The following is a 72,089-nucleotide window of genomic DNA, read 5'->3' as shown; positions in this document are numbered from 1 at the left end:
GTGATGATTACAGCTCGGGAAAGGAATTCGTAGTATAACATACCGTCGCTGTTCCACCAGGTGCATAATATTACCATCAGGTTACCTTCCCTTCGGAAAGTGAGTGCACTCAGCAACTGTTATGTGACTTTGTTACAAACAAAATCGACAAAGTGGCATCCGGTGAAGAGAACTACCAGTTCAGAGGGTATTAATCAATGGCGCCCAGTGTGGCTTATTGAGACCGACCTTAGGATTCCCGGTTACTATGACAGGAAGCACCATCTTGAATGCAACCCACACATTCATTTACTTTCCCGATCAATGCCTTGAAATTTTACGCAAAGCAACTCTAACCTCCTTAAATAACACACTAGACATGACCTTGTCTGACTCCCTAGACCGATGTTAGCCACGCAAAATGGGCGCATTGCATTGGAGCATCTTTCAGATAATGAAAAAAATCTACCATGGTTCAGTGACTTGTAGTTATAGGATCCACAGCCCAAGCTGATTTTATTATTCTCTCAGTAACAAGAATAATATAGCCCCAATTTAATAGAAAATTAGCCCCAATTCCTTTCCAGCGAACTTTTTTGAACCTATGGGTTCAAACTAGTAACAACAGCATCAACCAAATGCCATCTGACGAAGAATGAAATGATCCATGAACAAAGGCCTGTGTGCAGAGCTAAATTTTACTGAAACCGACCAGATAATGTGATTAATGCAAAGGGAAAAGTTATACGGTGAGTGGAGGTGTAAATGTGAAATTTAAATAAACTGTTATCCGTGTCTCAGCAAAATTCAAGTGTGAATTTTCGTTGTGCCAGGGAGGAAAAGTAAGAGCTTAAGTTACAAACGAGAGATAGCAGTGCAGCGCAATAATGAAGTCACGTCACCGAAGAAGGCAGTCGGTGATCGCCAGTGGACGGCATGGTTAGCACCTGCGCAACACTTATGTGACATTAGACCTCACGTGGCGACGCCGGGCCTGCAAGCAGCTAGTATTGCACCAAATGTCAATGTCTCAGGTGGAACATCGGTCGTTTCAACACTATTCGGCGTGACACTCTAACGTCACCGTTACCATGATATCGTCAGGGGCAGTACTATTTAAGGATGAGCGGTCCAGTTCGTCATCGTCGAACAGATGGGCGGTTACGTGACGTCGAGCCGGAACTGTTCAGCGTCGCTCCAATTACACAGTCACCTTGCCTCCACTGCCACTCGAATTGCTCCCTGCCGCCTAAATATCTTGGCGACCGGACCAGGCTCCGGACTTAGCTGACGTCCAGAGAATACGACATGTGGCTACAGCCATCTCAGGCCGGTGTGTGAGGCAGAATGACGTCCTTGTAGCCGCTGCCGGTTACACTTACTCTAGCCAGGAAATATGGGAACCTGGAGACGCTGCAGCAACAACAGCAGCAGAACAGGCAGTCAGCAGCCAGAAGCCGTCGCAACGGGGTAAAAACACCATGTTCCCTGCACCAGCAACCAATTACAATGAGTTGACATAAGTCATTGGATAGCAAAACGCACGTATAACGGTAATATCTAGTATACAAGGCATAAAAGGATAGTTAATTGGCCGAGGTGTCGGTTGCACTCTGGTGATTCATATGGAAAGGTTTTCGACGTGATTATAGACACACGAAGGGAATTAACAGACTTTGAACACGGACTGATAGTTGGAGCTAGACGTGTGGGACTTTCAGCTTGGGAAATCATTAGGGCATTCAATATCCTGTGATCAACGTGTGTCAAGTGTGCCGAGAATACCAAATTTCTGACATTAGGTCCTATGTCTCACCATGGACAGAGGAGTAGCCAACGGCCTCCCCTTAATCACCAAGTGCAGCGGCGTCTGCGTTGTATTGTCGGTCCTAATAGACAAGTAACACTGCACGAAATAACCACAGAAATCAAGTGAGGGACGTACGACGAACGCTTCCGTTCTGTAAGTATTGCGAAGTTTGGCGTTAAGGGGGTATGGCGACAGAGTGGCTTTGCTAACAGCACGACACCGCCTTCAGCGCCTCTCGTAGGGTCATTATAATATCGACTGTACCGCAGACGACAGGAGACCCCTGGGCAGATTTCAGTTGGTAAGAGAGCTGGTGGTAAGGTTCGACAGTGGCGCAGACCCCATGAAGCCATGGGCCCAAATTGCCTACAAGGCATTTTCCAAGCATCTGATGGATCCATAATGGTGTGGGCTGTGTTCACATAGAATACACTATTTTCTCTGAGCCATCTGAACTGATCGTTGAATGAAAATTGTTATGTTCAACTAATTGCACACCATTTGCTTTTATTAAAAGACTTAATGTTATCAACCAAGTACGAAATTTTAGTGAATGACAGTTCACCGTGCAACCAGGCCACTATTTTTCGCCATTTATTTAAAGAACTATCGAACAAATCGCTTGGTTACCCAAATCGCCTAATGTGAATCCTACTAAACATTTATGGGACTTTATCGAGAGGTTAGTTCGTGAACCAAACCGTGCACCAGATACAATTTCACAATTAACGGTGGCTATAGAGCCGGCATGGCTCAATATTTCCGGAGGGGACTTCCCATGACTTTTTAAGCCCATGTCACGTCGTGTTTCTCCACTAAGACGGACAAAAAGAGATGCATCAGGATGTTAAGTGGCGTCCCATTCGTTTTGTCACCTCAGTGTATTGTAATTAGGGCTCAATATAGGAGCCATTGGAACGATTATTGATCCTTCTTCAGCCCCACAACTCACCCTTCCTCGGAAAACAGTCATAACCCACATTAAGCCATCGTTGATATACCGTTAGAATGGGCTTCACAAGTGTGCCCCCTAGTGTCACTCTTTTTAAAATTCAAATAATGTGATCATGACGTATTCATATCACGGCGTTGCACAATCGTAGGTCCACATTTATTTCACATACTGGTAAAGACCTTCTGTCAACAACTGTACAACAAGCACAAACAATTGTTTCTGCAGAAGACACCAGTCTCGTAATCAGTCCAAACATAGACACAGCAACAGAAGACGTGGTAGATTTGTTCTCATAAGTGTTATGAGTGTTTTCTTTTACAAATGATCTCATTCTAAATTTAAAAAAGACACAAAATATTCAGTTCTACACATCTGATTTGCTACACCGACAATACATGTAACACATGGTGATGAAATAATAAGTATGGTCAACAATTAAAAACTTTTGCATGTCTGAGTTGTTGAGAATTTACTTAGGAAATTTTTTTTTGTTTTCTGAATACAGCACAGCTGGGCCAGAACTGATCTCCGAATCTTTGAGAAAGATGAATAAATAATTTAGTGTTTTTGGCATTTTTGAAGTCTGTAACGTCGAATAGAATAATATTCTGGTGTAATCAACCTTTAAGAAACTTCTAAAGATCCAAACGCTCCGTTAGAATTATATTGCTCTCCCACTATCATCTTCTAGGCGTCTGTTTCAGGTGCTTCACATTTTATTTATTTGTCCTTGATTTCTTAGTAAATAATTAACTATTGTGCAAAATAAACGATGATGTACGCAACTACAGGACTGGAAAAAAATACCTTTATTAGCCCACGTTATCACTGTAAGGGGCGCACAACACTGTCACCAAATCCTATGGTGTCCAACCTTATTGTATAAAATCTATTGTATAAAATGACTGATAGATAGCAAAGATATATCTCAAACTGAAAAATTATCTCCTTGAAAACTACTGTTATGCCGAAGAAGAAGTTATATTTACGTAAAACAAGAAGGAGTTATTGGGACTGACTAAGTCACATCAGTAGTGAGGAAAAGAACATTTAAATACTCAGCACGTAACCATATTTAGACGTGAATGTATAACGTGAATACAAAATAACTTTTTGAACGTCATTACGATTATTCATACATATGAACCGTACAACATGAAACAAAGTAACTGATGAATTTATATGTGACCATTATATATCGATACGTTGCTGTGTGATTCGCAGAAAATATGTATTGTTTTAGCCAGTTTCACATCGCTGAGGATGCGCACCACTCTCAGCTGAGAATGGACGTATATGCCTCTACCGTGTTCCACGTGAACAAACAATCTGGAAATATAGCAAACAAGTCAGTCACATCAAATGAAACGACCCACATTCGAAACATGTCAGACTCTCTGAATATCTGTGATTCCGGTCATCAAAATTATGTTTTTTATATGAGCTGATCCACTGTACTTTTGTTTCACCACTTAAAAGGCTTCAGCAGTTCAGCATATGTTAGTTAATTATCGGAAAAGTAACGAATATTCTAGGCTCATTGTAATCAGTCTTTCTTGAGTCAGACACCTACGGAGATATTTACTACAGAAGGCATCAGAAACCTGCACAATATCCTTCTGTCAGCTTTACGCGCACTCTGCCATAGACGTAATACAGGTTCATAAATAATTCAGTATTAAGCATCAAATAGGTGTTCTGTTTTACAACACACGAATGACCAGACTTATTTCAAAGTTATATAGAACGTTTTGAACTTAATACTAGACGACGCACTTGCTCATGAGTCTCAAGTGCCAGACAGTTTTCATAATAAGCACCATTATCTAGTCAAGATCAACTCCAGAACATTATGTAACAATGGGGTATGTAGGTATTTGCAGTATTCGCCTGATTCCTATGACTTTACTACTATGGTCACTGTAAAAGGTCTGTGTATGTCGAGACAGAAAAAGTTGCAGTGCAACTTTCCAGTTGTTATACCATTTTGAGTACAGTGAAGAATTTCCAGTGATGACACTGCAACACTTGCCAACACCGACCATTTTGTAATATACGAGGGTAATTTAATAAATAACGCACACTAACTTATTCTTACTTACACTTCCTTTTCCTCGATATCTCCTTACCGTCCTTCAATACAGTCGCCATATTTCTCTGTGACTGAACCCCAACGTCTCTGAAATTCTTTCATCCAGGACACCACTCTTATTCACCTGTCCAACAGCTCGGATAACGTCGGTAAAAAAACTTTTCCAGTGAAATTTGAAAAAGGGTTTTTCAACTTCGGAAACAGGTAGAAGTCAAGGAAACTCGTACGGGCTGTAGGGAGGATGCGACAATAATTCTCACCGTTTTGTCGTAGTTTGTGGACTTCAACATTGCCGATATGCGGGCGAACAATGTCGTGGAGAATAAGTAGCCTAGCCTCGAGCAACTGTGGGCAGGTTTTGTGCATTTTCCCACACAGGTTTTGCATCAAGTAGCGACGATACACTGCTGTCACACTTGTTACGCATGGAACTCTATCTTTCGTGATGATTCCTTGATTATCAAAAACAAAAATCATTATTTGCTAGAGCTTTGATAGAGCGCATTGAAATTATTTTGGACGTGAATAATCTCAAACTGTCAACTCGTTGGACCGTTAGAAGTCTCTAATCTAATTTCCATTAATAACGAGAATCTGACAAAAGAATCCTTGATCTTCACAGTCGAATCTCTGTTTAAGCAAGGTTCGAATGCCCAGGCGTCTCTTCAGCAGTCAAACATTTCAGGATCCATTGCACAGAAATTGTTCTCTTCTTCAAATAATTGGTCATAATATGGAATACTGATTTTTGGAGGATTCCTATGGCTTCAGAGACGTCCTTCCAAGTCGCACTGCCATCCTCTTCAAGATCATCTGCCACAAGTTTCACTCTTCTTTCATTTGTTGATGTTTTTGGCTTTCTGGACATTGGATTATTGTCTATGTTCATACGATCACCACGAAAACAATTAGCCCTACGTGAAACTGTACTACGGTCCACTGTATGCTCACCACAAACTTCACTTAACGCATTGAGGATTTCTGTTGTGTTTTTGCCGCTTAAGGTTTCGATCTTAGTGCACGACTTCCGGTCGTCAACAGTCACAGGATCCCATTTCTAACTCACGCTAGTTCTGTGCTGCAGTAAACAGTGAAAGGGAAAAAAAGAACATGTACCTCTTCCTCGAGTTCCCAACACCAACTCACGTAATTTTCATTGTTGCTGCATCAAACAATCCTCAGTAATAACAACTCATACATTGTTTATGAAATGTCCCTCGCATACGTTAGTAAGTAGTTGTGACTGTTCAAAGAGTTGACGGTATTTGGTATAACGGTAATTTCGTCGACTTAGCTTGTGCTCTGAGTACCTGTCTGTATGTTGTTATAAAAAAGATGTATGTCATGTACAATTATGAATGTTTGTCTAAGTTGTTGTTCAAATGTATGTTGTTGAGCGCCGCTGTAAAACTGAGAATCTATGATTTATAACGCAACAGCAGATCCCACGGCAAAAACGTAATTGCACAGAAAAATGAACTGGCAGCGGCCCTTAATAATTATGTAATTGTTAAAGGTAGTGATAGAAGTAACATTTGTAAAAAACATTTGTTATGCGACGAAAGTGACTACCAGGATATCTTGTAGATCTTCGAATTTGCCATCGGTAAGAAACGACAGAGTAGGTTCCGATTTAATTGCGAACTCTGGTTTGCAATGCAGGTCAGCACTGCTAGTAAGGGGAGATCTCGCGGACAAACGTTATAAAGTGAGATGGCGTATATGAATTGGTAAGTTAGTGCAAGATTGTGTATATAGAGCTGTATCTTGACCATTGTTGGTAGTTTTTGGTGTGAAGTTTAAGTGCGATGGAACAGTGATCCAATTTGTTTCGTATCTTGTGGCTGCTATTCCCGTTCGGCACTCTCTAATGTAACTAAGTATCTGCTGTATTGTGTTGAAATTTGCACTCTCTAATGTAATTGAGTAAATGCAAAATTTTTGTTGGCATTTGGCACCCTCTAAGTTAATGTTGTGGTTGCTTTATATGTGTGAGAGATGGGTTTTTGATTTGCACTGAACAAGCCACTGACTTAATTACAAGGTACCTTCTGTAAAGGGCATTAGATATTTTAAAAAATAATTTCTCTTTGGTCATACAACGTATGTTGTCGGAAATTCCACAAAGACCATCTGTAGAATTAATTAACAGTTGTCCCGATCGGAACCATTAAAGCGAGCTTTGTACAGAGTTACCATTGTTTGTGGAATTATTTTGGCGACTGACCATTCACTTAGAAAACTGTAGTGGGACCCATTTTCCAACACTAGAAGGAGCAGGATTTTGCTTTAATCGTTTAATATCCGGGCCCACAGTGGTAGTGGCGAGAAGGTTCTTCTTTGTATTATTTTTATGATTCGCTTGCGTTGTATTTTGGAGATAAGTTTTGTTGGCTCTCATTCATAGCTAACGGTTACCTGCTGTAAGGAGACAAAGTTTAAAATAAACTTTTTTTAGTAAAAATTTTGAATCGAGGTTTTGTTTTGAAGCGACATTTAATTTGACATTAATATTTATCTTGAGCCCCAAAGAAAGAAAGGATATGTTTCAATCACATAAAGGAGAAAAAGGCAAAAAATTTAATTTTTTCTGGTAGCTATATCATAGAATAACACTTCAGAGATGCTAATTATTTGTAATCTGTCTGACTAAATGCCTATAATCTTCTCAACTCTGTTTGCTGAAAAGAGATAAATACTGAAAAAATTTATGAATATAGGTGGCAGTTAGAAAGGAATATCTGATAGTAATTCTATAATACAAAAGGGAATATATATATATATATATATATATATATATATATATATATATATATATACATGTTTGCAGCTGAGAAATTATGTATCGGAGACAAAAATCATATCTCTGAATCGAAAGTAAAATTGACCATTGCTTGAAGTTATCATCAAATGCGACAAAAGAAGGAGGGTTCGTAGTTACTACCCTTATTTCGAATAACTGTAAGTAAAATAAACTTCGCATTCGCTGGGCTTCCTAAAATTTAAAATTTTTTTTTTTTTCTTTAGAGACACAGGAGGTACAGTATAACGCTGGTGTCAGTAAACGTTGATTGTGTTATTAATGTAAGTCAGTGATACAGCGACAGTCCTGTAGCGCATCGTTACGTGGTGTATAACTAAATTGTAAATAACTATATAACAGTTATTACTGCAGCGTACCTCATATACAAAACTATTTACTAATAAGAACTGTAAAGGATTCCCGCATTCTAATTTTGTAGCTGGACTAAGCGCTAGCAAACATGCATAAGGATTTCTTAGTTTCAAGCTGTACTAGTATATACTATGAGACTTTTTTGTGTGCCAAAAAATACGTTTAGATATCTCAATCACCACGAATAATTAGGCTGGAAAACTGAAGGTGTTGGCATAACTTTATTCAATAATAAAGAATTTACGTTAAATATGAAGAAATAGGGTTAATAGTTACAAGTCGTACTGTAGTCTGCATTGAAATAAATTCGCTATTTAATATTAGAAATTCTGAGCATGTACATGCAACATCCTAATGATATCCGGATCTTTGTACCAGATACGCATCAGTCAAATGCGAAATTCTGTAAGGATGCACGTATATATATAATCAAAAGTGAATTGGAAAGGGCTAATATAGGATCAAACCTAGGAGGCTTTGACTCATCAGTTATGCACGTAATCGTCAATTATTAACGGAAATGTTCCAGACATTAATATGTACTAGAGGAGATCAGTAAACGACGTTGCAACCCCGCACTCGACAGGATTCGCGAGGTATGTTGAAACATGCCTCCTCGTACAGTTTAGACGGGAAGAGAATAGAAGATTTCGAAATGTGGTGCTACAGAACAGTGCTGAAGATTAGATAGTTAGATCACGTAACTAATGAGGAGGTACTGAATAGAATGTTCTGAGTCATCAAGGGATCACCAATTTAGTATTGGAGGGCAGCGTGCAGGGTAAAAATGGCAGAGGGAACCCAAAAGATGAATACACTAAGCAGATGCAGAAGGATGTAGGTTGCAGTAGGTACTTGGATATGACGAAACTGTCACAGGATAGAGTAGCACGGAGAGCTGCATCAAACCAGTCTCTCTACTGAAGACCACAACAACAACAAACCGTCTCATGTTTACACAGTATCTGAAATTGCGCTTATATTGTTAGCCCTATCAAAAGTATTCTTATAGACAGATTGCGAGTACAAGTGTTTAGTTAAAGTAGATGAGGTATAAACGGTATCATTCCTCCACAGTACACAGAACAGATACGTAATAAAGCTAATGGTTTCGGATGTGATATATTACGAAACGTTTTGTACCATCTCTAGTTATGAAGAATTTTGTGATTTTCGTCCCTCTAGTAACTGTGCACATACGTACTATCAGTTTTATGATATTTTGTGTCTTAAACATACAGAATAATACTTTTCAAGATTAAATTACTTCAGTGTAAGAACTTCCTGACGTAGAATGGATCCATGGGGAAAAGTGGAATCTGAAAGAAACTATTAGTTCACAATCGTGATTGGTACATATATGCTACGCACAAATGATCACTTCATATTCATACACTTTTTAACCACGCAGCGCGTAGTACTAATGTGTATAGTTAATAAGTCCTTACTTGATAATTGTTTGATGATGACGGATGCATTTCAGCAGCCGGTAACGAAGTTCATACTGAGCGTACGTTTCTGAACAGTTCTCAGGTCTCTCAGAGACTTCTTTGGCGAGACTAACAATTTTGCTGCTGAGTAGTGTGATCTGCATACGTAGCTGCGCGATGAGGCTGACGTTGAAGGAGTCGAGAATCATGGTCATCACCACGACGTGTAGGGTCGTAATCATGCAGTACACCCACGTGACGCCGAAGCCTAAGGGCTGCGTCGCGTCGAAGGGCAGAGCCAATATGAAGGGCAGGCCCTCAGCGCTCACAGGGGAGACCAGGTAACAGGAGCAGGCGCCAATTCCAAAGGAGATGTAGGTCAGCGTGAAGCGGCGCACCTTGCGACACTGGGCGCGCAGCACTGGAATGTCGTCCCAAGTCAGGAACTCAGCGAAGTCATGGCCCACCTGCCAGCACAGCCATGCGTCACAGAGTGAGACCTTGAGTACTCGACCGCTGCCGCTGTTATATAGAACCAGGAGACTTCCCAAATGCAAGTACTGATACTTATTAGTAAAGGAAACAAATTCTGATAGCGAATTTTGCTTTACAAGTTCCAAGGTTTGATCTCATAAAGGCAGTATCGGGTAGCTGAAACGTCATCATAGATAAAGAATTTCACTGAGGTGACGAAACTCTTGGGATAGCGATCTGCACACATACAGAATGCTGTGTTATCGCTGGTTGTTGCCCCATAATGGTGTGGGCTGTGTTTATTTGGAATAGAACGGCTCGTCTGGTCCAACTCAACTACTTGGAGAATACACTACTGCCCATTAAAATTGGTACACCAAGAATAAATGCAAATGATAAACGGGTATTCATTGGACAAATATATTATACTAGAACTGACATGTGATTACATTTTCACGCTATTTGGGTGCATACATCTTGAGAAATCAGTACCCAAACAACCACCTCTGGCCGTAGTAACGGCCTTGATACGCCTGGGCATTGAGTCAAACAGAGCTTGGATGGCGTGTACAGGTAAAACTGCCCATGCAACTTCAACACAATACCACAGTTTCTCAAGAGTACTGATGATGTCGGGTGACGAGGGCCTCCCGTCGGGTAGACCGTTCGCCTGGTGCAAGTCTTTCGATTTGACGCCACTTCGGCGACTTGCGCGTCAATGGGGATGAAATGATGATGATTAGGACCACACAACACCCAGTCCCTGAGCGGAGGAGATCTCCGACCCAGCCGGGAATCGAACCCGGGCCCTTAGGATTGACAGTCTGTCGCGCTGACCACTCAGCTACCGGGGGCAGACATCAAGAGTACTGACGTATTAAGACGAGGCAGTTGCTCGGCCACCATTGACCAGACGTTTTCAATTGGTGACAGATCTGGAGAATGTTCTGGCCAGGGCAGCAGTCGAACATTTTCTGTATCCAGAAAGGCCCGTACAGGGCCTGCAACATGCGGTCGTGCATTATCCTGCTGAAAAGTAGGGTTTCGCAGGGATAGAATGAAGAGTAGAGCCACGGGTCGAAACATGTCTGAAATGTAACTTCCACTATTCAAAGTGCCGTCAATGCGAACAAGAGGTAACCGAGACGTGTAACCAATGGCACCCCATACCATTACGCCGGGTGATACGCCAGTATGGCGATGACGAATACACGCTTCCAGTGTGCGTTCACCGCGATGTCGCCAAACACGGATGCGACCATAATGATGCTGCAAACAGAACCTGGATTCATCGGAAAAAATGACGTATTGCCATTAGTGCACCCAGGTTCGTCTTTGAATACATCATCGCAGGCGCTCCTGTCTGTGATGCAGCGTCAAGGGTAACCGCAGCCATAGTCTCCGAGCTAATACTCAATGATGCTGCAAACGTCGTCGATCTGTTCGTGCGGATGGTTGTTGTGTTGCAAACGTCCCCATCTGTTCACTCAGGGATCGAGACGTGGCTGCACGATCCGTTACAGCCATGCGGATAAGATGCCTGTCATCTCGACTGCTAGTGATACGAGGCCGTTGGGATCCAGTATGGCGATCCGTATTACCCTCCTGAACCCACCGATTCCATATTCTGCTAACAGTCGTTGGATCTCGACCAACGCGAGGGGCAATGTCGTGATACGATAAACCACAATCTCGGTAGGCTGCAATCCGACCTCTATCAAAGTCGGAAACGTGATGGTACGCATTTCTCCTCCTTACACCAGGCATCACACCAACGTTTCACCAGGCAACGTCGGTCAACTGAGAAATCGGCTGGAAACTTTCCTAATGTCAGAACGTTATAGGTGTCGCCACCGGCCCCAACCTTGTGTGAATGCTCTGAAAAGCTAATCATTTGCATATCACAGCATCTTCTTACTATCGGTTAAATTTCGCGTCTGTAGCACGTCAACTTCGTGGTGTTTCAATTTTAATGGCCAGTAGTGTATTTAGAGCAATTAATGTTCTACATGTTTCCGAACAACGATGGAATTTTTATAGATGACAATGCGCCCTGTCACCGAGCCACAGCGTTGCGCAGTTTGAGGAAAATTATGGCGATTCCATCTAGTGATCTGGCCACCCATATTGATCGGCATGAATCCCATCGAACATTTACGGGACATAATGGACAGATGAGTATGTGCACAAAATCCCGCAGTTATGGAGGCAGGATGGCTCAATATTTCTGCAGGGAACTTCCGTGGACTTGTTGAGTCAGTTCCACGAGTTGCTGTACTGTGCCGGGTAAAAGGAGGTCCGACACCACATTAGGAGGTTTCCCACGACTCTTGTCACCTCATTGTATGAAGTAATGAATCACGAGCTGTAGTAACGCCAGCCAGTGAAATACTTTTGTCGTGTAGTCCTGATACTAACCTGAAGAGCAAGCTTATGGAAAGCACGCTCGCATACGATGGCGTGCGCCATGCGGAAGAGCCAGATGATGTCTGTGTCTGCAACACTAAGCGTTAGGGTGAAAACGTCCAGATCTGCCGTGCCCTCGCGGTACAGTACTATGACTTCAGAGCAGAAGAAGGACAGGGTAAAGGATGCCATGGCGAAGGTGTAGAGTCGGAAGCAGAGAGGCGACCTGTCAGCGCCGCTTGGGTGTCGCAGGACGGCCATCCAGTGCAGAGGTCGCAGCAGGTAGTTGAGGTCGCTGATAGATTCTGCTGCAGCCGCCGCTCCTGAAGGAGACGCTGCCGTGCCGGTCATATTGCGGAATCCCCTGCACATAGAAATGTTTTGTGAGACTCGCCGTTCTGCTACATACAACCATGCAAAAACTTGGTAAATATATTAAACAAAATTAAGTAACTTAGCATGTGCAGATACCAGTAATCGCAATGTAAAATATTTTGGGACATGCACACTAGTACTTTCGTGTCCCAAGCGCTGGGCGACTCCGTCCCTTACCTCCAACTGCGGTCTGCCGATCTGAACACATTAAGCGTTCCCTTTGCCCGCCATAGATGCAGTGAAAGGTATTCAAAATCAGGCTCCATTATAGGCAAAGTCATTAAATATTTGTCCAAAAAGGCTGATGAGTGAGCAAAAATTTCTCCAAAAAAGCATTTCACAGGGTTGTCCCAACCGCTAGCTATTTCGATCGCACATTATAGCAAAAATAAGTAAGTGACACTGTCTTGGAGGCAACGTTTTTTTCCTACTTCTGTGCCGGTCGGGTGTGGCCGAGCGGTTCTAGGCGCTACAGTCTGGAACCGCGTGACCGCTACGGTCGCAGGTTCGAATCCTGCCTCGTGCATGGATGTGTGTTATGTCCTTATATTAGTTAGGTTTAAGTAGTTCTATGTTCTAGGGGACTGATGACCTCAGATGTTAAGTCCCATAGTGCTCAGAGCCATTTGAACCATTTGAACCTACTTCTGTTTTCCAAGGTATCCTTCTGTCAGTAGGTAGTTCGACTTCTTCGATGTATCTTTTTCTTCGAGATATTATTTTTCTTTCGATATCCGAGTAAGGAACAGTTGTCTTCGAACATCTGTATTCGTCGCACTGACGTATCATGTCAATACAGTCTATTACAGACTAGTTAGGTGTATCTTTAAACTTTTACGAGACATGCATTTGTTAGCAGGCTGCAGCTGTGGAACTGTACCTCAACTATTGTGCAGTGGTCTCAATGGAAACTCCAATACTACCTCCTCCACTTACTATTCTGCCTCTACAGCTAAGGGTCAAGTAATTTTATGCTTGTACTACCTCTTGAAACATCTGCAATGTATGCGGTATGTAAATGTGAATGTGGTACGTGGCAACCCCTTAGGTCTTAAGGATTATCATTAACTTCGTATTATGGAATCAAATGCGCATTCGGTAATGTAGATCAATCACATGCTCTTGCAGTGTTTGCAGTCTGAGTCGTGCTACTCTTAATTTCGCGCATGGAATTTGAGCTTAATATTCGTTTTATTTCTTGAGATTTTCAGTGCTTCAGTGCGGAATAAAATGTTTTTCTGAGAGAAAAATAGGCAAAGAAAACCTATAGCAAAGTTTGCAGAGCCAATGCACCAAAGTAGAATGCAATGGCTAAGTGGCATCAGCAAGCAGGGTGGGGTAAAACGTGGAAAATTCACCCTGAATTGGGCTCCCATGTTTAAAAGTGAAATTGTATTAGCCACAGAAGTTGAAGCCCCAGCGGTAGACAAACATTTTATTTGTGTCGATTATATTGAGGAGAAGGTGCGCCTAAAACATGTCTCAGGAAAATTCATTTCGCAAGCTTTTACTGTACATCGCAAATATCTGTCAGAGAGGTGCCACGCTTCGTATGACTGATTATATATCATTGACCGATAATGACAGTTTTTTAAATATCGATACATCGGATTCCCCATATCTTTAGAAATATCAACAGTCGTAATCCTTACCCTCGTAAAATGTCATGATTTAAAACTTCCAGACTAAGCTACATCTATTCACGTCTGCCAGAGATTTGTAAATGATGACACACTATTTATTTTTCATCACGTGACGACTGGTTAATGGTGCTTGGGTATGTGAAATTTCAGAACAAAAATTATTATGCATCTGTCAGTCGCATCATTCAGTTTAGCAGGCATTGAACAGCGTGACTTCTGCGACATGTTTACGTTGAACATTCCATGCTTACGCTTAGCTTGAAAAGTTTAAAATACATGCGTTTGTCATCTATGAGTCTCTTCGCAAGTGCATCAGTTTAGGCAGCGCAGAGATTTGCTAAGATTATGCCTACATACATCTCAGATGTTTCCTACCCAGGAACACTCGACAGTGTATTGGCGGCCTGGCACACATCACGTGCTGTTCATAACTGATCGAAAATCATTCCTGTGTGAGTTTTTTTCCCATCAAGTAGTAAAATTGTTAACACTTTTAATTAATAATGGCAGTGACTGCAAGAAGTAAAATCTATACTTCAATAATAATTCCTTCTCTTTACAGGTGGGTGTTTAGCTTGTAATTTTCTCCGTAGTTCAGTTATACATGTGATGAACCAAGTTCGAGGGATACAGAGGGCAGGTCAGTGGGTAGAAGTTTTGCAAGATGCCCCTGAGGACTACGGTAACCTTTGAAGGTGAAAGCACAAGGCGAAGCGAACACTAGGGATAAGTACCTGATAGTGACTTGTCGATTGACGCTAGCCGTTGTGGCCGAGCGGTTCTAGGAGCTTCAGTCTGGAGCCACGCTGCTGCTACAGTCGCAGGTTCAAATCCTGCCTGGGCCATGGATGTGTGTGATGTCCTTAGGTTAGTTAGGTTTAAGTAGTTCTAAGTCTAGGGAACTGATGACCTCAGATGTTAGGTCCCATAGTGCTCAGAGTCATTTGAACCATTTGTCGATTGACGGGGATGACGTCTGCCAATTGCCTAGCTACAGTTTTTACATAATGTAATGCACCCTGAAACATATGGGAGCAGGGCCCCATCCGCAGAAATATTTAATGTAATGTGACATGTCCGCAGCTCGTGGTCGTGCGGTAGCGTTCTTGCTTCCCGCGCCCGGGTTCCAGGGTTCGATTCCCGACGGGGTCATGGATTTTCTCTGCCTCGTGATGACTGGGTGTTGTGTGATGTCCTTAGGTTAGTTAGGTTTAAGTAGTTCTAAGTTCTAGGGGACTGATGACCATAGATGTTAAGTCCCATAGTGTTCAGAGCCATTTGTAGTGTGACAAACATATGGCACTCATGGAGAGTCTCAGTTTTTGTAATACTATGCCAGGTGCACCCAATAACAGATTAAGATTTTGGCGGTTCATGAGAAGGAGACGAGTTGACATGTAAATTGGAATTCCTTTCACTTTGAATAGCACTGGGGCAAAACTTTGTCATGGCTTAATATGAGGTTAATAATCTCCGGCGTCAAAAGTTGTAAGAGATATCCTCACTGGCTGACCCAAACAAATAACAGAGTAGGGCAAATGAGGACGCCAACTGCTGAGAAGTTTGGTTGTGGAGACGATAGCACTGGATAAACATCAAACTTGTCTGAGGAGTCAGAACTGTTTAATCACTGCATGCCTATGAATGTACGTAATGATCGCTTACTGTTAATACAACTTTTAAAAGAAGAGGAGTTTGTTTACTCGTTAACTAAAGTAACATTGGACAGCAATTTTCAGAACTGTTTCCATTGACCACAATAATTACATGGAGTTGAGAGTGAAAAAGGAACTCTGTGTCGGTAAAGAACACGTTTTACATTTTGGCTTTAATCCGAAATTTTCAATTGGTTTATCAGTTTTATCCATTATTTGTGATTAAGGGGAGCCGGAACGATGAAATTGACTATTTTTTTTTTCATTACAAAATTATTTGGAGTTTTCTGAATAATACGAATAAAGTTTCACCCCTCTAAGTGAATTCCAAGTGTGTCTTTTATCGCTGCAAAGTTGACGCGCCGCGTAAAAGGTTGTAGCGACTTCGTGCGTCACCTCTGACGGTGCCGCTCGCTGGCTGCAAGCAGGGTATCTTTGCGGAAGTGGACAGTGTTCTGTCTTTCAACTTTGTATGGCTTTATCTCTGTGACAAGTGACTGTTCATATCGGTAAACATAAACGCTGTACCGTGTGTGTTGGCTTGAGGAGTTTGCTTTGAGTTGTTTAGCTGTTCAATTTTACGTATTTGACGAATTTTGCTCCTTCCTGTTTTACGTATTTGGTTTGTGGATATCAATATGCCCCGATTCAGCAATCGAGTATTTCACAAAAGGCGTAATGAGTGGAATAAGAAATCTTTTGTTGTTTCGAAGGGAGATGTTGCTGAGACTGCATCACCGACTACTCCAAATGAATGTGATAGACCTTGTTCCAGCAAGAAATTTTGTGATAGCAAAGAAAAATCTTAAAACTATGAAAGTGACAGTAATGATGTGAATGAAATAATTAACATTTCCTTGCTCTCTAATATTTTCAAACATAACGAATTATGCCAAGTTTGCAAAGAAAGAGGACTGGAATTAAAAATAACTTCACACATTGATTTGGCATGTAAAATGTTATTGAAGTGTAACAAATGTGCTGCAGAAGTTTCGTTTTCTAATTCTAACAGTATTCCTCGTAGTGGTAATAGTGGAAAGAAGGTGTATGATATAAATGTTAGGGTAGTGTATGGCTTGCGTTGCATTGGCAAGAGCAGTGCTGCAAGGCCAATGCTTTGTGGAATTATAAACATTCCAAAACCAACAACCAAGTTTGGATTTTATAATGAGTTGGTGGGATCTTCTGATGAAGATATTGCTCAAGCAACAATGAAGAAAGTAGTTAAAGAAGCTGTGACAGATAATGGGAATTGTAGAGATTTAACTGTTGCTTTAGATGGATCATGGCAACGCAGAGGTCATAAATCTCTAAATGGAGTTGTGACAGCTACCAGTAGATATACTTGCCAGGTAATTGATGTTGCTGTTCTCTCAAAACATTGTAGATGTAAGGGCAATACCAAGGACGAACATAGTGAAAGTTGTGAAGCAAATTTTCACGGCACGAGTGGAGCGATGGAAGTAGAGGGAGTGAAAGCAATTTTTGCAGTTCACGGGAGTGGTATAATGTATGATACACTAACTATCTAGGAGACGGTGATTCTAAGGGATATAAAGCTGTAGAGGAACTCAAACCTTACGGCAATGAAATTTCCATTAAAAAACAGAAGTGCTTGGGACATGTACAGAAGCACATGGGGGCTCGCTTGCGCAAACTAAAGCAGACATTAGGATCCCAGAATCTTAGTGATGGTAAGACCCTTGGAGGAAGAGGAAGATTGACAGATGAAGCAATTGGTAGACTGCAGAGGTATTATGGGTGAGCAATTAGGCAAAATACAAAAAGCATTGAGCATATGATGAAAGCAGTATGAGCATTATTTTTTCATACTGCATCAATAAACGTGCACCCACAATATGCACTGTGTCCCACAGGTAATGACTCATGGGGTAAGTAAAAATCATGAAAGGAATATACCCATAAAACAGTTTACCAAATGCTGTAATTGATGTAATTAAGCCCATATTCAGAGATTTATCACAACCAAGTTTATTGGAAAAGTGTTTACATGGGAAAACAGAAAATCCAAATGAAAGTGTAAATAACTTAATTTGGATTAGGATTCCCAAAAGAGTGTTTTTACAGATAAAAACATTGGATTTTGGAGTATATGATGCAGTGGCAACATACAATGAAGGAAACGTTATCAAATGTGATGTGCTGGAACGTTTAGTTTTCAACTAGAACACAACACCGTTTCCACAATGCACCTAATTGATGAAGAAAGCCAAGAGGTGCAGGAAGAAGGGACAAAAGCCTACAACATGCAGCAACAAGGAAGAAAAGACCAGTGAAAGTAAAAGTAACACTGAAAAAAGAAGAGGATGCTGATAATCCATCATATGGGGCAGGAATGTATTAAAAAACTGTGGAAGCCACTTCCCATAACATTAAAATTTCCATCTATGAGGAACATTTTCACAAATACTGCTAACATTATATCAATGAAATTTATACAAAATATTCCTTCATTTTTGTAACAAACTGTAAAAAATATTGTGTAGTTCAAGAGTTATAGAATAAAAGTGCAAAATTTTACAGAAAAAAATAAGCATCTTTTTAATAAAATTGTAAAACAGAAACCAATAAATATTTCTTTTCATGGCATTACAACTTTGTAGAGAAATATTCACGGAACATGCACTCCAAATTTCTGAGTAACATATTTAATGGTTTTAGAAAAAATTTTCCTTCTATTTGCTAAAATTAACATGGAGGAGCTGGATCGTTCCGGCTACTCTTAAAGAGATCATTTAATACTCTGTTATTCATTTTTGTAGTAAACAGTGATTAATACGTATCACTGTTTAGTTTCATAGATGAAGACCATTCTTGCTAGGGCCACACATTTCATATTACTTATCCTTTGCACGACACCTTTTTCACTGAATGCATCCGACCCTATGGGGAGATCAAATTGGTTCAAATGGCTCTGAGCACTATGTGACTAAAATTCTGAGGTCATTAGTCGCCTAGAACTTAGAACTAATTAAACCTAACCAACCTAAGGACATCACACACATCCATGCCCGAGGCAGGATTCGTTCCTGCGACCGTAGCGGTCGCTCGGTTCCAGACTGTAGCGCCTAGAACCTCACGGCCACTCCAGCCGGCCGTATGGGGAGTGATCTGACAACTGGCCAGTCGAACCGATGCAGATCATTCTACCATCAACAAGGTTAAGTCAAACGCTAAGCTGTACGTCACACACAGAATTGGCGACACCCGCGCAAGATTTCGGTTACTTAGGACAATGAGATCTGCTGACAGAACATTCAGCATAAACCTTACAATTTTGCATAAAATCGTGGTTTGATAATTTAATTTGATTCCATATTAGGCTTGCACATTTAATTAAACAATGAACTTTTCTTGCAAAATTCTTTTTTCTGTATCCCTGGTGGTTTGAATTGGTCCATCTTTATTTGGTGTAGAGCGTTGAAATAATCTCCTCTACTTTGGGGAGGGGGGGGGGGGCGTAATTGTGTCAATGATTGCAGGGTCTCTAATGTGATTTTGTTTCTGGGCAAACGAAGCTTTCGGAATTTTTTACTCTTGAGATATTTTCTTTTCTTGTGTTAGGTGTGCTCCCCACATTAACAAATTGCAGACTTGCTAGGAAAGCCTAAATTGACAGAAGCGTGCAAGAGGAATTTAGTTGGAAGGAGTGCAAGGGAACAAAGTCTGGAGACGTCAGATAGACATTTTTAATATGGAGACCGAACAGGAAACTAGTCGTCAGGTTAGCTTTTGCGATTTACACGAAGGTAGCTCATAGGATGCAGTGGGGCCTGTCTGCCATGAACGCAATACAGTGGTGGAAGTTTGGGTCCCAGTCCAGTAATGAACGGGGACCTAGTGGTAGCTTCGCATTGGCTGGCATACAGGTCACGATGATACGGCATCAAGCATATTGGATCGTGACCTACTTCCCCAGCACCAGATCCATTCATCCTGTTTGCCCTACACACACTTTTAAAAAAAGGGAATAAAGAAGGTAAGGAGAAATTCAAAAACATGGTGAATAGCTCATGAGCGTAGAAAAAGATTGGCGCACAAACTAAGGAAGTCCAGAATAACTTCATTAACACTTTGGCTGCTGCAGCTGCGCATCCGGCTTGGCTGCTTTGAGCGCGCCCTCAGGGTCACCTGCTCCTTTTACCTCCTACTGTCAGACAGTCTGAATGCGATCACCAAAGTCACAAATAAACACAGTGAATTAGGAGGTGATTGCTCGACAGACGTAATGTACACTGAAACTGCTATGCTGCTAACATGTAACTATTCATCGAAGGCTTTCTTTCATATGCAGTTAGTTCTTGCGATTCGTCATAAGGTCTCTGTAAACATCTAAGCTGTTTTTGACATACTGATACTTAATAATCAGCTTTATATACGTAACTCAGGATGTACACGCTGGAGAATCCGTAACGTCAGGCATTGACGTTCGTCTGTGCTAGCGCAATAATTCGCCCGCAAACAACTTTCGAGGAAAGCATATTGATACCGAGACACACTTCCGAAGCTAATCACTGTATTTTGAGCTCATTAACCCAATAAACTACTACAAGGAAAATTCGAAACAAAGAAGTGAACTTTTATTAATTCTTTTTACAGGTAGCGCAATTGTTATCACACAGTAGATACAAACGATGATGTAGAACTTTTGTTTACGAAATCGATAAGGAAAGACTAAAGTTTCTACACTACCTAATTACACATCACCTTTAATTCCTAATGACATTTTGTGCCTCTGAAACGGGCGTGTGTGTGCTACTGACAATCGTCTAATGAAATTTCGTTTGTACGTAACATCTATATACATAAAAATGCAGTGCTTTAGTCTCATTAAAATTCAAATATGGTATAACCAGTCTGGATGTATTCCTTTTTGTTGCGTTCGTAACTGTTAAGGCAAAGTTTGTACGAAAGAAAAGTTCGGAAAAGTAGAAATTGGATAATTCTGGAAATACTTAAAGGGCCTTTTGCTACGGGATTTTCACGATTTTCGTTACTCACGATTGAAACGATAGATATGAATAATTCTTTTTTTGTTTGTTCGTTATGGTCTTGGACTTGAAGCATCACTCTGTGTTTGAAATGTTGGTACATAAGGTATTTGTCAGCACAGCAATTTATTTGGAGTGGCTCTTGAAGCTCATACAATTGTGTGTGTCTATTTATTTATTTTTTATAATTTTTTTTGCGCTGTTATATTTCCCATTCTTCTTTCTCATCCGGGCTTTGGACCGCCAATGGCGAACTTCAAAATATTTTTTTTTATTTTTGTACTTATTTTCAATTTTTTGTTTTTTGGTTCTTTTTTTAAATTATTTTTCTTAAATAATTTTTTCAGAAGTAAGGGCGTAATTTCTTATTCAAATTGTAGCAACTTGGCTAAAAACTCTTCTTTGTGTGGTATTTTTCGAAACTTCGTACAACACACAATGCATGTCTTAAAATCATATTTCATTTCTCGGTGCACATTCTGTTTCGAGCAGACTGCACATCTAAGAAAGTAGTCAGCGTTTCTTGGACTGGTCACTTGGAAAGACATGAGGAAAGGGCCTCCCAGTAAAGCGCAAACGATTCTCGTCATCAGAGCGTCTTCCTCTCCTGGGCGGTATTTTTGTTCTGTCATTGCAACTACAAAAATGCGTGATTTTTTTCGGCAGACACGTTTTGCTTTATTGAGGTAAAACATCTTCAGTGGTTGTGATTTTCGCTTGATTTCTCGCTTTCCTCTCTCTTCTCCTTTCTGTAGCAAATTTTTCCTCAAATACTCGTACCAGACATAAACGAAAATCTTCTAATGGTATTTTCTCCCTGTCACCGATGTGTGAAGAGAGTGAGCATTCAAAACACAAAGGTCCACAACTTGAAATTAAAACTGTTAGTGGCATTTAACAGATTTATGCACAGATTCTGACCTTCTGATGATTATAGCAATGTGAATATATTAGCTAGCAAGGCAGTATAAACAAATTATTAGCATGACACCGTGAGTGTTCTGTGTGGAGATCGTACAGCAGGTGTAAAAAGAATCCAAAATGCAGCAGCGTTAGAAGTCTTTCTGCCGTACGATATTTTCTGGCTCATAACATGAAAAAGACCTCTGCCAACACACTCCACATGAAGAAATTGCAAAAATGCCCTAGCTTCGAAATACGCGTTAAATTATATCACCTTTGTGATATATTGAGGAAGTTCATTTACATAACGGATAAAGGCAAGATCGAACCACTCACAGAGTAGTTATGTTAATGACGGGGTCTAAAGTTAAGCTTTACGTCAGGGTTGTTTTCGAAGTGTATTTTGATTCTTCTATTTATTATAGGGCTAAATAACAGTCAGAACGTTCTAAAGATGTGCTCGCAGTTCAGTTGATTCTTCATGCCTTTTATTGCACAGGGTGAATGATTTCGGTTGGAATATCGAAATACAGTAAAAGCCAAAGTCGCATGAATGACGGGGGCGTAAAAGATAGCACTATTTATTTTGCTTGGATGTCGTTGCTTTCAGTGAAACACGTGGCAACTCCTTGTTTTAAGACGAAAACTATAGATTTTAAATCCATATTTGTGTACTACGAGAGAAATTTAATACTTCGTATTCTAAACATTTTTTCGAATGAGTTATGAAGCAGAACTTCCTCTGTTTCAAGTTAGTGGTTCTAGTCCGACGAAAAATAGCCAAGTAATGGTGTGATGAGGGCTTTGCGAGTGACCTCTTTCACGGGAGAGTAATACTTTTTTATGAGAAAATGAATTTCAGAGGGTTTTCACTGCCGAAATGATGGATTTATGTAGTAATGACACGTTAAATCGTTCTGGCTATTTTACAGATGTGTCAAACCGCAGTGGGTAATCATCGGTGGTGTAGGCTAACTGGTATTTCCACATATTCAAACACATAACACTACACTGATCTGAGTTGAAGGTCAGCTGCCAGTCACTACCATTTTAAATTTTCTCATCATTATCTTACAGTTTCCCAACAACATCTTCAGTCAGAACACCGCGAATGAGTTAATTAAGCGCATAACAACTAGCACTCACGCTGGCATGGAGCTGATTCAAATCCATGCCTGGCCTCCTAGATTTAGATAAGAGAGTTTTTGCTAAATAACTTTACCTGAATGTCAAGGTTATTCCTTTGACAGGCTCGCAACAGATGTCCTGCACATCCTTTTCCTATTCGAGAATGAACTACGTCACTAATATGTCGTTTTCGAGAAGACATGTTATTATCCTTCATTCACTTTGTCTCTCTAATAATAACCTTGCAAGTTATGGTCCCATCTGGATCCAAGTCAAGCAGCGCTAATACAATTCTCTTTACAAAATAAACCTTTGATCAAGACTGGCGAGTATAATGCTCGTTTTATTCTCTGATATCTTAATATAGCTAATCACTGGGTGTGGCTACTGTGCACACCTGTACCGCCGCTACAGTGAGATCAACCTGATTAAGTATTATTATATTTATTATTAGAGGATAGCCTAATCATGGAATAGCTATTGGAGAATGTGAAGCATTCTTGGAGTGTAAGTCAAGATTGAGATTAACAGATATTCATTTGCTCTAATTAGACAAAAGTCGCAATAAATATTAACATAGAACAAAATTCTTTAAAACTCAGGTCAAATTATAAACTGATGCTAATACTGTGGAGAGGTGCCAAAAACCGTGGAAGACTATATGAGAAAATGCATCATCATGTGATGATCTTGGCAGCTCAAATAAATCAAAACTGACGATACAATAAGACGGCAAAAAGTATAACCAAATTAAGCAACACACTTTGCATGGCATCGTAAGCAAGTAACGAGCTGCTCAGAATACCTATCTGTTACCGCAGTTACGACTCTTACATTTCCCCAAGTCAGGGAACCATCTGCCCATCAGCACCAAACGGCGGCCAGGAGACAAGCGTCCCTCACGGCAGTTGGTGACTGAACGACGACGAAATAAGATCTCACTCCACAGTCCCCTACTTTTAGAGAAAGTCAATATGAAGGGGAAGACTTACGGTTATTGCCAATGTGAGGAAAGAGAATATGAGTTATTTCATGAAAAAACGTGAGAACGCTGCAGAAAATCCCACTACTTGTGTACAGAACGTACCTTAACAAAAAGTATGTTGATGCTGGGATGAAGTAGTTTCGTATTGTTTGGTCGGCTTTCTCGAGGTGAACATGGTGGTCGTGGAACTTAATTCGACTGGATAGACCAAAGTTTGGAAAGAAAGCTACGAACCTTCCTCGTCTTTAGAAGTTTGAACAGAACATGCAAGAATGACGTACTAAATTATTCTCTGGAAATGGTAGTGGCAGCGTGGCGGCCTCCACTCAAGGCTAGCAGAAGGAGGTACTTGTTGGCAAACATACAGCCTTACGTCTGCAGATACTGCCCAGCTCCCAGGGGAACCTTCAGTTGCAAATGGGATTCACTGTCCTCCTTCTGCTGGCAAAGGGGACTCAGTGATCACATTGAGACAAATAACATCTTCCTAGTGCGAAAAATGCGAAGTTTTCCTCCTAACAAATGGGCCCGGTAAACACTAAACAGAATTAACCTCGAAATGTTGGCAAAATGAATGAATCTTGCTTGGCGATGTGTGGCTGTTATTGTGGATTCCATCAGTGAGCTACAAATGTGGATGAAGAATGCACGTGTGAACAGAAAGAGTCCTATAAATATTTGTTGAGATAGGCCAAAATATAATTTCATTTCTGCCGTTGGCTCTCTATTGACTTGAATTTGCTGAGAAAAGTTCAGGAACCTTGTAAACGCTTTTCGGTATTCAGTAAGTGCACATTTTGTTTAGTAAATGGGAGGGTCGAACTTTATGCAATGTCTTCTGGAAGCGAAGAGACGTAAGACGCAAGCTATCAACCTCAGCTCAATGCTTTATTTCTATCTACAGCAAACAGAGCTGGAATTCATCATAAAAAAACCTCAATAAATCTGTAGTATAGAAATCACGCTCCTGTGCTTTGTCATGAGTCATGGTAAGAACAATATCCATGGTAATCGCCGGAAAAGGGATTTACGTCAACGGTAAAGTAAACAACGCTAAACTCAACATTACAGGGGAACAGCTGCACATCTAAATAAAAGACTGATCAGGGAACTGTGATACAGACGGAACAACAAGGTAAGCTATTCCCCGTTCTTGTAACTTACTGTCCATCGATGGAAGAGAAAATTTGTTCGACTGCACTGCAACTGGTGTACTGCTGATTCAGTGTGGCTAAGATTCTCTAGTAAACACGGGATGGGCGTCATAGGATGCACGCGTTTCGGCGTGTTCGTTGAGAAATGCCAGATGGAAGGAAGGACGGTTAAGATTTTTGGGTTCCATGTGGAATAGTGTTATTAGTGACATGGCACAAATCTGATTGATAAACATGAGGAAGGAAATGATGTGATCTCTTAGAGAAGGGAACATAACGTCATTTCTCATAGACGATTCAAGAGAACCTAAGTCTGAATGGATGAACGGGAATTTTTACTGAAATCGGCATAACACAATCGACCTCGGTTTGTGTGAGAAATGTCAGAGAAAACATTTTTGGCAGATACTATCACAAGAAAGCTCTGTGGCGATGGCAGAAATATGGTGTAAGTAATGTGTACCTGCAATTCTGTAGAAACCTGTAGAAGACACGTGGCGCTGATTTATTTGTGAATATAATCACCTATGTCCAGCGTTTCATTTACGAGTGGAATATGGATTCCTTCAACAAAGTCAGTAGCCTAATAATTGGGACTGAGGGTACCATAAAGAACTGGAAGGGGTATGATAGTGGGTTCCTGGAAACAGTATCCAAAACATGACCTAACTTTAATCTTTTGTGCAGTATCGCATCAGAAAATTAGCTGTTCAGAATTCCGCGAACGACTGCCTCCTATGCTTTTCGACTGCATTCCAATACACCTGAAAGCCGTGAACAATGTGTGTCTAACTTAGGACTCACAACTAAAATGGGCAGAAAATACTTTTGCAACTACCGGCAGGAAGACTTTCGTGCCTACGCCCACAGACGGGAAAAATAGCGAGAACGCCAGTCGCTTAATACTAGCCATAAATGCTGGTTTGTGTTATATATTTATACTTATGTCAGTGCTTCATATGGACAGTTTGGTTGGTTTCGACGAGGCCAACTGTGTGACTGTCATACGCTACGTTTACTTCGTCATCTTCTCGTTGTGCATGTACCACATTAACTGGGGTCAAAGATTAAGTACTTGACATCTCATCACAGTCGGAACACCTATCCAGTAACCCATCTGTGCGCATAGTACTGAAACGTAAGCAAACTTCTTTTCTGCTGCTGACGCCCCTGTCTGGTATAAGCTACCGCGTGCTCCGTCCACAATTCTTTGCCTGCTTCGCAGTAGAAGCCATTTCCTTTCGTCACCCTTGAAACGTTTCTCCAAAAAATAACGTGCATAGTTACTTTAAGCTCTGTCAAACAGTAAAGTAAATGCTTCCATTTACTTGGTTATTCTTTTTTCCTCTTTATTTCACAGTGAGTCACGTCACTTTCGTTCCCTTATCTTCATTAATGGTGTGTCAGCACGTTTCTCGTGCCTTTCCTCTCCCACCGCTTCCGTCATGTCCATTGTTGCTAGCGCTCATTTTTTATTATAACGGATTTATTGATTTGTTCCTCAAGAGTGTATGTAAACGGAGTGGATTTTTTCCGCGCTATAGTAATAGTTAAATGTCATGTACTATGGTAGAGGTGGCTTATACCATGTTTATCGTAATACGTAGAATATCTATTTAAATAAGTAAATAAATAAAAATATGCTTTGCCTCTACTTTTGCAACACATTAGGAAACATTTTAGTCAGATGTTGCCAGTTTCCCGTGAAGACCTGTTACCACCTGACACATTTCTCGGCTGTCAGCTGCTTCATAAACAGCAAACGGTGATTGTTCCAAGTCCTATCGGTAGTTCTGATTATGTTACACGACAGTATGCTTAACTGTTCCATGAACGCGTGAACAACTAGTCTGCCTCGGAGCTTCACCCACACTCCACACTAATTTACACTTTACCTTTGCCGCAAGTAACTTTACTATCATAACATCATGAAACGGTTCGAAAATGTGAATTCTGTTTGCATCTGCCGAAAAACGGCGCAATATGTGAATTAGTACAAAATTAATTTGGTTGTGCCAATGTATGGCGAGACTAGAAGGGTGACAATACAGGGCAATAAATTCGATCATAAACACGAATTTAAGAAGTTAAAACGTACTCTCTCTGTTTTCGCTTTCACTTGCTCTACCTATCCTCTAGGTGGTATGTACAACATTTTGCTTTTTAAATCGGTATTGAAACAAAATCCTCCTTATTGTATCTTAAAATATTTGCGATTCTAAATGCTAAAATAACTAGTCCATCGTTTAAAAACCTAACGAAATTCAGAAGAGGAACTAGTAACTGATAAATGTGAACGAGTATAAATCTTCGTCCAGCAACTAACATGATTCGAAATGTAACTAAGTTGACGTTAATTTTTCCGTGTAGGTGTGCTACCTGACTGTGGATTGAAATACTTACAAAAATTTGAAAAAATACAGCAAACAGTACAGTATGAAACGGCGTTATCATTTGTAACTTTATCCATAAAACCATTGTACTGATGAAATGGATTACATGTGGTCTTATTTGCTTTTCAGCTGCTAAGTGGAAAATATATATAAACACTTGTATACACAGAACTCTAACAGACTCTCTCGTTATCACTAGAATGAAACTAAAGCTGAATGCATTCCGCACATCAAAACGAAGTGCACGAAATAACGAGATTGCAGTGGTTCTTCATAAGACAAAACCGTGAATATATTTGGCGTTAATGAATATTCTTTGGGCTAAAACCTATCTCATATGTGTAGAAGAACTTGAAGAATGGAGTAACTAACACAAAACAGTGAGAAACCATAATAATTAATACTGTTTATATATGCGTAGTAAGATAAAGTATGAGATTCATTCTTGATCCCAGCAATCCAAAGCTATGAGAAAAACCATATTGTTACAGTGACACTGAAGATTCTTGAAATAAAACAAAACACATTTGGTCTTAATTAAACTTTATTTCAGTCACAAAAAAACAATACTTAACATATATAACTGAAAAATGTCATACTACTGCCGTGAGATGCTGGCATCCAGTTTCAATCGTCAGACCATCATCCGATTCATGAAAGTATCCAAAGCGTCATATTAGGCGGATTATAAAATCGTCACCGTCCGGTGATAACACGCTGTTATCTAACCGTAATTAGTAATTACGTCGTCAGCCTATAAAAATTGTGTTAGGGAGTGTACTCATTTGTGTTACAACTGTAATCAGCGTTAATGCTGTGAACAGTTTCGTACCACACACGCCGGCCGCGGTGGCCGTGCGGTTCTGGCGCTGCAGTCCGGAACCGCGGGATTGCTACGGTCGCAGGTTCGAATCCTGCCTCGGGCATGGATGTGTGTGATGTCCTTAGGTTAGTTAGGTTCAAGTAGTTCTAAGTTCTAGGGGACTTATGACCTAACATGTTGAGTCCCATAGTGCTCAGAGCCATTTGAACCATTTGAGCCGTACCACACACAGACGACGTAATTTGTGTTACGATATGGTACTGTACCATAACGACTTCTCATAACATTACGCTGTGAATTATTTTATGTATCTGGTGGTGGTTAGAGGACTGAAACTGGTTGTATAAATAAAGCATTTTACCAGCAACTCAAAACGGTTATACATTTTTCAAATATATATAAGCTACGGGGCTAGACCTCCTGAAAATATATTTTCTTGTATAAACTATAAATGTGTTACGCCAACAGAACACGGATGAAAGGATTAAAAGTGTCTTGGCATAAATAAAACTATACAAAGAGTGTCTAGCCCTGTATGTATTGAAATTATTTCGGACTGAAAGATGAAGATGCACAGAGGACCTTCGCCCAAAAGGCACTTTACGTCCCAGACAACCTTATTCTCAAAATTGAGAGAGTCTAGTGTCCTATACGACACAAGGAACATATTACTGAATCTAATATACAAGTCTCATTAAGACAACGAGTAATTTGCATAAATTTGGAATTGTGCAGAGGGAAATCCAAAATTGTTGTTCCCCTGCACCAACCTCGAATTGAAAAGAGGAACATGATTATCACATACTTAATTTCTTAGTAAGATTTTAGATGTAAAGAAAATCGAGTGATAAATATCAGGAAGTACAGACAGGAATTAAAAGTTGGTAAATAATGATGGACCTACTTCATACTCTAGCTTTTCACAGAACGTTAATACATTTACTCGTAAGCATAGCCGGCCGAAGTGGCCGAGCGGTTCTAGGCGCCACAGTCTGGAACCGCGCGACCACTACGGTCGCAGGTTCGAATCCTGCCTTGGTCATGGATGTGTGTGATGTCCTTAGGTTAGTTAGGTTTAAATAGTTCTAAGTTCTAGGGGACTGATGACCTCAGATGTTAAGTCCCATAGTGCTCAGAGCCATTTTTCGTGAGCATACTTGGAATTTTGTTCAAATGGTTTAAATGACTCTGAGCACTATGGGACTTAGCATCTGAGGTCATCAGTCCCCTGGAACGTAGAACTACTTAAACCTAACTAACCTAAGGACATCACAAACATCAATGCCCGAGGCAGGATTCGAACCTGCGACCGTAGCAGCAGCGCGGTTCCGGACTGAAGCGCCTATAATCGCTCGGTCATAGCGGCCGGATCGGAATTTTGTGGTCCAGTGAAAGAACAATACTGAAAAGTTATCATTTACTGTTTGACTCTTCACTTGCTCTGAAGAAATTTCATTCAGTCACCACACAGTGCTCTTATCAATTAGTATATCATATTTCGTATGAGAGACCTTAGGATGATGGATTCTAAATGTCACTGACACTTTATAATTTTATTTTCTCTTCGTTTAGAGACTAAAAACCCTAAATAATGATTGTATGGTGTAATTATAGTGCGTATCTTTAAAATACGGAACGTTCTTACCTCGCGGGCCCTACTTCCAGGAGCACAGGAAATGTCGAGGATGTCTCGGCAGCTGGGATAGAGACACGTCGCAGCTCCCACCTCCTGTACAGCTATTTAAGAGCTCTGGTGCGTGAGTCTGGTGGCTGCCCTTCCGTGATTTAATCTCGTTTTAATCAAGTCGACCGACAAACGCTGCGCGCCCAACTATTACTTCCGTATTACGACTTGGCGCATTTTCTTGCGATTCCCGAAAAGGTCCCGAACACGCCTCCGCTCCTCTGCATAAGTGAAGACTCTTCGGTGAGGACCCTACCCCGTCATTAACACCCGTATAAAATGTTTATAGTTGTCACTGTCCCCATTTCGTCCGCTGGTCGGTGGAGACAAACACAGTAAATTTTTTATTTGTAGCCTAAAATGACAGCGAGAAGATTTACTTCGGTCGTTGTTCCCTGCCAGAAATCTGTTACATAATCGAGCTTCAGAAACTCAGTCGACGGCACTTTGTTACCGTTTCCGTCTCTTATTCTTACTTCCGGTTACGAGGAGCTGTTAATGCGGTGGGAATCGTGTCACGATTCTACTGCTCCTCAAATGTAATTTATTACCTTTAATCTGAAGGATGAGAACACGAGCTAGCAGATGGAACTTCGTGACGTCTACGCTCAATTTCCAGGCGGATGAAGCCACCTGTAACTTGTATCCTTTGGTTCACAGTCTAGCGCAAGTGTTCTGACCCGACGCCAATTCCTGGCTTGCGTGTCAGTATCGTTACTTGTTCACGCAGAAAGCATTTCATTTGATCTTACATTCCTTAGTCCATCTTGGTCCTACTCCCCGTAAAGCAGAAGAATCACTGGCGTCAACGAGAACTGAAGTCGTGACTTCCGTATACTGATCTCTGTCTAACCAGAGTATACAACTGCATTTGTTAGTGTGGCGGGCACACATCATGTACTTCGTGGTTGACATTCTATGATTACGCCGTTTACTAAATATGCCCCTAAATAACAGGTGTCACTACCAAGCAAAAGCACTCGTTGCGGCCATGATCAGGAATAATAACAACGACGGGAAGAGCGGTGCGCTGACCACATGCCTCTCAGTTTACGCATCCAGTATCGCCTGTCGGCTGTGGTTGACACGGCATCAGGTCTGCAGCGTTGAGCCTTCCGAGGTCTGTCAGGACGGAGTCCAGTTCTAATGCTGGCCTGTGTGAATGTTTGTATGCGTTTTCTTTCTGAAGACGGCTTCAGCCGAAAGCTCGTAGTGTAACAGTCTTTCGCTGTTCATATCTGCGACTCATCGCGTAATATTTATGGTGAATAGAAGACCACCCTTTCCATAATGTTGATGGTGTTTGTCCTTCGGCAGCTAAGAAACGAATGACAGCACGTTGATCCGGTTTCGACACATTCGGTAATAGCATCGCCATATTTCACGTTTGCGTCTTTACCGCTCACTCGTCGGATAGACACGAATGCCACAGTAATCTATTGCTTACATGTCGGTGCTTATATAACCGCCTAGGAGTCCCGGTACGTTATACATACGTTGCGGCAATGACCTCAGATTGAAACATTGTGATGGCCCCTTATACATTCCAAAAATAACAAGTGACACAGACATCTACCAGATAGCAGGAATATACCAACTACAATGTAACACATTTGAAGGACAGTACGTTAGATAAACCTGCAGAACATTGGACATCAAATACAAAGAACGTACCAGAGCATGTAAATATGGGACAAACCACAAAATTTTTTACAGAAATGTATCAGAAGCCTGCTACAGGAGAGGAAGAATTGAGATTAGTTAGAACTCATAATGAAAGATATCTCCTACCTTAACAGGGGAATTATCGCACTAGCAAAACAATGAGTGAAACGAATCTACTACTCAATGACTAAGTGAACCTCACTAAGTACTCACTGTTTACACTCACTCATTACGTAATAGTCCGACTCCGGTAGCTGAGTGGTCAGCGCGACAGAATGTCAATCCTCAGGGCCCGGTTTTGGTTCCCGGCTGGGTGGGAGATTTTCTCCACTCAGGGACTTGGTGTTGTGTTGTCCTAATCATCATCATGTCATCCCTGTCGACGCACAAGTCTCCGAAGTGGCGTCAAATCGGAAGACTTGCACCCTAGTAGACGATTACAAATCGCATTCGTCTCGTAAGTCTCGTAATTCAGAAGATGTATAGGCGTGCGCGCGCGCACACACAAACACACACACACACACACACACACACACACTCACACACACATACACACTCACATGCATGCACTGGAACAAAAATTACATCAACACAAATTCAATCAAAATATCAACTGAATGCAAAACTGACAAATTTTGCAACACTAAATAAACAGATGACATTCTAGACACAACAAATGTCACTTTCAGTGCTATGTATCGAAAAGAGAGTGACCACGAGGAAAGCTGCAAGCCTTCAACCAATTTTCCACGTGAGAGATAGCTGCTTGGTTTACAAATAATGAAATGCACGTTGATTTGTAGGTACCTTTCCATTACACCTCACCGGTTTATTACAAAAACTTCCTCCAACTGCTTTAAATCTGTAAGTGAAAACGAAAGAAATTATGCTCTGATTCAGGAAATCCACTGAAGATCCCTTTAAAAAATTTTAAACGCATCCCTTTATATAAGGAATATAAAAATTAGGTACTGTACGGAAAATGAGTTTTTCTTGTAAACTATTTCAATTTTTATGCAACTGCTGCGAAACGGCAACCACAAGAAACATGTCAATAATACACGGAGGTCACAAATAGTCATACCCCCATACAGGTGGTGGTAGTATCGCGTACACAAGGTACACGAGATACAAAAGGGCGGTGCATTGGCTGAGCTGTCATTACCACTCTCGAAAAGATTTGAGAGCATATACGCCACACGGCTGCAGCGTTACGTCAGGGAAGAGAGCCTGCTTCCTGACGAGCAGGTCGGCTTTCGACGCGATCACTCTACGCAGCACCAACTTCTGCGACTGGCTGAACTGGCGGTGGGACGTCTGGAACGTCACGAGTACCTTGGGGCGGTACTCCTTGACGTTTCGAAGTCCTTCGACAGCGTGTGGCACGATGGCCTCTTTTTGACGCTGCTGGTGTTGGGGGTACCTGTGTCGCACGCCTGCCAGCTCCAGTGCTATCTGGGCGCATATTAGATGTGCTAGTCGATGATGGTGTGTCAACAGCACGCCACATACAAGTTGATGTACCACAGGGGTCTGTGCTCGGCCCCATGTGCTCGCTTTACGTCGCCGACGTCCCCAAGATGACGCCGAAACTTCATCTTGCACTCTACGTAGACCGCACCGCGATCTACATGCGCAGTACGAGTGCGCACCTGATGCGCATCCGCCTGCAACGAGATCGGAGCTTAGGTCACCAAATGGAGGTTGACGTTCAATGCTGAGAAAAGCCAAGCTGATCATGGGAGGCCCCATTCTGTGGTCTCGCACTGGAAAAATCCAGGCGTTACCTTGAACCGACGCCTGACTTGGAGGCCACACAGCCGGAGCAGAGAGGCCAAGCGCAGGGAAGAATATGCTTACTGTATCACCTGCTCAACCTCAAGACTACTCAGCCCACCCACTGTGGCATCTCACTGTACTTAACACTCATCAGGCAGGTGGTGTGAGGAGACGCGGCAGAAGCCAATCTGCAGACACTGCAAACACTGCAGAATAAAGCCCTCCGGCTGGCGCTCCATCTGCCCCCAGACTTTGGCACGAGGCAGCGCCACGACATGGCGGGAATTCTGCCGCTGAAGCGACTCTTCTCGCGACGAGGTTTTAAGCGTCGGCGTGGACATCAACAAACCCGCTGGTCTGTGGACTGGGCAAGCAACTCGTCTGGGGCTTGGTCCTGGAACGATAACCCAGCACCAAGAGAAGAAGAAACCCACCAAGTAGCAACCAAGAAAACGAACCGAAAAGAGAAGAAAACGAATACACAATGATTCACCGAAGCAGGAAGAGCAGGCTCTGCTTAACCTGCATCGACCGTGCATGGAATGCACGTGTGTGACGTCTGGCTGGCTGTCTCCAGCTGCCATTTGTACTCAGGGTATTCATATGAAACGGTTTCCGAGATGACTATGCACACACGACGGGAATTAACAGACTTTGAACGTTGAATGGTACTTGGAGTTAGACTCAAATTACATTCTGTTTCGCAAATCATTAGGAATTTAGTATTATAAGATTCATAGTGTCAAGAGCGTGTGGAAAATATAAAATTTCAGGCATTATCTCTCAGCACGGACAACGCAGGGGCCGTCGGAGTTCACTTAACGACAGAAAGCGGCCGAGTGTGCTTTGCGCTGTTAGTGCCAACAGACAAGCAACTCTGCCACAAATAACCACAGAATTCAACATGGGACGTACGACGAACTTATCCGTTAGGACAGTGCGGCGAAATTTGGCGCTAATCGGCTATGGCAGCAGACGACTGATGCGAGTGCCTTGCTGACAGCACGGCATGACCTGCAGTGCCTCTGCTGGGTTTGTCACCATATCGGTTGGAACCCACACAACAGGAAAACTGTGGCGTGTTATGATAAGTCCTGATTTCCGTTGGTACTCAGCTAGCTGTAGTGTTGGATTGCGGTGCAGATCCCTCGAAGGCATAAACCCAAGTTGTCAACAAGGTACTGTGCAAGCTCCGTAATGGTGTGGGATGTGTTTACGTGGAATGGACTTGATTCTCTGCTCCAATTCATCCGATCATTGACTGGAAATAGTTACGTTCGACTACTTGGGGACTATTTGCAACCATTCATGGACTTCAGGATCCCAAACAACGATGGTATGTTTACGGATGACAATGCGTCATGTCGCTGGGCCACAATTATTCCCAATTGCTTTTAATAATGTTCTGGACAGTTTGAGCGAATGATATGGCCACCAAGAGTATGGGACATAATCGAATGGTCAGTTCTCGCACAAAATGCAGCACCGGGAGCACTCCCGCAATTGTGGGCCACTGACTCAGTGTTTCTGCAGGGGACCTCGAACGATGAGTCCATGCACATGGAGGTGCTCCACTACTCCCAGCAAAAGGGGGTCCTACGCTGTACTGCGAGTTTCGTTGCGACGGGGATCTTCTCATGAAATTTCAATCACCAGTTTTCTCCTCCGATTGCGAAAACATTCTGTTGGTACCCACCTACATAGGGAGAAATGATCATCACGATGTAATAAGAGAAATCAGGGATCGTACAGAAAAATTTAAATGCTGATTTTTCCCGCTCGCCGTCCGAGAGTGGAACGGTAGAGAGACAGCTTGAAGGTGGTTCGTCGAACCCTCTGCCAGGCACTTTACTGAGAATAGCAGGGTAATTACGTGGATGTAGATGTAGATGTAATATCGCATTTTGTATCATATGCATGGTATCACAAAAATATCTATTGTTCAGAAAATTCTTCCATGTGACGTGCGTCCAAGTAAAGAATCTGTAACAGTATCCAGAACGTAAGTATAATACAGTTCTGATATGTATGCGTTAGAGTATAGGTTTTACATTTCTTTGTTGTGTTTCATTCCACTGTGCGCTACTCGTGGTCTAGTAGTAAGCACAGCATCCTTTAGTTTGTGAAATCCCGGATTCAATTCCGCCTGGGTTGCATATCTTCTTCACTTGGGGACTGGTTACTTCTGTTGTACTGCTCACTTCACCTGATGTTCATCACAAACACCCGCAAGTCACCGATGTGGCATCAAACCGGGAGGCTTGCAGCAGGCGGATGAACAACGCACGACGGGATTCCCGAGCGACTATGCCATAAGAATAATTTCATATCGTTTCATGCCACTTGTTTCGTTGAAAGCTATTTACGCCTTCAGATTCTTTTATAAATCGCAGCTCATCTCAATTTTCTGGCTCGTCAATGGCAGGCACAATACCTGGTGTAACATACTAGTATAGCAGATATACGCAGGTTTTAACCAATGTGAGTGATTCTAATTGGAATTATGTAAGACAACTATAGAAGTCGAGTTCCTCCGAATGCTTGAAATATGTTTCCCTCGATAATGTGTCGTGTATTACTTATGTTGTCTTTTTTGCGTCAATTATACCCTTCTTCCGTACAATCTGTTGTATACTATTGCTAAGTGGACGGGTGATAGTCGAGTCTTAAAAAACTCTCCTGCAGTATACAGTTAAGTGTAAGTATTTTATAGTCATATCATAACTATCTTGAAAACAATTTATATATCAAGTATTATGCGTCGAAAATCATTTTACAACAGCGTCACTTGCCATGGAAACCCTAACCATTGTCAAGAGTATGGTCTGTTACTAGCCGTTAAGCAGGCATAATAACTTTTTGTTTCAGTTACAACAGATTCCAACATTTGTGAGGATACATACGTAACGTTGCGTCTCACTCAACATAGCGAACTGGAGAACAGAACATACACTCTAAGACAGAAAGAGACAACGCACCATGAAGGAGTTATTCCAATGAAACGGATATCGGTAGACATGATGTACATGTACAAACAAATAATTTATTACAATTTCAGAAAGAAATTGAGTATTTATTCAAGAGAAAGAGATTCACTAACTGAGCTTGTCAATAATGCATTGGTCCACCTGTGGCCCTTATGGAAGCAGTTATTCGGTTTGGCGTAGATTGATATAGTTGTTGGATTTCTCCCTGAACTGAGAGGTATTATGTAAACTTCTGTCCACACTTCGCCTGAGATCGTCAAAATCCCGAGATGGTAATAACAATGACCACTCGCATACGGCGAAAATTTGTACAGCTTGTATTCTTGCTTGCCAAACCCTTCCTCGGTCAGCAAGGTCGCGCGGATCTCTCCCTGATTAAAAAAGTTTGGAGCAATATGGGGAAGTCCATACAACCACATCGGGTTCTGACGATCGAACGCTTCAACTGGAGCGAATTTGGCATAACGGCCAAAGGTACACTAACGCGTAATTGACTGGCCAAACTGATGAAGCTCTTGAATAAATCATAAAATTTTACTGACATTTCAATCATTAGTTAGCCTGTTATGTGTACCACGTCTAGCGACTTACGTTGCATTCGGATAATTCCTTCGCGGTGCGTCGTCTTTTTATCCCCTCAGAGTGTGCTACTCAGTATACAGGGTGCCCCATTTATCTTGATCACCCTAAATAACTGTTTGTCCAGATGGAAATTACAAAATTTTTCAAGCAAGTGTTCTTTAGTCGTCATGGGACATCAATCAGCTTGATTGCCTCCGTTGTAGCTTTGTTTGTTACAAATATATGAACAGCGTTATGACTTTTTAAAATGGCATCCTCTATTTTTTATTCGGCTGTTCATATCCCATATCCTCTCCTAAAAACCTATTCAAAAATGTATACCAGTGTACCATTCACTGAAACACAACATTATTAATTACATAACACAACACTGACGTTGACGCTCCCAGCGCTTAGTGCAGGTACTCGGGGTAATGGAACACATCCACGTGCTGGCGTTGACAGAGGACAAACGTAAACATAAGTAGAATGCGCAACCAGCATTCCGTCAACCATCGTCAGTTTCATAATTGTGTGAGAGGAATGTACACCAACAAAGAGAAGGTAGAAATGCTACTCATCTATGGGGAATGTAGTTGGCAGAACAGTAACTGCAATAGTGCTTCTTATGTACGGGTACATTTAGTACAGTAGTTCAGTCCTTATAAATACTGTTGTGTAGAGTAGGCTGCCTACAAACTGCATCGACATAACGTTCCTTTTATTGTTGTTGTTGTTTACGGTAGGCGAAATGATAGGCAGCGGAACTGTAGAGACAGCGATAGCCTGCCAAAAACCCACCATCACGACGGATATTATCTCGTCTTGTTGCAACGCTTCAGGAAACGGGAAGTTTCAACCCATGACAACTCAATCGTTGTAGCATTGCTGTTCTCGCTTCCGTTGCTATGAATCCTCGTCTGAGCACACGACAGCTTGAACACGAGATTAACATTCCAAAGACCAGTCTACATCTTTTCCTTACACGTCACCGGTTCCATCCTTACCACGTACACCTACATCAAGAATTGCGTGGGAATGATTTCCTGGATCGTGTACAGTTCTGTCAGTGGACACAGCAGGAAATCCTCGTCAACCCGATATTCTTCTCCAATTCTCTATTTGCCAATGAACGTTCCTTCTCAAACAAAGGACAGGTAAATACAAAGAACATGCATTATTGGTCCAGCGACAACCCACGATGACTTAGACAGTTAGAACATCAGCGTCAATCGAGAGTTAAAGTCTGGTATGGGATGCTTGGTACTACAATTATTGGCCCTTATTTCGTCAATGGCAGTCTCAACGGCACAGCGTATGCAACTTCCTCGGACGAATTCTTCCTCCTCTTGTGGATCAAGTGCAGCTAAGAACCTGAATGCTTGTTTGGTATCAACACGATGGATGTCCAGCACATAATGTCTTGAGTGCACGTCGTGTTCTGAACCGAAGGTACCCTGCAAGATGAATTGGTCGAGGAGTTACATATACTTGGCCTGCTAGGTCTCCTGATTTAAATCCTCTGGACTTCTTTCTTTTGGGATGCATTAAAGACGTTGTCTATGGCGATATCATAACAGCTCCAGAGGACATGCAGGAACATATCATGCTTGCTTGCAGTTCTCTTCAGCAGGCAACACTGGAAACAGTAAATAATTCTTTCATTCAACTAGTGTACCAGTGTATCGGTGTCCAGGGTCACCACTTTGAATGTTCTACTCCGGATCAATGGTGCGGGAGAGTCGAAGTCAATTTTGTGATAGGTGATATGTTTTTACTTGGTTTTCATTTGTTTTCTGACAACTCCAGGAAGTGGACGAGTTTGTGATCCCGGCTCAAAGTCAATTTTGTGTTATGTAATTAATAACGTTGTCTTTCAGTGAATGGTACACTGTGATACTTTTTTGTACAGAGGAAATGAATTACCAAATAAACAATACAGGGTTCCATTTAAAAAAAAATGGCTCAAATGGATCTGAGCACTATGGGACTTAACATCTGAGGTCACCAGTCCCCTAGAACGTAGAACTACGTAAACCTAACTAACCTAAGGACATCACACACATCCATGCCCGAGGCAGTATTCGAACCTGTGACTGTAGAGGTCGCGCGGTTCCAGACTGAAGCACCTAGGCCACAACGGCCGGCGCCATTTAAAAAAGTCATACCGCTGTTCATATCTTTGTAAAAAAAAGCTATAACGAAGGCAGTCTTGCTGGTTGATGTCCTCCTGACGGCTACAGAACCTTTGCTTGAAACATTTTGTAATTTGCATCTCGACAAACAGTTATTTAGGGCGGTCAAGATAAATGGGACACCCTGTACAAATATCGTTCGAACGATTCATTATGTCAGTAAAGTAATACAATTCCAGATCCACTGTGTGGAAACTTGTAAGTTGTTGGAACAACATCACTGTTACACTTCTGACCCTAGATAGCTTAGTCGATTAGCCACCTGTGTCCATTTAGTAATTCTGGTGTCCCTTGGCTGAATCGGACATCCGCGCTCTCGGGAACACGGGAGTAATTCTGAAGTCTCTGTAGATTGCAAGAAATGAATGACACAAAAGATGTAGTTTACCATTGTAATGAAATTCAAAATTTCCCGGCTGCAGCACTGAATTTCCGCGGGCACTATGTTTTACTCTATTCGTTTATCCGTCCTGTCTTCGAATGTTCTCCGCAGCTCGTTGTCTCGCGGTAGCGTTCTCGCTTGCCGAGCACGGGGTCCCGGGTCCCGGGGTCAGGGATTTTCACCTGCCTCGAGACGACTGGGTGTTCTTGTGTCGTCTTCATCGTCATCATTGATCCCCATTACGATCGGAGGACGGCAATGGTTAACCACCTTTACTAGGACCTTGCCTAGTACGGTGGTGCGGGTCTCCCTCATCCTTCTCCCACACTCTGTCAAGGAGTGTGGGACTTCATCATCATTTTCAAATATTAGTTGTAGTGGAACACTACAAAGTTACAGCTATAATCGCTAACAGATAAGTTCTATTTTTTCCTTGTATGTAGTTGATTTTCTATATGATATCTGCTCTATAAAAGTGTGACAAGGAAAACTACCCATCGCACTCCTCTCAAATTTAATGGTAAGATGGTATAGCGGACAGCCCGTCAAAAACTAAACACAGATTAAGCTTGAGAACAGTGAACTGTGAAAAAAAGGCCAAGTAGAAACAGTGAACGGGCCAAGAACAAGAATTGCAATACAGAGCAGGCGGGACGGGAAATGGCGTCGTGGTTAAGTGGTTAACGCGGTGTGCTAGCAAGCGAGCGAGACGTATTCAACTCTCCCTAGTGACAGTTTCTTGTTTTTCGCTTTATTCAAATTTGTCAGTGCGTCTGCCACGTCGAGGTGCAACATAGGGACCTATAATGACAACTGATTCTGCACAACTGATCTATTAGCAGTCGAACGTATCCTATACTATTCTTAACACATGATCCACATTTTATAACCAGTGTATAGTATGAAAACCGCCAAGACTACAGAAAGAGATCAAACATTTCAGTGACCGCTCGGACATTTCCTAAAGTTATGAAGAAAATGGCACGAAGAAGTGTTGAACACGGCTCGCCCGCTTGGCAGTCCAACAGCACTATGAATAGCTACCCACGACGCCGTCGGTGTTTCACTCTCCTCTTTATTGGGCTTCTTGTTCTTGGATCGTTCACTGTTTCTAATTTGACTTTTTTCCCCGCCATTCAGTACACCTTTTTCCCGTTTTCTTACTTGATCTGGGTTATCCACTGGGCCATCTTACCACTAAATCTGAGGGACGTGCGGTGGTGAATTTCCCTTGTGAGCTAAATGTTATTCACATTTTAGTGTAACCTCTTCGTTCTACATTTGTCGACGGCAGAACACGGAAATAAATTTTGTTTATGTACGACGGGACGGAAGGCGTCCATACTGCATGACTGACGCACGTAACCTGGCATTCTACACACATGTTATAGTCGTCATATGTTACCACTGTTGCGTACTTTCCTCTTCTTTTTCGCTAAGCGTCTTCTGGAATGCACAGTCATCGGGCAAATATGTGTCGTCGACGAGTACGCTAAGATGGAAAAGAGTAGATAAAAAAACGCAGTTCAGGTCGGTAGAGAAGATAGACGGAAAGGTTTGCTAATACCTTTATAAGAAGCTATATTGAGAGCAGCAGCCCCAATCGGAAAGAGTTTAAGACCTGTGAGTAATTTTTTTAGCTATATTAAAGGAGCCAGAGGGAGTGATCGGAAAATTGTGACACCAAGGAAGAAGTGAATTAAGAAGGGAGAAACTTTTTAGAATATTACAACGTTAAAAGAGAGAACCCTTCCTACGAAAACTTTACAGCTGCAAGTATGAGAATTCACCGATTAATTTCACATGGATACAAATACGTAGTATAATGTAATTTTTCACTTGTATCATATAGATTTGTAACCCCACGCAGATAGTCCTGTTGATCTTTAATATCTGCAAAAATTCTTCAAAGATTTAAAACGAAAACTTGTAATGAACATAATATTTGACAGTCAGCAGGTGAACTATGCAGTTCATCAACTGAGTATTGTATGCGACCTACGTTTTCCGTCTTATATCTGACAAGTACTATGGCAGCTTTTAAAAATTCAGAATCATAAATATACAGGACTAGCTACATGGCGTTAGGAATCTCCAAGGGACTAAGAAAAATTATTTTATACGTTTTGGCCCTATTTAAAATGTGGTGCATTGAAATTAATTTTTACGTAAATATTTATTTTCTGCTTCTTGCTACAGAACGTGTGAAGTTGTATCAATCGATTTCAGTACTTTCGATGAGATAACAACAGAGACATCTATAAATTTCAGATTTATTCTAGTTTCCCCTTAGTCAACCAATTATTGTTCACTCCTAAGTGTATTTGGAGTTAAGAGTATGAAAGTAAAATTTACAGATACGCGGTGACTTCGGCAATTGTTCATCCCGTGAGCCATTTGCGATAGGAAAAGGAAAAGGGGGAGATGGCAGTGGTACCAAAAGTACCCTCCGCCACACAACAGGAGTGATTTAACATCGCAGTGTCATGCAACACTGAACTATGTTGAAAGTTTCAGATGTCTAGTTCATTGAGATATGCCACTGGTATGCCAAGTATCCTCCATCACACATCAAACAAAACGCAAGTTACAATTGCGTTGTCATCCATTGCTGAGCTATTTTGAGATTTAGAATCTCTAGCTCATCTGCATTTTAAAATGCGAAACAAAGTACCCTCCGCCATAGACCAGTCAAAAAGCGAATAACTGTGGCGTTGTCATCCAGGTCTGAGCTATGTCGGAAGTTTCAAGTGTCACGTCATTGATAAGTTAGTTTAAAATCAGTTGTAAGATTTTTACCTAACAGACAAACAGACAAGAGAGCGACGTAAAAGAATCGTAGTTAACCGTGGCGTCTTTTTTGCGATATTATGTTGCAGAAACATCTTATGAAACAACGTAACCAAGTGAAGTAATAATTCAGATGCTCAATAAACTGTTACACATACGTAAGAATGAAATATAGGAATCTGAAACTGCCATAATATGACAGCTGTCTACTGCTGACATATCCGGGATGTGCCTGTAGACTTAGCTGAATGTGTGTGTAAGAGTTCGAGTGAACGAGTGAGGGGGAGGGAAGGAGAGAGAGTGAGAGAGAGAGAGAGAGAGAGAGAGAGAGAGAGAATGAGAGAGAGAGAGAGATAGGGAGAGACACAGAAAGAGAAAGTGTGACTGTGACGGGTGGGGGGGGGGGGGCGGAGCGGGGAAAGAAGCGATTTCAGCTTCACTGGATATTAGATTGTGATCAACTTAGTACTGTAGATTGAAATAATTGCTACTGAAACATGCTCCCACGATTTTTTCCCGTTTACATCCATTTTCCTATCCAGTGAATCAATTTCTAATTAATTCTTAATTTCTGCATTTCTGAAGCGATATTCTCCGGTGCGTTCTCTGACTCTGCGGAAAAATCACATTTCCACACCTTGTGACCTTCTCATATCCTATTCCTTGAGAAACCACGTTTAAGATCCGTAGAGGGTAATAGGTCCAGCTATGACTTCGTCAACTCTATCAGTGTCTCTTCCATAGCGTGTTTTTGTGGCGTGTTTCTAATTGTTACACTGATAGAGTTTCACTGTCCATCTTTGTTAATTGATAATCTCTGTATAGCAGAGTATTAAAATTGGATCTCTGTGGTCTTTATGCCGTACGTGATACTTTCTCTGCAAGCTCTGACTAGGTCATGCATGTAGAATTTGCAAAGATCTGGAGACAGGTAACCTACTTATTTATAGACGTCATCTACATACTAGCTTATAATTTTTGTCTCTTTGCAAACAGTTCCAATAGAGTTAATTAAATGCATTAAGAAGTCTCTTTTTTTCCACAATTGCCACAGCACGAGCCTGTTGTGTTTCTCAAGAACTTTTTCATAATGTACAATAAATATTTGGTCTTGAAGTTAAATTCTTTTCCCTTCTATATCAGTTGTCTTACATTTAAATATATAATCAAGAGGATCTTCTCTTCCAAATAAAAAAACATATTGGTCAAAACTCACTGTTAAATGAAATATTAAACAGCTACAGGTGAATCTTCCTGGTTGTGTCGTGGTGGAACTTAAAACTTTTCTATTGCTGACGTTTCGTCCAGATGTGCGTTTGACAAATAGTGTAGTACTGGCTGGTTGCGCTCTGTCTCGCTTACTGACCTCTGTTGTCTGCATGACTCAGAAGAAGCAGAATCGTCTCTGATGATGTCTAACGTAGCGCCGGCCCATGTGGCCGAGCGGTTCTAGGCGCTTCAGTCTGGAACCGCGCGACCGCTACGATCGCAGGTTCGAATCCCGCCTCGGGCATGGGTGTGTGTGATGTCCTTAGGTTAGTTAGGTTCAAGTAGTTCTAAGTTCTAGGGGACTGATGACCTCAGATGCTAAGTCCCATAGTGCTCAGAGCCATTTCAACCATTTTTTTTCTAATTTAGGTCTGGACGAAGCTTCGGGAACGAAATGGTTTCGTAGGTCACAACCATCCATCTCGGAAGATTAACCATTAGCTAAGTAAACCGATCATGAAAGTCTACATATTTCAATGAATTTCTTGAATGACACCTTTATTCTAATTACATAACACATACAAAATGTGTTAGTTAGTAAATATTTGCGCTACAGACGAAGTCTCTGCTCTGAATTTTGATATGGATGGGTTGCGGGTGGGAGGTGACTGTAGGCAACTAATATTCGCTTCGCTTTGAAACGTGGAATGGCGTAGATATTTCACGACACATGCCACTAATCAGCGCTAACTTCTTTCGAGCGAGTAACGTGACCCCCTCCTCCCGATGCTGGCACCCCCATGTCCCAGAACCAGCAAAAACAAATTGTGTGCATATACCTCCAGCCGGTGAGTCACGTAGAACAAAGTACCTTCATAAACTACAGCTTATGCAGTAGATAACATGGTACAGTATGCTAATAAGACGTAGGAGAACATCGGCGCAAAGTCAATAGACCGGACTGATGAAAGAAACAAAAAAATATCGGAATCTATGGGATTCAAAACTCACAGCAAAACTTTTACCGAAACCACGTCCGAAGGTTTTGTAAAACTAGTGTTGTAGATTGATAATAAGCTCGGATTACTTGAATGGATCGTTGTTTGGTAAAAAGTAGCTAGTACGACCAAATATCCAAATAAAACTAGAAATGAATGGTATGATACATTAGGGCACAGCGTTAAGTAGCAGTAGTGTACACTCGGCAGCAACAGCAAAAGATGTTATTGTGGGTAACAGATGACCGGGGGAACATGTTGACTGGTCACTTACGGTTCCGTACAGCCTCCCTCCCAATGCTGGCTTTGTACGTCCTTCTTGATCAAGACGATTCGCTACCAGCATTTCAGATGCTGATTTGATGATCTTATCTCCCCAAGAAGACGCACTATAGCACAAAGAATAACTTAGCGAAACCCACGTAAGCACAGACAATATGTTTACGCAACACGATTCGCTATCGCAATGTTGCTACGCAACTGTCCACGTCGTGTCATGCGATATTTCATTGTTGGTAAATTAGCCTGGAATCAAAGCTAAAGAGCAACGACCGCTTCCGACTGTGCCACAGACCTCTCCAAATCATACGCAATATGTGAGTGGCCTGTCGCGATCATAATATCCCAGAACAATAACAATTCAAAAGTAAAATTATCTCACAAGAATATTTGCAACTTCCATTACTGAACATTTTAGTACCGAATTTGAAATTTCACCCTCAGATTTATTATTTGCCGGTTAAGTGAGGAATGGTAATAATGCGTATTTGATAATTTCCCGAAATGAAGCTAATGTGGAGACAGAAGTTCTTATACTGAAAGCAGCTACACGCAGGAGCCAGAAAACGTTACTTTTGAGCGAAGTTACACGCAGTTGCTTGCACAATTGTATAATAAGTTTGGTTCAAAAGCAAGCAGTCGGTTTACATCCACACCCATATTTGTTCGAAGATTACAACATGTCATTTTGGCCAGAGCTGTACTTCAGATCACTTTGTAATGAGATCTACAATGATCGTGACGACTAGTTATGAATATGAAAAGATTCGTAATATCCTCATTTTGTGAAGGTTGAATAACAGTGAACTTTCTTTCAGCTGGACGAAATATGTGTGCTTCAAACATTTACCAAGAAGTTTTGGGATTTATTAGCGGACGCATTGAGTGGTTTGTGTCTCGTTGGAGTGTGCAGATGTCTTGAATTACATTAAGATGGAGTCCAAATAATTCGGACGTCTAAAGTCACTAAGAAATAGATATGATGGTTTAAAGGGGCCACGGCGGTTCACGATTCCGCATTTGAAGGAATGCAAGCAGGAGATGGAGCTACGTTTCGAAACAGCGTAGAAATGCGTATGTGGTAGTAAATACTTGGTCGCCCAAGTGAATTAATATCCTAAGTAAAGAATATGTCGATACAACTTTGAGTGTTTAGAACGTGAAACATTATGTGTAGATACGAAACCGTTATAGACGTGGGACGCTGCACACAGTTCCTAGATGAAGACAGTAAGTGAAATATGCGAGAAACAGGGAGAAGTGCGACAAATTTATTGATAACGATGGTAAGATGTTATATCCTAATTAATATAATATTACAGATACTATTCCCACACCCAAAAGTGGGACATAACGAATAAATAGAGCATAACTTTGAAAACCACGCCAGAAGGGCTGTATAATTTGTGGGACATTAATCACAAGATATTATCTCTACAACAGTATCCAGAAAATGCAATGATCGAAAATCACAATCCAAAATACACACTTACAGGAAAGAAGCAATAAACTGTAAATCCTTCCCGCTGTCACACCACGGGTAAATGACAGCTACCTAGAGTAATACCCATTGACGGCTGCACCATTTCGTTTCCTACTGCAATAAAATTTAAAATAATGCACATCGAGGTCACCATAGCATTTCTTTAAAAAAATTCTCAAAAAAGTTTTCGACATAATATTGCTCATAGTTTCCTGAAAACACGAAAAATTTCAGAAGAAACTTGTTTTTCTGAATATGGAAGAACTGCTACAACAAACGTATGATTTAATACACAATTTCTGCTGAAGAAAAACGTGATGTCTCCGAACAGACACTGTACACTCCAGCACTTGGCAACTTTGTTACACTCTCCACCTCTTACTTTCCTTAGTGACGATGGCAGTTTCTGTGCTTGTTCCTAATTGGCCACCGATGTACAATGTGTGTTTGGCCATCTTCGTCTACCACAATTCACCACTCAGTTACTAATGAAACTTTAGAGCGAGGTACACCGTAACAGCACTTTTATGTTGAAAAGGAAGACAATTTAGACCAGCACACACAATTACATGCTTTAACGGAGATCTTATCCTGGTCCATTTTATCGGTGGCCCTCTATATTTAAAAGCCGCAAGTACTACGTATGCGTAAAATCAAACACAGAAATCTGTAAATGCTAAGCATATTAAAGCTGCGAACTCCTGCAGTATTCGAACCCAGATGTATGTGTTTCGGCGATGAGGCATCTATTTCCTGAATAAATGGCTTGCTTTGTTAACTTCCGTGGGAAAAATATATCAGACTGAGAATGAAATTTTCATTCTGTAACCAAATGTGTGTGAATTTATGAGAGAGAGACCGAGAGCGAGAGACCTAAGAGGCTACCTCACCCGTGTTAAGAAGTGGAGAATTCTGTGGCGATGCATTAGACATATTAAGAGCTGCTACTGGTTCTCCTGCATCCTACCGACTGTCCTCTGGTGTCAACAACACTCATCGGAATGCCCAGTGCATCTCTGGGCGAAAGATTAGGAAGTGCCATGGACAATGCCCATGTAACCCGGAAGATTCAGCAACAGCAACTACATCCGGTTGTGAAAGCCTTCAATGTACGGTCAATTTGAATACGCCGTTTAATGCAGTTACGTAACAGGTGTTCGCAGAAGACGTGATGGTCTGTAAGAAGACTATACCGGTCTGCATAAGAAACTGTAGAGTACTGGCGAATGGTGAAGAGCCCGATGGTTGACAATGAACGTAAATAAATATAACATGTTGCGTGCATATAAGAGATGAAATTCACTACTTTACTACTTTACCATTCATGATAAATTCACATATTTCGTCCAATAAAAAATTCCAAGTTTTTCAAACTTTATAAGATAGGGTACTTCGGATCTATTCATATTCAAAAGTAATTATCACTTTAACTTCACAACTAATAAAAAATGATCTAAGGAACCGCTATGGCCCCAGAGACAGATTGCAGTCATCGAAGAAATATGGGTATGGTTGTACATCGATTGTTTGCATTAAAAAAGAAGTGATACTGTTCTGCAAGCGTTTGCTTGTAGCTGGACTCAGGTATAGCAACCTCAATCAGCACATTAGCTTTTCCAAAGTGGCACAGATCCTTATCATACTCAACAGACATACAGTATATCAGGAGACACCTCACGCCGAAAGATCGTATGAAATAAACAGTAGAGGAAGAGAGATGCCAGACTGAGATTCACAGGACGAACCTTTAATACAAGTAGCTAGTCCACGAATGAACACTCCGACAATAATTTAACTTTCCTCATCACTCTGGGATTTTATAATCGCCGTAAGTCTATAGTACGCAGTGCAAGGCTGTTACCAGGACGATACCGACCTATGAAAGACTAGTAGACACGCACTTGATCAGGACGGACGCCCGCGACACGTGCTGCGAACCAGACACTGTGGAGCATAGGATTCTGTATCGAACAGTCGCAGAGATTCGGAAAAGTAGCAAAAGCCAACTCAGCTTGACAAAAAGAACTGCGTCGAACCATTTCACCGCAACAACAATCACGGTACCGGGTTTTCAGCCATTCCCTGCCTCCAAGAAATCTGCCACTATATGGACTGTCGCCTGCAAAAGCGCCGTCTATCACCGGCAACATTACCAGATATTACGATTTCTATCTTATCTATGAGACCAACGTGAAAAGACAATGAAAGTACCAAAATTTGAACGAATTATTACGCATCTTTTTAACAATAGCATTAAACACACAGCGTTTAAGGAAATAATGGTGTACGTCGGGAACCTGGCCGGTAAACAAATTGTATATCAACCACAAATCAGCGGGTTCAACAACAAGAAGCAGTAACAACAGGCCGAACGAGGCTTCCCACTACACCGAGTAGGCCTCCCAGTAACATCTATCCGCAATGAATTGTATTAAGTGTCAAATCATTTCAAATTTAAAGTGCAGTTCGTAAGATAACAACAAAATTTTCCTAGTAGCTGAAGCATAGGGAGCGTTTTTCCTTCGTGGCTTGCATGTTATCTCCGTTCACCTGGTCACGTAAGAAGCGCTTCATTTGCTCTTACAGAGCTTATCAGGTACTTCGTGTTTGAGATGTTAAGATTAGACGCGATACCAGCTACGGCCCTACATAACTGATGTCACTACAAAGCGAGAGAAACTCTTGATGAATTTGTGCAAAACTGAATCTATCGCACCGGATAGGAAGAATAAAATGTCAAATGAACTGTAAGACCTCACTGTATTCTATTGACGACTCTTACGCCATTTGGGATCGACACATTGATGAGCAAACTATAAATTAGAATTATTTCGATTTTCGTTCATAACTGCCATACGGTTGCAAAACGATACAGTTAGTAACAGAATTAATTGATAATTTTCACATTGTCTCGTTGCTCCCTAAATGTACAGTGACACTAACAGCGAGACCTGAGTTTCTTCAAGCGTATACAAAGGATCAGATAAGTTACGAGAAAGTAGCCAAGTGACGCCGTCGACAAAGGACGACATTTCGCCGGGGGCACCCCTTGTCATTCTCAACGCAAGATTGTTGCAGGTAAACGCTGTAGAAGGGAATTTCAAACCTCCATTTGCCGAGAAAATCCGGAAAGAGAACATACACACACACTCACACACACACACACACACACACACACACACACACACACACACACACACACTGTCAACACTAGCGGCATCACAGAACCAAATATGATTGACTTGAGTACTGAAAATTAATCATAAACTGATGCGGTAGCATTAACTCTGGGTCTCTGTCTTTTGACAAGGGAGAGAGAGGAGGATTCCACACAGAATTTAAACAGAAACCTCCATGTCTATTTATAAGGTTACTTGCTAATATCATTTCAACTGATGCTTTAATAACTCTACCCATTAGCTGGAAGTGAATGCCAAACACTCCGTGTTGTTATATTCCATAGAATGAAATGGACCAAGAAAATTTTCTCCAGTAGCGGATTTCCAAGACTGTTATAAGCGTGTGTGGGGCATGAGCTCAATGCATCGGTCCTCCACAGTCCTGTTAGTTGACGTGAGTACTGAAAATTAATGATAAACTGATGTGGTAGCATTAACTCTGTGTCTCTGTCTTTTGACAGTGGAGAGAGAGGAGGATTCCACACAGAATTTAAACAGAAACCTTCATCTCTATTTATAAGGTTACTTGCTAATATAATTTCATCTGATGTTTTAATAACCCTACCCCATTAGCTGGAAGTGAATGCCAAAACTCCGCGTTGTAATATGCCATAGAATGAAATGGGCCAAGAAAATTTTCTCCAGTAGCGGATTTCCAAGGCTGTTATAAGTGTGTGTGGGGCATGAGCTCAATGCATCGGTCCTCCACAACTACAAGGAATGGGGAAGACACCGACCTTACTCAAACCAAAATCACCATTTACGAATCTAAGAAGACCATACGCTTATATGGTAGTCGAAAAACACGTGATCTTCTATCACAATAAGAAGATCCCGTTGGAAATGCTCTCTGAGTGAGGCAAAAAGACCATATATTTTGGTAGCACCTCGGTATTATAATCAATCACCCAATGCACTGTTGGTCATTAGAGTAATACGCGTCTGATCTGTCTTTCAGTATAAAAATTTTGACGAAAGGTAGCCTCAAGATTGGCTAACACAGCTGAGAAACTCTCAGGTCAGAGATAACGCGGTCCTTTCAACCAGGGTAGGAAGTATTCCTTCACTCTCAGCCGTATGGTCAGAACTATCAGTCTGTATGAAATAAATCAGTGTAAGCAGGCATGCTTTAAACATTATGCCCTAATATACCATCACCCTTCCTCCCTACCAACGTATCAAGGAATTGAAGACCACCGTCATTTTCCACCTTCATCGTGAAGCAAATATTTGGGTGAATTGAATTCAAGTGCTCTAAGAAGTAGTTCAAATTCTCACTGCCATGAGGCCAAACAAATAAATTAACGTCAATATGTCCGAAAAAAAAGGCAGTTTCCAAAGCCGCCAATTCAAAAACACGTTCTTCGAAGTCTACCACAAACAAATAAGAAACAGTAGGAGACAACGGACTTCCCATCGCTATTCTATCTGTCTGCTCATTGTACTGGTCATTAAATAATTAGTAAGTGGAAGCAATTATATGTCGAAATAGTTTAGTTAATTCAACACAAATGGCTCTGAGCACTATGGGACTTAATTTCTGAAGTCATCAGTCCGTTAGAACTTAAACCTAACCTAAGGAGGTTTCGAACCTGCGACCGTAGCGGTCACGCGGTTCCAGACTGTAGCGCCTAGAACCGCTCGGCCACCGCGGCCGGCAACACAAACTTAAACTCAGTGACCCATCACAAATCAGACAATGGAAAGCGAGTGAAGTGAGAGAGTTTAAATCAAATCTTGCTGGAATATTAGAGTCGTTCAAACGCATTACCTTCCACTCGACGAAAAACATTCGCCGAGTTCTTAATGCGATGCTCGCACCAACCCACTACACAGTACAACAGAGTAGCAAGGTGTTTTCTACACGGAACATCGGAACGCCAATGTCACAATTGTTCTAAGAGCAACCGCCTTCTTGTGGAACTTAATGAAGTCCATATAACGTAAAGGGAACAGCACAATAATTCTTACAAATGATCTGCAGCTTAGGTTTGGTGTCGACTAAACGAAATCATCTCAACGAGTGATTATTAATTTTCGTTATGGATAACTTCTATCGTCGGTCGTCTTTGGTTGTGTGGCGGCACTAGTGTTTACGATGTATGTGTGTGTTATCTTTCCGGAATTTGTCTGCAAAACGAGATGCCAAATTCCCTTGCACAGCGCTTACTTGCTGCATTTTAGCCCTTGAAACTGGCAGGGTATATTCCTATAGAAATATCGGCGGTTGTCGACTGCGTCACGCGGCTGAATTCCCGTTATGTGAATGGAAGTTGGTTCGTTGGTTGTTTTGGGGAAGGAGACCAGACAGCGAGGTCATCGGTCTCATCGGATTAAGGAAGGACGGGGAAGGAAGTCGGCCGTGCCCTTTGAAAGGAACTATCCCGGCATTTGCCTGAAGCGATTTTGGGAAATCACGGAAATCCTAAATCAGGATGGCCGGACGCGGGATTGAACCGTCGTCCTCCCGAATGCGAGTCCAGTGTCTAACCACTGCGCCACCTCGCTCGGTGTGAATGGAAGTAATCATACTTGATACAGACGACTCTTCAATAAAATTAACATAATTTACTGTGGCATATCGCTGTAGTTACTCCAGAAGAGGGAGTTTGGCAGTAATAATGAAACATAATTACAAATGACTTGTACCAGTAGAAAAGATCGGATACTAAGAAGAAAAGTTACTAATCTCTCTTCAATTTTTCCCATATTTTGGAAAAAAGCAGTTCATAGCATTAGAGATTTTGTTTTTATCGTGTATGAACCAGGAATTCTTTTATTTTCTGTATTTATTTTTTGTGAGAAGAAGACAGGACCTGTACAACATTTTATGTATTCATCTAATACCTCCCCTTTAGAAATAACATTCACAGTCCATAATTTGACGTTTACAAGCACACATAAGCACCTGCTGTATTTGTACTAATTCCAGTGTCCTTGCCATTTTACAAGTCACTTCCCGATGCTACACAATGAAAATTACTTCCGCAGAAATGACTAGTAGAGAAAAATGTAAGGTTGACAATAAGACACCATAGAAACACGGTAACCAGCACTTTAACAGTTTTCCTCTTATCTTAGTAAGAATATGCAATGATAACTGCAGAAAACAGAAGACGTGGTCTATATACAACCAGAACACGGTGAAGGAATTTTTGCGTGCCAACTAGACATCATTCGGCCGACAGTTTTTGATTGTGATCATTAGTCTTCAACGAGCTACTCCCTGATTTCGTAATGCATGTCCGATCATCATGTGATTTACTCTAATGAACATCTCTGAGATATTCCTTTAACTCTATGCACAGTATCAGTCAGCTTAACATCCAGTTTCCTTTTGTAACACCTTATCTAAAAGTCGACCGTTTTCTTATTTTTTGGGTCCTTCAGAACCCAAGATTAATATCCATATCATATTGCCCTCCAGATGTGTATTTAGAGATGTTTCTTTCTCGGTTGATATCGCCTTATTGCTGTAAGTAGATTCCTCATAGTGACACATGTCCTCTTTGCTGTTCTATGCCGGCCTTCGTGACCGAGCGGTTCTAGGCACTTCGGTCCGGAACCGCGCTGCAGCTACGGTCGCAGATTCGAATCCTGCCTTGGGCATGGATGTGTGTGATGTCTTTAGGTTAGTTAGGTTTTAGTACTTCTAAGTCTAGGGGACTGATGACCTCAGATGTTAAGTCCCATAGTGCTTAGAGCCATTTGAATTGGCTGTTCTGGTTTACCTCTAATATCCTTCACGTTTCGACCATCATTAATTATTTTCCTTCAAATATAGAAAATCCTCCATTTTGTGATCCCTCAAGGTGGGCTACGTCGCTGTCATCTTGTTACTATTTGATCAACTTACGTCTCTGAAGTCTTCAATGACGACTTTTTCCAATCCCACAGAAGAAAACAATAACGGTTCTTTAAAACCGTAATAGGTGTCATAATTTTGCAGCCATATACGATACACACGTCAGAAAATAAGTCACAATATTCGTCGTAACCTAAAGAAAACCACAGCTTCATAGATTTACTCATTCTTCAATGTATGAGGCGTAAGGAATATAAGTGCAGATATTTTTATTTATGATACCACAGCACGCACACACACCAGTACGATGGTTGTTTCTTCTCTGCGTCCAACAGTCTTCCCAAAAACGCATCAGAAACTTTACGGCCTGATGGTTTCTGCATGCTCGTACTGCACCACTAAGTGGACTATGTCTGTCAGTTTAGACTAACCGTTTTGCGTCCACGTATCCACACACTTCAACACCTGACCTGCTGCCCAGAAGCAAGTAAGCATTAATATTAATGGCCTGCCTCTTCCACTTGTACTTGGAGATATCAACTAACATACAACTCTTAATGGCTGTAATTATTAATCAGGAAATGGCTTAAATACTGATGTAATGTTGTTCAGTAAATCGTCTTCATCACCAATGGAAATATCTGCACTTTACTCATTATAACGACTATGCAGGCTGACGTGTCTTAAAACTGGGAGGAATAAATCATTCACTAACAACACCAGGTAGTGATTACAAAATAGTGAGTATACACTTATTATATATGTGTCATATATTTAACGTGTACTGAAATGTGCATTGCGTAGTGTACATGACATTAGAACATTAGACAAATATATTTTATGATGTGACTTCTGAAATTGTGTACTCACCTGATGATGGCCGGACGTCTCTGGGCCGAAATATCGTGGCAGAATGTCGACGGGATCCGGCTGCATACCCGGAAATTATTAGAAGAACAAATATATTTTCTTCACCAAATTTTTATATGTGACATATGACCAAGTAGAGAACCCACGAGTATGTAGTGAGAGTGAACATAACCATGTTATAATATTTTGTGCGTTAAAGCTTCGGTTTTAAGTATGTTTCGTAAACATTCATGGCACCATGAGTCATTGAAACTCATCCAGGTATTCAGCTTCGTATATAATTCTGAGCTATCCCCAGTTTCAGTATTTGTCAAAATGAAATATAACTCTCTGTGTTTCATATTAGTGTAGCAGAAACATAGGTATTTGTTGTATTGAAGACGATTGTTACCTGGGACTCATTATGACAGCCTTATATGTCGGGTTCCCACAGAATATCATCAAAAGTACCTGGAAACCCCCAAAAACATACGTTTTCATATTAGGTACATTCTGCTGTTACCTACTGCCATGTACTCCATATCAGCGACCTCAATAGTCATTAGACATCGCTAGAGAGCAGAATGGGACGCACCGCAGAATTCACGGACTTCGAACGTGGTCAGGTGACAGGGTCTTAGACGACTGTACACGAGATTTCCCACTCCTAAACATCCCTAAGTCCACTGTTTCCGATGTGATGGTGAAGTGGAAACATGAACGGACACGTACAGCACAAAAGAGTACAGGCCTACCGTGTCTGTTGACTGGCATTGACCGCCGATAGTTGAAGAGGGTCGTATTGTGTAATAGGCAGACATCTGTCCAGACCATAACACAGGAATACCAAACTGCGTCAGGATCCACTGCAAGTACTATGACAGTTAGACAGGAAGTGAGAAAACTTGGATTTCATGGTCGAGCGACTGCTCATCTGCCACACATGACGCCAGTAAATGCCAAACGACGACTCACTTGGTGTAAGGGGCGTAAACAATGGACGACTGAATAATGGAATAACATTGTGTTGAGTGACGAAATACGGTACACAATGTGGCAATCTGATGTAAGGGTGTGGTGAACGTCATCTGCCAGCGCATGTAGTGCCAACAGTAAAATTCGGACGTCATGGTATTATGGTGTGGTCGTGTTTTTCATGGAGGGGGCTTGAACCCCTTGTTGTTTTGCGTGGCACTATCACAGAACAGGCCTACACTGACGTTTTGCTTCCGACTGTTGAAGAGCAATTCGTGGATGGCGATTGCATCTTTCAACACGATCAAGCACCTGTTCATAATGCACGGCCTGTGGCGAAGCGGTTACAAGTCAATAACATCCATGTAATGGACTAACCTGCACAGTGTCCTGACCTGAATCCTACAGAACACGTTTGGGATGTGCTAGGCCTCACCGATAGACATCGATACCCCTCCTCAGTGCACCACACCGTGAAGAATGGGCTGCCATTCCCCAAGAAACCTTCCAGCACCTGACTGAACGTACGCCTGCGTGAGTGGAAGCTGTCATGAAGGCTAAAGGTAGGCCAACACCATATTGAATTCCAGAATTACCGATGGAGGGCGCCATGAACTTGTAAGTTGTTTTCAGCCAGGTTTCCGAATACTTTCGATCACATGGTGTATATCACCTAAAAATTTGTATCCTTCGTTTATCGACATCGTAAGGCGTCGGAATTTTTATCGTTGGGAGTATTGTGCTCTTTCTTAATGGACTGCCTCATGCAACCTTTGCTTGCAGGATAAACGATAACAATCTTCGAATATCCATCAGTAGTGTTCAGCAAAGAATAAGTGTTATTTACAGTCCTACTTGACAACATCATCTTAAAAACATTATTAATCCTAAAGTATAGGGTCTCCATAAGAGAAGGCCCTAGTTACAATTTTCAATAAAATTAGCTGTAAGCGTTGTAGAGTGTTTGTTCCACGTCACAATCGGAGATTAATTCAAATTTAATTAATATAAGGGTATGTCCTTGCACTGCTTTGTAGTCGTTACACATGCAGTGCCACTTCCGCAAAATAGAGACTTCTGAGTGTAAACAGTTTTGTGTTCTGCAGTGTACTAAGAGTAAATATGTAATTTCAGTTCAAGAGGCGTTTCGTTTAAAGTTTTACTGTGATCCCCCACGTGCAAAAACATCCGCTGATGGTATAGTCAATTTAAGACGACCGGATGTGTGCATAAAAGGAAAAGAACGGGACAAACAGAAGTGTTTAAAGACGATGATGACCATGTCAGAGCAATTCCGATTGGCACATACTTTAAAGCTAGATGAGTATATCATACGTTCCAACTTCAAAAGTGATGTGTTGCTACAGGAAGATAATTTCCTTGATGTTGTTGTGTTCAGTGATGAGGCAACATCTCGTATAAATGGGAAGGTAAAGACCCGTAACGTTCGTACCTCGGGGTCGTACTTATACATCCACAAAGAGATTTCCCAAATTTGAACGTTTACTGGGCTGCGTCCCAACATCAAGTGTAAGAAACCGTTAATAACTTTCATAGGGCACTAGGGGTTTGTATTGAAACACGCATGGCGTTGTGTAGCATTCTACATAACAAACTTGACAGCAGAACTTAATATTCGCAATTTCAACATGTATTGTGCGTTTCCTTATCTCAGTTTATACTTCAATACGAAGAAAAGTTGTGCTCAACATTAGTTCAACGTTGTTACCAAAAATCTCGGAAAGTTGCTGATCCATTTACTTCAGACATTTAGACGTTACTCTAATAAACCAATAAACCGTTTGGGTGGACATAGGCCACACTTTCCTTAACATATATACTGGGTGATCAAAAAGTCAGTATAAATTTGAAAACTGAATAAATCACGAAACGATGTAGATAGAGAGGTTCAAATTCACACACATGCTTGGAATGACATGGGGTTTTATTAGAACCCAAAAAATACAAAAGTTCTAAAAATGTCCGACAGATGTCGCTTCATCTGATCAGAACAGCAACAATTAGCATATCAAAGTAAGACAAAGCAAAGATGATGTTCTTTACAGGAAATGCTCAGTATGTCCACCATCATTCCTCAACAATAGCTGTAGTCGGGGAATAATGTTGTGAACAGCACTGTAAAGCATGTCCGGAGGTATGGTGAGGCATTGGCGTCGGATGTTGTCTTTCAGCATCCCTAGAGATGTCGGTCGATCACGATATACTTGCGACTTCAGGTAACCCCAAAGCCAATAATCGCACGGACTGAGGTCTGCGGACCTGGGAGGCCAAGCATGACGAAGGTGGCGGCTCAGCACACGATCATCACCAAACGACGCGCGCTAGAGATCTTTCACGCGTCTAGCAATATGGGGTGATTCTTATAAAACCCCATGTCATTCCAAGCATGTGGGTCAATTTTTACCTCTATATCTACATTATTCCGTGGTTTATTAAGTTTTCAAATTTGTACTGACTTTTTCATCACCCAGTATATATATATATATATATATATATATATATATATATATATATATATATATATATATATATATACTGTAGACAAGTATATATGTGCAATGAAAGTTATAACGTATATGCAACAAATATCTGTGCTCGTCAGTGAAAGTGGACTCGATGAGCAACCTGAGCTATCAGTAAACGGCATCTAACCTCCATAACAGTGTATGCGTGTTGTATGAGAGTCAGTTTCACTGTCATTTGAGCCCTCAACAGATCGTTACAACAAAAATTTAAAACTAACATTTGGATAAGCTATCTGACTGCGTATATGAATATGAAAAGCTACAGGAACGAATGAACCTGTAACAATGAATGCCTAAGCTATCTGACTGCATTTTTGAATAATAACTTACAAATGATACAGAATCTGGCTTGTGCAAAAGATTTTACAGGATTAGAATACATTACATGTTGTAGTGTGTCAGTGTCTGGTTTGGCCATAAGTTATGCACTCACCTCTTTGGATCACTGCCTTTTTCCATGTGATTTACAGCAATTCGCAGCATCATGCAGCAGCAGCGTCTAAAGCTTACTGTTACTAAGAATGAATTTAATAAAAAGGAGTTTGTTTGGGTTCTGTAACTACTAAATAGCTTTTGGATAGCACTGAGTCCCAAGCTGCGTGACTCAGTGAGGTGCACACTGTAATGTGTTCACCAGGTACACAAACGGTCTAGACAAACGTAATGTTAATTACTGCAAAAGTAGGAAATGAAAGCCTCTTCTCTGATTCTACTGAGTGAAATAGTTTTATTTTCTGTTAGTTTCATGAGAATAGACAGATGTGTTAAAGGAAAACGCCTATTTGAACTCTCGAACTCGTCGCATGATATTGCCGGAATTAGTGCACTAGAAAAGAAGCTGAAAGCGAAAGACAAATATCTACAGCAGTTGCTGGTGGTATTTTGTAGGCCTTTTGTCATTACAGACACATAATGCAACAATAAGAATGAAATCTGGCAAAGAGTAAATGTGTCACCACGTAATAAGAGGGAAGCAGCCCCATCACGTTCTCGTAAGCACTTATTGTGTAAAATGTTGCTTTTGGTAAATGACTTTGTGTAAATCGTTTCTATTTTAGGTAGCAGCAATGAGATCAGTGCGTTAAAATAAACTTCCTTCATTTCGGGTCCATAACTTATGCATGGAGCACTACTCGATCATCTCTTTCCAAACCTTAGAAATTTGTAAAGAGTTCTGAGTTTGATTAGAAACCAATAATGTTATGTCATTACAGTTGATAATACACTGTATGTGCTCTGTGTAATGTAACATACGGAATGAGATTTCAGTATTTTGTTAACAGCAGAGATTTGTCTGTGGAAAGTGCCTCAAATATCTAATGCTACAATTTAAAATGGCCTAGAGGTTTCAGGCAAGGTTGCAATGGGAGTTTTGTTATTGTTTTTTGCCCACTTTCCGCATACGGAACACGGGAACGAATATTATTCATAAAATGCCGGTTTTGGCTTTCCCACCAGTACCACGTGAAAATGTATGTGTTACTGGAACATTTGTCATTGTGACATACATGGACACTCTCATAACAATGTACAATGACACAGCGCTGAAGCACCTTGAGTTGCACCAGTGGTTCCCCAAGAGGATTTTCGCAGTTCAGAACATGATCTTCGGATACGAATTGTTGGTGGGCAGCGTAGGGGAATTCTACAGCATTTCGTAATGGATAATGACTTCAGATACAAACTTTCTCGTAACTGATTCCTTCCCCTGAGTGGTGATCATCTGTTCCCTGCATGCTGGACAATATAGTTCCAAGTAGAATTTTAACACCCTTCATCACACAAATCTCCACATGAACTTGGAGTCTATCTAAAACCTCATTCTGGGTGAGCAAATCAACAACACCAATAGTTCCATGAAGTTCTTGAATTTTGGCTGTCACCCAGAGACCTTGTATTATTTCAGGTGTATTGAACATAATAGACAGGTATACATTTCATTGGAATCTTTGGGGACGGGCCCCTTTCGCTGAGTTTCTCAGGTCTGTTTGATGTTCTCGCCACCAAACTGGAGAATTCATTGAAGCTGCGTGGGATAACCGCGCGTTGTAAGCCGCATTACCACGGTTCACGCGGCTCGCCCCGTCGGAATTTCGAGTCCTCCCTCGGATATGGGTGTGTGTGTCGTCCTTAGCGTTAAGTTAGTTTAAGTTAGATTAAGCAGTGTGTAAGTCTAGGGACCGATGGCCTCAGCAGTTTGGTCACATAGGAAAAAAAAATTACGTTCAAAGTTTGGCGATCCGCAGTCAACGACTCCCTGAAAATGTCATTGAAAATCGTTCCACAAAATCTTGTCCCATTTAACTTAACGTTTCCATTTCTAACTCATATTTTTTTGTGAGATATATCTCACCACGAGCTGTGATAGGATCTATTATTTTAGTCCCCAAACCAGTAATGCAGCGGGAAAATGGCCTCACCACCTGATTATTGCCATGAGGTAAATATAATATTCTTACCGAAGTGCTCGTATCAATCAAAATTCGTACACTGCTTCCAAGAATTTTTTCCATAACAATCACCTTTGCCACATCTTTCAGTCCACTAAAATTAGCAGAACATACAGATCATATAGGGGCTGAGTAGGGTGGCTACACCTGCCTACAAGCTCTCTCCCTGACTCGATCTAAGTTTTTTGTGCTCACCTGAGCCACAATTTGATGTAATTTGTGACCGGGGGTAGTCAATACTTAAGAGACCAACTTCCGCGCAGTGAGGATAGTACGGTAATCGAAAAGTCAGCAAAATGTCTGTGTAATTGGCATTTGTCACAATTTCTTTACTTTATGAACAAACGATGGGAGACATCACTGCATGAGGGGGTCGAAACTAAGAGTCAAGCTACCTCACACAATAGCGCAACATGAACGACTTCAGAGAGGAGTATCTTTGCTCTCTCATACTAGCAACCAGTCCCTTTTTTGCGAGACATCAGTTTTCTGATTTGTTTGATGTTGCCTTCCACGAGTTCCTATCGTGTACCAACCTCTTCACCTTAGAGCGGCACTTCCATCCTACGATCTGTATTATATCTGAGATATAATCCCATTATTATATTCCCCTACGGTTTTTACTATCTACAACCCCCTCTAGTACCATATGGGATATTTGCTGATGTCTTCTCAAATGTCCTGTCAGCCTGTCCCTTGTTCTTATCAGTTCATAAACGCTGCAACAACTGAATTTTGCCGTGATCGGCACATAGAGGTGTGCGCTTGTGAACTAACGCTGAAAAATAGTCCACTTTTAACTGTACCTGTATATTGATTCCTTACGAAAATTTTGAACTGTTTATGGAGCATTTTTATTCATTACTGTGCTCTGTCAGAAAGCAGCGAGCAGTGATAAATGGGTGCTGTTTCATTGTAAATTTTGAAAAGGGTTGTGATAGGAGAATTGATGTGTAAACCTTATTTGTAGCCTGCAGTTTGGACTCCATATATAACTTCCCAACACAAGCGGACGAAGACAGTGGGACAATAACTGATAATGTTTTCTTATGTGAAGCTGAATAAAAGAAAATAACTATTTACTGTAACAAATGCTCTCTCTGATCACGATGTACAGCTTGTTAGGAATAATCACGTAGTGTCTTATAGTATGGATACTTCTCAGTAGAAATCATTTAAAACAATTAATGACACCAGACAATTTTTTAAAAAATAGATTACAAGAGATGACCTTGGGTGAAATTTACAATAAATTAAATAGTAGTATAATATAGTCCATCATAAATTTATAACATTATTTTGGAACTGCTTTTCGCATAAGATAATTAGAAAGGATGTTAAATAGCCATGGAAATAACCATGGACGACTAGAGGGATTAAGGTATGTTGTAACAGGGAAATGGAACTCTAACTGTGGCCAAACCAAGTACAGATCCTACAGTAGGTGCACAATACAAAAACTGCTCAAAGGTTAGTAAAAATCAAGGAACATGAGACATAATGTCAAAAATAGGACTTAGGGGTGTATCGAATTTAGTGAAACAAGAAACAAGACAATCAAGCAGAGAACAGGATAATATAGCTATTTTAATTAATTGAAGGGCTATAGATTATGAATCTCTGTTAACAGATGCATTTTATAACCACTTCTTAAATACAGTTGGAATCATGAGGACAAACAGTTGAAGAGAAATATTTGAGCAAGATGTTGGAAAAGTCAGTCTCATAAACTTCATTCGTACGAGTGTACCCCAGCTTCTCCTTTTTAAATTAAGAAAATTATACATTCTCTAAAAAATAATAGTTTATTTGGATTTGATAGTGTTTCCAATGTTGTTGTTGTGGTCTTCAGTCCTGAGACTGGTTTGATGCAGCTCTCCATGCTACTCTATCCTGTGCAAGCTTTTTCATCTCCCAGTACCTACTGCAATCTACATCCTTCTGAATCTGCTTAGTGTATTCATCTCTTGGTCTCCCTCTACGATTTATACCCTCCACGCTGCCCTCCAATACTAAATTGGTGATTCCTTGATGCCTCAGAACATGTCCTACCAACCGATCGCTTCTTCTGGTCAAGTTGTGCCACAAACTTCTCTTCTCCCCAATCCTATTCAATACTTCCTCATTAGTTATGTGATCTACCCATCTAATCTTCAGCATTCTTCTGTAGCACCACATTTCGAAAGCTTCTATTCTCTTCTTGTCCAAACTATTTATCGTCCATGTTTCACTTCCATACATGGCTACACTCCATACGAATACATTCAGAAATGACTTCCTGACACTTAAATCAATACTGGATGTTAACAAATTTCTCTTCTTCAGAAACGCTTTCCTTGTCATTGCCAGCCTACATTTTATATCCTCTCTACTTCGACCATCATCAGTTATTTTGCTCCCCAAATAGCAAAATTGCTTTACTACTTTAAGTGCCTCATATCCTAATCTAATTCCCTCAGCATCACCCGACTTAATTAGACTACATTCCATTATCCTTGTTTTGCTTTTGTTGATCTTCATCTTATATCCTCCTTTCAAGACACTGTCCATTCCATTCAACTGCTCTTCCAAGTCCTTTGCTGTCTCTGACAGAATGACAATGTCATCGGCGAACTTCAAAGTTTTTATTTCTTCTCCATGAATTTTAATACCTAGTCCCAATTTTTCTTTTGTTTCCTTTACTGCTTGCTCAATATACAGATTGAACAACATTGGGGAGAGGCTACAACCCTGTCCTACTCCCTTCCCAACCACTGCTTACCTTTCATGTCCCTCGACTCTTATAACTGCCATCTGGTTTCTGTACAAATTGTAAATAGCCTTTCGCTCCCTGTATTTTACCGCTGCCACCTTTAGAATTTGAAAGAGAGTATTCCAGTCAACATTGTCAAAAGCTTTCTCTAAGTCTACAAATGCTAGATTCTTAGGTTTGCCTTTCGTTAATCTTTCTTCTAAGATAAGTTGTAAGGTCAGTATTGCCTCACGTGTTCCAGTGGTTCTATGGGATCCAAACTGATCTTCGCCGAGGTTGGCTTCTACTAGTTTTTCCATTCGTCTGTAAAGAATTCGTGTTAGTATTTCGTGTTTCCTATCGTGTTTCCAATAGAGTATTAAATATTTGTTCCCATATAAGAGGTATAGTTTTACCATTAATATGTAATGCATCACTAACTCAATGCATTTTTCCAGAAAGACTGAAATATGCTGGAGTTAAACGCCTCTTTCAGAAAAGCGATATGAGAGATGTCAATAACTACTCACCTATTTCATTTTTGACACCATTTACCAATATTTTTGAGGATTTGTGGTATTAAAGAATAGTATCATAACCAAGCAAAAATAATATCCTCAGAAAACCAGTTTGGGTTTCAGAAGGGCTGCTCTACAGGGAATGCCATTTACATGTCCACTTACCCGATTTTATGAACATTAAATAATATATTAACATTGGCAGATATTTTCTGTGACCTATCTAAGGCATTTGACTGAATCGCACTATTCTCCTTGGTGAACTGAGGTTTTGTGGGAGTAATGGTATAAACACCTAATGGATGGTGTCATATATAACAAAAAGATTGCAGAAAGTGGTACTTAGTAATCTAACAATATTCTCCAGGACATTTTTGTGGCTGGGGAGATATCACCTATCCTTTTATCTATGGCTCAGTCCTTGGTCCACAGTAGAGTTAGTCATTTCTGCAAATGATACTAGTATTGTAATGATTTCAAGCATATATACAGAAAGAGAAGAAATGGTAAACAAAACTTCATGAAAAGCATCATTGACTAGTTTTCCGCAAATGCTCCCAACCTCAATTTAAAAAAAAGGAAAGATGTATTCTGTGGTACACAACTATGGCACAACATTAATGATAAGTGTAAGACATGTTGACGAAGCTATAAATATGTGGGAACTTCAAAATTCTTGTGTGTGCATATCAATGGGAATTTAAACTGGAAAAAGCAAATTTTTGAACTTCCAAAATGACTTAGTTCACCCACATTGGCACTTAGAACCATTGCAAATATTGCAGAGAGACCAATAAGTAGGTTGACATGTTAACCGTGTTTTCAGCCATGATGGTAATACAGAATATTGTTCTTAGGTAACTCGTACTTAAGAAAGAAAATCTTCATTGCGCAGGAACGTGCTGTGAGAAAAATATGCGGTGCTCAGCCATGATTACTTTGTAGATATCTGTTTAAGGAGCTGGACATTCAGACTACTGCTTAACAATTTATTTATTAACTTACGAAGTTAGTTGTATATAATCCACTACAATTCAGAAAGAACAACGATCTGCGTAATTACAAAACCGGAAGAAAAAATGTCATTCATTACTCCATATTAAGGTTCTCGTTAGCACAACGAGTGTTGCACATAGCGCCAACAAAGATTTTTATCATTTACCCAGTGATGCAAAACGTCTGACAGACAGAAAACTGATATTTGTAGAGAAACTGATAGTTACTCCTTGACAATTCCTTCTATTCCGTAGAATAATTTCTTTTCAGTCAACCCAATTATCAATAATCTTCTCTAGCAACGTATCTCCAACGCTTAGATTCACTTCTGCTGCGACCCCCTCTCTATGATTCACCACCATTCAATGCTGTTATCCAAATACACGTTATCAGAAACTTGTTCCTCACATAAAGCATGTTTTTGATACCAAATAGACTTCTCTTAGCCAGGAAAGCACTCTTTACCCGCCTTTGTATGATTTTTATCTACTCCTTGTGTCGTCCATCATGAGTTATTTAGCATGCAAGCTAACAGAATAACTAATCTTCTTCTGTTTAACGAATTCTGATGATGGATTTCTCGCCATTCTCATTTGTACTAATTCCCGTTGCCTTTGTCTTTTTTCCAGTTTACTCTCAATATGTATTTCGTATTGATTAGACTGTTAACTTCATTCAACATATGATGTAATTCTTCATTACTTTTACTGAGGGTAGTAAAGTCGTCAGCGAATCCTGTCACCGATATATAATGAGCAAAACTAAAAGTATAGCTCTTATTATTGTGTACTACTCACCTGTTATTGGATAAGATGCCAGGCGGCTTCTGTTTATCAAAACTGAGGTTACCGCCCATTATTGGAAGGCAGCTTAATTTAGCTCGTTTTCTAACTTTCAAATTGCTCAAGCGGGTCTTGTGATTCTGTTTTGAGCATGGCAAATGTAGCATTACACTCACATTTTGGCGATTATTATTTACGCATGAATTAAATCTAAACGAGTTGTAGATAACGAAAATAAATAAGAACAAGAATTTAAAAAAGGAATGTGTGATTAGAATCATTATCATAATTTATGCGAGTAGTGGGGGACACAGAAGCATTAAACTGCAGTACAGTAATTCGCATGGCCAAATCGGACTATTGTAAAATAGCGCAGGAAAAATGTTGTTTTGGGAGAGGAGAAATAAATTACAACAGAGCAACGGAAAAATAAAGTGAATTATAACAATTATGAGATACTAACATGAAATATGGGAAAACCAACGTACTAAATCCAAAAAACAGGAGAGTACATAAGTATGGAATACCCATAAAATGTTGCAAATACACGAATGGAGAACTCCAACTGACATATATATCAGGTCAATTCTAGTTAGCAATTCCAATATTATTAACTTTTTCGCAGACGATCAGAGAGCAATTACGAGTGCATAAATGGTATTATATTTTACAAACGTCCTGGGAAAACGATCTAATTAATGAAGCATCAAATAGCATAATCTGTAACTGGAACTGAACTCTATAGGCTGTCGATTTTAGAAACCGATTCCTATAATAATAACTTCTCCACAGCACTTCGTAGAGGAAATGGTACTATAGAAATCCCATCACATTTCAGTGCACGAACCTTCTGCAAAAACATCCTAAATTGTGAACGATATAATGATTAGAGTCGGTGACTACAACTGACCTACATAGAAGGTAAATTCTAGTTATAGTTGCTAACTATTCAACCACAGAGTGGTTGGAATCGGTAACTAGAATTGACCTATAAATGGAAATACGATGTGCAAAATGAACCATGGAATGTTTGGAATTGGTAACTACAATTGACCTATATACCTAAATGCTGGTTATCAGATCGATGCTTTCCACGCTAAATAATATACAATTTAGGTCAGCTGCAGTTACCGATTTCACAAATCATTATTTTTCAACGCCTTTGCACTCATTACGTGCAGTATTACGTTGTAGGATTTCTATTTCGTTGTTGCTTTCTATACTACTGCAATAAATAAATTGTTTACTTGTCGCGGAAGCACAGAGAGGAAAGAAGCAATGGAAATACTGAAACCACAGTAAACATAAGATGTGGGAACGCAGAACTTGCACACTGGTGCCTTCGTGTCGACAATGGAATTCTCCTACACACGACAAATCTACTAATCCGTTTCAAAGAACATTGTTGTTGGAATCCACCGGTACCCCACAAGTGTTAAGAGATTAAATGAAATGCAATCCTTCTTAAGACGGTTCTTGTATTGACGTTTATCGTAAGAAACCTTAAATGCTCTTCATGATACACTTATGGATTTGGCCAGCTGGGTATATTAATATTAATACCTGGGAGTTATTGCATTTCATTTAAGCACTAACACTGTTAAAAATTTGTGCCTTATTCAAGGCTGTGCTGCAATAATTACTAGACCATTTTTAAAAGTATTCAGTGGTTTAAGTGAAGTACTGTCTGTTATGTAAAGGGGCCATCGAATCCCAGTTAACATTTTGCAGTCGCAAATACTGCTGCTTTAAGAGAGCATGGTAGATTCTCAAGTTATTTCTAGTAAGAATAATATTTTATTACTGGATTACCTGATAAACTCGAACTGTTTGGCTAATCTAATTTCTTATTATCCTGTATTTGCTTCCTTATTATTTGTCTTTATTATATTAATTAATGATTAGTAATATGGGCATCTAAGATGGCCCTGTTGGATTGAATTTCAACAGGTATTAAGTAACTTAATTTGTTTTGCTGTCTGAGAAATTACATCAGATGTGCGTGAATAGGTTGTTCACTGATTTCAAATTTTCATAAACTGATCTGATCCTTACTAAATTTATGTGCATACAAAAGAACATTGTGCAGCTACCGAGCGGTAGCTGTGGGTAATAGATTAATTTTATATTGTCCTTAATTGGCTTTCATTGCTGCCATGGTATATTTTGAAATTAACATCGAAGAAAAAAAATTGCACTTATTTTAGGTTAATGAATGTCTTTAATGTTTGCCATGACCAGTTCATGCAACTGTAGCATTTAATCATTCACTGTTTATTTTATACTGGTATTATAATAAAGTAGGCTACTGTGAACAGAGTTTACACATTGAGGTCCGGACCTCCCACTCATCACCCGATTGTGCTGGTAGCAAACTGGCGAGAAATTTCAATTGGTTTGATGTGAGAGGAATTTTGCAGGAGTTATTTGTCTGTGTGCGGGAAATCGACATTTGGTGCATTATTGTTCCTGAGCTTCAGGTACGAAAGGCTGGATTTAAGGTTCATTATCTGTTCGACACATGATCGGCCCTTCCTGAAACCTCCTGGATACTCTCCCAGCTGTGGATCCAGCTATTCTTCTGTCCGAGTTTGCAGAGCTTTCGACAGAATCTCATAGGTTGTTGATATAAGAGAGATACCACGACAGTTCTGTCGCCTTTCTTATGAAGAGGATGACTTAGAGCAGAATTCCAGCCATGTGGGAGTCTTTCAGTTTCCCAAATCTGGCTGATAATTTCTGTTAGTTTATCTACTGCCTTATCCCCTGCCTACTTCCAAAGCTCAGAAATTATAGAATCTTCTCCTAGCACTTTGTTGTTTTCAAGCTAGTGAATAATTAGCTTGATTTCTTCATTCGTGGATGATGATAAATTTTAGTGTACTTCTACATACTCGGTAAAGGGGAATGTGGAGTTTGGAGATTCACAATTCAGAAGAGCTGTAAAATAATTCGCTAATATCTTGCAGTTGTCTTTATCATTGTGAGCCAGCTTCCCATTTGGAGCTTTGAAGTGTAGGCTTGGAGATTGTACTTGGTGGGATCGACCTTAGTGGCTCTGTAGAAGTTTCGTGTATTTGTCTTCTGGAAGTCTTCTTCAATTTCTGACAACTACATTTTCCCAAATGTACGCTTCACTCCCGGTATGATCTTTGCAGCGTATTTTCTAGCATCCATGAAGTTAGTTTAGTTAGCTTCAATTTTCTTGGCATTTCATCTCTGACACGCATGCTGTCTTTGCTTCACTGCTGCCTCACAATCGTCGTTGCACGAAGCAAGCTCCTTCGGTTTCAGAAGGGGAACAGTTTCCTTTGCTGTTCTGACCAGGGCTTGTTACAATTCTTCCGAGCACTCTGAATCTAAGCTTTCAAGTTTACAAGAGAATTCTCGATTGGACATTAGCTTTTCATGTCAAATCTGTCTATCTTCTTTGCCTGTGTTTTTCTGGAATTTCTTGGAATTAGCTTAATTTTAATATTTGAAAGATAGTGATCTGAATCCAAACTGGCATTCCTCAGAACTTTAACATTCTGGACATCTCGCTCTGGTTTTCGGGTGATGGCACCGTGATCAGTTTGATATTCTCCAAGATTCGGATTTGGGCATGACCAAGTTTTCTGTTTTCTTGGCAAGTGTTTGAATGCAGTTGATTTCATGACTAGGTTGAAAGCTTTACACAATTCCACGAGTCTCTCTCTATTGCAGTTGGTTCTTTTATGTCTTGGGATTTTCTCTAATTGCTAAGTTGCGCACTGAAATCTTCAGTCAGGATGATGATATGTTTGTCTGGGATCTTGGATAGGAGGTCTTCTAGTTCTTCCCAAAATTCATCCGTTCCTTTCGGATCTCTTTTGTTTGCCTGGTTGGTAGGTATATGGATATTCACAATGCTGTAAACTTTGTTTGTGCTTCGGAAAAAGTAGTAGATACTCGGCTAGTTGGTGAGCTAAAGTCTATGATGGATTCAAGAATTTTCTTGTTGGCTACAAATCTCGTACCTTTAAATATTCTGTAGCCCTCGGACTCAAGAGCATGTTCATATCTGAAACTTGTTTCTTGAATCTGTTCAATTAGTATCTTATGTTGCTGCAGGATATCTGTAAGTTATTTTAGTCTACCAGCCTTCAGAAGTGAGTTGGCATTAAACGTGGCCAAGTAATTTGGGCGTTTGTGCTTCATTTTTGCGGGAGTCTCCTATATCTCCAACGATGTTGGTGGAGGCTCCCTGGACTCGGAAGGCCTGCATGCGTCGTCCAAGGCGACGGTGGTTTGGGTACCACCTGGGGTAGTAGTTCTGCTGAGCTTTCCTCCATGCTTTTGTGAGTTGAGAAACTGTTTTTTGGGGTCGACGATATTTCGCACCGACCTAGATCCTACAACGTATTACGGTTGCAGGTGACAGGCAACGACGTGTTTCACTATCATTGACCCAGAGTCACAAGGACTCCTCACAGGTTAATTCCTGGGACCCTCTAACCAATGATAATATAATTATCAAGTTTAAACATCGCTATAGTTGATGATTTTGTTATGGTTACACAACAAACTCTATTTCAGCCATGGCATGGAGAACAAGGCAGGAAATCTCAATAATGGCTTGTCAAAAGCCTTACACTTAGGCACATGCAGAAACCCACCGCTAGAAGCGTAATAATTACTAAGAGCCAATCAGCCATCCCCTTACTGGAATCTGAACAAATATGCCAGCAGCCCCCCGGCTGAAGTAACAGTTGCTCTCACAATCATTAGGCATGTGTTTTCGCCAGCACTTCACATTCTTATCTTAGTCAAATGGAATTCATTTTCATTTATTGCACATTTTAATTTTATGGCACACTGAACACCTGTGGACACTCCTGCCGGTTGGACATGGTCGACAGTCTGTCCTTGTTTGTTACTTGCACAGAAAATGGATCTCAGTAGCAAACAACTTTCTCATTAATCTCTTCCACTAAGTTAAGTTCCATTTCATGAGCCATCTATAAGCCACAAGCCTGCCTAAATAACAAGACCCCCTGACTGTATTAAGAGAAAGTAAGATTCAGAAATAATTGTAGGTGCAGTCATTGATATTAGTGAACATTGCTTGCAGTTTTCATGAAGTGTTAGTGATGTTACTTAACTTACTACTAGGACGTGCTTATTGAACAACAAAGGATGTTACCAGACAGTTTGGAAATAAACTGCCTTGTAATATCACCTTCTTATCATTTTCAAATGGATACCAATGTAGATGTGCTCTGACTATACTGCACCACAAGTACATCACAAACATTTTTGTTGAGCAACTGGTGCTTTTTTTATTTTATTTTTGTGTTGCACGATCATCGATTGATGATTATCACGACACATAGTATGGGTGGAAAGGATTGACATGATTCCAAGGTGGCAAGCATGGAAATACACATACAAAAGTACTCAAAAGCCTTCTTATACATTCACTGTGCACTGATGTAAGGGTAAATTTATTTTGATTAGTTATAAGTAAAGGAAAACACTAGCTTAGAAAATATCCCACACCTGTACTCATTTATTTTACAATATTAATAAATGAATGTAAAACTTTGAGATCCCCAAACACACTCAGATAGCTCTTGTTCAAATATACTAAAAACTAATTTCACAGTTACTTGTTACTCTTTCACACTTGCTGCATCACAATAGCGAATCATTCTTTCGTTTAGAAAGGTATCCTAGTACTTGGCTAATGACAAATACATGGAACAAATAGGCACATAAAAGCACACTATCATAGGTTTATACAGATATAATTGACATCAAAAACACAAGAAGATAGATCTGTAAATGTTTTGTCGAGATATGATCAGAGTGATTTACATACCTGTAAATCATTAAAAACATAATCATGGCCACATTCGAAAAAGTGTAAGAAGCTAAGTTCATAAGCATCAAAAACATCCGACGAATACTCATACTGTATGTAATAACACATGCATCACCGTGTAAAAGATTCAGCTACATATTTGTAAATTAGTGTCGAAGTTGTGACATTAAACATTGACACTCTCATACGGTACGAGATTATTCATTGCTTTACACGTAATTAAATATTATAAAGTTACAAATGTGTATAAGATGCAACATCACTGATGGTATGCCTCAAGATCGTACCATAAATTATTAATTATGTTTGAGAAAGTATCATAACCCTACAACCATATAGAAGTTGCAACATCGCTGAAAGAGCTCATCAAGATGATTTCACTAGTAATCCTTCGAAATGGTCCTACAGGCAAATTTCTGGCAACACGTAAAAGCAATTGTAAAGTTCCTGCAGATAAAACAACAGAACAAATGCAAGTCACTGTTATCGGGAAGACACGCCCTTCATAACAATAGCTTCTCTGGCCACTAATTGGATATTTAGAGTGACACATAATCTGAAGGGTTAATGTTAATCGAGTCATCAGAGTTTTCGTCGCAGAAGTGCATCACGATTTGTAGGTTAAAGATAAGTAATCCAAAGAATGACTATCATGCCATACATGTTGTCCATTATTGTAAAGTTCTCAAGTCCCTGTTTTATCGTCTTAACAGGCTTCTCATAGTTTTAATGATCAGCAGAATAAGTTTATTTCTTCATGAGTCAACCACATAGACACTGAGGTCAGTGGCATGTTGACATACATATTCACACACAAATAATGAAGGAATTCAGAGTCATATGCTAGTTTAATCTCAGTGCACCTGAGACACATGTAGGCAGAAATAGTTCCAAGAAAGTGTTGTTTGTTGGTGTGGTATGTCCTTGTGTGGACAACACAACAAGGTAACGGATTTCTGAAAAATAGTGCCTCCAAATTTTTTACGTGAAAACTCTCAAAGCTTTTGAA

The sequence above is a fragment of the Schistocerca serialis genome, chromosome 8, assembly GCF_023864345.2.
Source record: "Schistocerca serialis cubense isolate TAMUIC-IGC-003099 chromosome 8, iqSchSeri2.2, whole genome shotgun sequence".
Taxonomy (NCBI): domain Eukaryota; kingdom Metazoa; phylum Arthropoda; class Insecta; order Orthoptera; family Acrididae; genus Schistocerca; species Schistocerca serialis.
Note: the sequence above shows the minus strand (reverse complement) of the source record.